The sequence below is a fragment of the Henckelia pumila genome, chromosome 2, assembly GCF_033568475.1.
Source record: "Henckelia pumila isolate YLH828 chromosome 2, ASM3356847v2, whole genome shotgun sequence".
NCBI lineage: Eukaryota > Viridiplantae > Streptophyta > Magnoliopsida > Lamiales > Gesneriaceae > Henckelia > Henckelia pumila.
This window is the reverse complement of record NC_133121.1, coordinates 29,427,999-29,500,087: the sequence shown is the minus strand read 5'-3', so window position 1 is coordinate 29,500,087 and position 72,089 is coordinate 29,427,999. Positions and strand designations below refer to the sequence as shown.

Genomic DNA, 72,089 nt, shown 5'->3' with positions numbered 1-72,089 from the left:
CAACAACAAAATGATATGCATGATTACGAACCAAACACAAAAATTAAACCAAATGAATGCAAACAGAATGAACACAAACATAATAACTAAACAACAACACAATAACCAATGCAATAAACTAGTCTATGTAAGAGTGGGTGCCCAGTGAGCCAACTGTGTGGCTATGGGCTTTGATGACTCTTTGTATAAACAATCTTTTGTTTAATATTATTTACACTTTTATGGCAATGACTTTATATTACTTCATATTGTTATATTGTGATATACTATTGTTGTTTTGATAAAGACCTTGAATATACTATAGTGTATGTAAGATGTGGTAGAACATGGAGATGTCTATCATGAAATACATCTTATAGTCACTGTATATTCTAAAAACCGTTCCTAGTCGATTGAGCCGTCCGATAATAAGGATAAGGATCGCTCGAGTTTGAGACTAGCATTTGCGATGCGGAGTACCACGTTTCATTGGTAGGGAACATGGAGATGTTCGAAGCATGCAAATGGATATTCATAGGATGAATAATCGAACTACCCTATCCGGACTTTCCAAGTGGTTATCACTTATCGAGTGGATAAAGTCCGCGGTTTTGGTTGTACACCATTAGTCCTTACGACTTGAAACATCATGGAGACTCTATATGCTAGTGATGTGCTTTGACTCGTTTACCGACTCTATGGGGGTCATCAGGTGTCGAGATTGGGTACAGTTACGACACATATAGGAGTCAATGCATTGTTGTCAAGGATTCACCACATACTTGCGAGTGTGGATATCCTATGCGATCTGAGGAGATATTAGTGTGACAAATCTCTGGCCAGAGTACTTGATGTGATTTAAGAAATGGTTTCTTAGTAGCACATGCGATGTCACTAATTTGATCTTCAAGATGCATTGCATAGTTATCGAATCTTGAGCGACTCTCGATATACCAATGGTTGTTGATTCGATCGGGATATATGGATGAAGGGACCGTACTGTACGCTAACCAAAATCTACTGGTTCTTGTAGGCACTATCAGTGATACCTAGGGAATCATGGGGCGATGTTGCTAGGCGCTTTACCATGATTCGTTGGGCAAGTCGGAAAGTGTTGTTCCGAGTCACAAGGAGTTGTGAGCCCACGGCTAGCTGTATCCCTGAACCATTGAGGGTCACACAGTGTAATGGAGTTTTAATCCCCGTTGAGATAGTTAAATTTAAAGAGTTAAATTTAATGAACTAAGGAGTTGGACTTCTTAAATAAGAGTAAGGGAGTAGGATTTCCTAAAATGACATAGGGATGGACATTTTAGGAAACCACTGAATTTGGATTCAGGAAAATTTATTTTGACTTTAAAATGTGCAGAAATGGTTTCTGTGCACATTGGTAAAATCGGTTTATCAATTGGAGTCACGATGAATTTTATATTAATTTCTGAACGAGCGGGCTTTGCTTGTCGGGCCTCAACTTATGACTAATGGGCTCTAAGGTGTTAGTGGCCTGCATTATAAATAAGTTATTTCAGTACAGAAATTAAACACAACAGCTCATTATTTTTGAGAAGCAAAAATCGAAAACCCTAGCCTCTCAAAGAAATAATCGGCCGACCTCCCATACTCTGCCCGAGAAATTTCGGTCTGTGATTTTGAATCGCAGTCAGGAATAACGAATCAGATTCGTTTAATCTCTTCGCAGAAAACTTCTGATAGATTTTCCAGTGCAATCTATCAGAGGGATTTAAACCCTATTCGTGGACCTGATTGAAGGAGTTCATCGGTTCCTGGGAGAGACAACAAGAGCAGATTAATTCTGTTGGTGTCCATTAATCTCGCTTCGAGATTGAAGGTAAAATTTAATTAATTGTTATTTGAATTTTACACACACAATAATTTAATCGTTGAATGGTTGATACTCACACCATGGAATTGTTCCGTGATAAAAATTTTAAACTTCCGCTGCACCGGGTATCAATCGTGATTGATCTGACCGCCAGTTTTTTCCAACAGTGGTATCAAAGCCAGGTTGCTCAGATCAAACGATTGAATTAATCAATTGTACAAAATTTTTGAGTCTCGGTTTTTGAAACAAAATAAATATTTTTAAATAAAATTTTTTTTTTTTTTTTCGGGGCAAAACCCGGGCAGCGATTGGATCGCTGCCCGGAGGGGGCGGCGATGGTCGCTGCCCCCGGGGGAGGCGCACGGCGCCGCCCAGGGCGGCGACCGTCGCCGCCCAAAGGGGGCGCACGGCGCCGCCCAGGGCAGCGTTGTGCGCTGCCCAGGGCAGCGCTGGGCGCTGCGCAGGGCGGCGCTCGGCGCTGCCCAGGGCGGCGCACAGCGCCGCCCAGGGCGACGCACGGCGCCGCCCAGCGGCGGCACCAGGCGCCGCCAGGGCAGCGATAGTCGCTGCCCTAAGGGGGCAGCCGGGCTGCCCCCGGCCCGCGCCCCGGGTGCGGGCCGGCCCGGGAGTGTCCCGGGCGGCCCGCGGGAAAAATTATATTTTTATTAAAAATTAATTTTAATATGTTAAAATTTTATTTTTGGTCCGGTCAAAAATTGTTTTTGATTGGTTCACGAGATTTCGGATCGAATTGTTCGAGTCCGTAAATTTTAAAATTGATTTTGGATAAATTTGAATTTTTGGAAAATTTTAATGTTTTATCCGTAAATTGAATTTTGAAATCAATTATTTTGGTACAATTGATGATAAGATATGATCTTATGATATATTGAGTAAAATATGATTTTATTTGTAAAATTGGATTTTATAGATAAAATATGATTTTATTTGATATAGAGATAAAATATGATTTTATATGTGAAATGAGATTTTATATATAAAATATGATTTTATCTTGTTTAAATTTGAATTGCCACTGCATGTTATCCAATAAATTAATTTTGAATTAAATGTTATTGGATAAGGATGATCGATTGCCATGACCAATTTTGTAGGTGTATGTTAGGAATTTACATTTTGTTTTTATTGTTGTTGGTTTTATTAATGGGCCTGGTTTATGGCCCGATATGAATGTCATATGTAATAAAAGTGGGCTTGGTTTATAGCCCGTTCCCACCCCTAAAAATGTATCCCCTACTTGTCATTGTTATTTATTGTAAATACATTAGATTTAGTGGGAGATCAAGATTTGAAGACGGTGGGCCCAGCAGACAATAAAGACTGAAGAAATGTAAATTAGAAGCACATGTAATAGGATTGCATTGCATACTGCATATCACCTAGGATTGGACTAAGACCCGTGATTGGCAACCACGGGTCAATTAGAAATGGAATCGATCATCCTATATAATATTTGATATTATGATTGTATGCATGTTTAGACATTATTGCGTGAATCCGGCAAGCATGCAATAAATTAAATATGATGAGACAAATATTTTTATAATTAAAAATCCCTCATTTTAAATATGATTTAAAATTTATATCAAGATAAATAAAGGAAATTTAAATTTGTTTAAATGTTCCCACCTTCCATCAACGGTCAATGTATGTGATGCTACCCGCGGATACGGTCCGGCTCATATTATTGGGGGGGCCGTCCGTCGGAAAGCTGTACATTGGATCGACAAATGTTGTAAGTTGGGTGGAACTCCCATGGGATCGGCTCATATTATTGGGGGATCCACATGGCGACCGTCCATCACAACTTAATATTGATGGGTCATCTTGACATGTCACTTTAAACGGCGTCATATTATTGGGCCCTTATTGGACATGAGGTAAACACATGGGGGTTGCTTTGGAAGCAATTGGGCTCTACCTTTTGAGAATTATGGTTGGCTGATATTATTCGGGACCATAAGTTTGTCAATTGGACTCCATGTTCTCACTAAGGAAAAAGTTTCCCGTTTTCACTAGAGGGTGGTGAAATCGTTAAAATAGTGGGAGTGAGATTCATAAAATTAAATTCGCCTATTTTATGTCTTAGTAAATTGTTAAACAATCATTGATATATGTCTGTTTTTCTTTTCAGTATTTCATACAATGAATTCGCAAAATCCATTATTCTCGATCCTCGAACAAAACAAGTTGACTGGCGCCAACTATACGGAATGGTTCCGGAAGTTGAAGATTGTCTTAACTTCGGAGAAAATGCTCTACGTGTTAGAGAAAGCACCTCCGAAGGAAGCACCAGCTGACATAAGTCCGGAGGAATTGGCCAAACTTGATGCATGGTGTGACCATGACATCAAGACCAAATGCTATATGCAAGCCTCGATGTTTGATGAACTCCAGAGGCGATTTGAGGACACGGTGAATGCTGCTGACATTCATGCGCAACTCAAGGAACTTTTTGGGGCTCAGTCGAGGGCTGAAAGGTTCGCTACTGTTAAGGAGTTGATGACGTGCCGCATGCGTGAAGGGACTTCGGTCCGTGATCATGGGGTACGAGTGATTTGGCTCATACAGAAGTTGGCGACCCTAGATTTGGTGTTGGAGCATGAACTCAATGTGGATTTATTGCTTCTGTCTCTTCCTTCTTCATTTGATGGATTTGTGATAAATTTTAATATGAACAAGATAGAGGCCACCCTAGAAGAGATGGTCAATATGCTCGTTACATATGAATCCACACTTAAGAAGGATAAGCCAGCTTTCTTGGTGGGCTCCTCATCTTCTGCTAAGAAGGGGCCAAGTATGAAGGGCAAGAAACGTTCTACCCCACCCAAGAAAGTCGAGCCCGAGAAGAAGCAAAAGACAAAGGCTTCAAACAATGGAAAATCCAAGGATGTTTGCCATTACTGCAAGAAGCCGGGTCATTGGAAGCGCAACTGCAAGGAATATCTTGAGCAGTTGGGAACTGCAAAGGGTATGTTCTATATTGAAATAAACATGTCACTTAATACAACTTCTTGGGTATTGGATACCGGATGTGGATCTCACATTTGCAATGATTTGCAGGTGATGACAAGAAGTCGCAGGCTTAGAATGGGTGAGACCCAGCTGAGGCTCGGGAATGGTTCCAGAGTTGAAGCTACGGCCATTGGAGATGTTTGTTTGACTTTGCAGAACGGTTTTAAATTATTGTTAAGAGATGTTTTATTTGTGCCAGATTTAATGAAAAACATTATTTCTATTTCTATGCTTGATAGAGATGGTTATTCTTGCAATTTTGTGAATGGGATTTGCAATATTTACAAGAATGAATGTTTAATTGGAAATGGACAACTTGAAAACGATCTATACAACTTAAAACTAAAAGACGTTCCAGTGAATTATGTTGATAAACCGGCGACAACAAACAAAAGGAAAATCGATAGTCAAAACCCGGCAAACCTTTGGCATGCTAGGCTAGGTCATATTTCCTCAAGGAGGATGAACAAGCTAGTGGGAGAGGGCATGTTTGATATGTCTGATATCAACTCTCTACCTACTTGTGAATCCTGCCTAAAAGGAAAAATGACTAAATCTCCTTTTAAGGGGAAACCTGAGCGTAGTAAGAATCTGTTGGATTTGATCCATACAGATGTTTGTGGTCCATTTAGAGTAGGGACTCAACATGGCCACACCTACTTCATTACCTTTACTGATGATTATTCAAGGTATGGGTATTTATATTTAATGAAATATAAGTCTGAAGCATTTGAAAAGTTCAAAGAATTCAAGGCTGAAGTAGAAAACAAGCTAGGTAAAAGTATTAAAGCACTTCGATCGGATCGAGGTGGAGAATACTTGAGTACCGAGTTTTTGGACTATCTGAAAGAGAATGGGATTCTCTCTCAGTGGACTCCTCCTATGACACCACAGCTTAATGGTGTATCGGAGCGTCGTAATTGAACTTTGTTGGACATGGTTCGATCTATGATGAGCTTCACTGAGCTTCCACCTTCGTTTTGGGGCTATGCGCTTGAAACGGCGGTATTGTTGTTGAACAACGTCCACACTAAAGCAGTGGACAAAACACCATACGAGTTATGGAATGGCAAAGCTCCTAAGTATTCGTACTTGAGGATTTGGGGATGTCCTGCTTACGTGAAGCGGACAGTGGGAGATAAGTTGGATAGTCGATCCAGCTTATGTTATTTTGTAGGGTATCCGAAGAATTCAATCGGATATTATTTCTATTATCCTGCTGAAACAAAGGTGTTTGTTTCTAGGAATGCCACCTTCTTGGAGAAGGAGTTCTTATTGGATAAGAAAGGTGAGATGATGGAACTCGAAGAAGTTCGAGAAGAACCCGAAATACAAAATAACGATCCTACACCTCAGGAACCATTGCTGGACACGCCTGCACCTAGAAGATCCGAAAGGACTTCTAGACCTCCAGTTCGATATGGTCTTCTTCTTGAAGGGGATCAAGATGAACCCGACATTGGATGTGATCCAAGAAACTTCAAGGAAGCAATTTCTGATGCGGATTCAAATTTATGGCTTGAAGCTATGCAGTCAGAATTGGATTCGATGCATACAAACCAAGTTTGGTCTTTAGTAGATCCTCCCGATGGAATTGTTCCAATAGGGTGTAAATGGATCTACAAAAGAAAGCTTGGGCCTGATGGTAAGGTATTGACCTACAAGGCGCGATTGGTGGCGAAAGGTTATACTCAAAGGCAAGGAGTTGACTATGATGAAACCTTTTCACCAGTTGCTATGTTCAAGTCCATAAGAATCCTTATTGCCATAGCTGCATGGTATGACTATGAGATATGGCAAATGGATGTGAAGACTGCTTTTCTTAATGGAGACATTAAGGAAGAAATCTATATGAAGCAGCCTGAGGGGTACACATCCATGGGAAGCGAGCATAAGGTATGCAAGCTTCAGAGATCAATTTATGGTCTAAAACAAGCATCAAGAAGTTGGAACCAGAAATTTGATGAAACAATTAAAGATTTTGGTTTCATCAAGAACCCGGAGGAACCTTGCGTGTACAAGAAAGTAGTTAAGGATGCGGTGACATTCTTAGTACTTTATGTTGATGACATCCTACTCATTGGGAATGATGTAGGGATGTTGCAGTCAACAAAGATATGGTTATCAGGTAGATTTTCGATGAAGGATTTGGGAGAGGCATCCTACATTCTTGGGATACAGATCTATAGAGATAGGTCTAAGAGAATGATAGGACTCACTCAATCAACCTACATCGATACCATATTGAAACGGTTTTCAATGGATGGGTCCAAAAGAGGACATCTACCCATGTGTCATGGAGTTTCTCTATCCAAGTCTATGTGTCCCAAGACTGATGAAGAGATAGAGAATATGACACATGTACCATATGCGTCAGCTATAGGTAGTATCATGTATGGGATGATATCTACCAGACCGGATGTAGCATTTGCTCTGAGTGTCACGAGCAGATATCAGTCTAATCCTGGTCAAATGCATTGGAAAGCCGTGAAGGACATTCTTAAGTACTTGCGAAGGACTAAGAATATGTTCATGGTTTATGGAGGACGAGAACTCAAATTGGAAGGCTATACCGACTCTAGCTTCCAAAGTGATGTGGATGACTCGAAGTCAACCTCTGGATTTGTGTTCATGCTCAATGGCGGTGCTGTCTCTTGGAAGAGTTCCAAGCAGGACACCACAGCGGATTCCACCACTGAGGCTGAATACATTGCAGCATCAGCTGCTGCTAAAGAGGCCGTTTGGATGAGGAAGTTCGTCCAAGAGTTGGGCGTCATTCCTGAATTTGTTGGTCCAGTCCCGGTGTACTGTGACAACACGGGTGCCGTTGCTCAAGCAAAGGAACCAAGGTCTCATCAAAGATCCAAACACGTACTGAGGAAATACCACATAATCCGGGAGATTGTGGAAAGAGGAGACATCATTGTCGAACGAGTGGCCTCTGCAGACAATATCGCTGATCCGCTTACTAAGCCCTTGCCAGGACCATTGTTTGACAAACATCGCGAAGCAATGGGTCTACGTAGTATGACTAGTTGGCTATAGGGCAAGTGGGAGATTGTAAGAGTGGGTGCCCAGTGAGCCAACTGTGTGGCTATGGGCTTTGATGACTCTTTGTATAAACAATCTTTTGTTTAATATTATTTACACTTTTATGGCAATGACTTTATATTACTTCATATTGTTATATTGTGATATACTATTGTTGTTTTGATAAAGACCTTGAATATACTATAGTGTATGTAAGATGTGGTAGAACATGGAGATGTCTATCATGAAATACATCTTATAGTCACTGTATATTCTAAAAACCGTTCCTAGTCGATTGAGCCGTCCGATAATAAGGATAAGGATCGCTCGAGTTTGAGACTAGCATTTGCGATGCGGAGTACCACGTTTCATTGGTAGGGAACATGGAGATGTTCGAAGCATGCAAATGGATATTCATAGGATGAATAATCGAACTACCCTATCCGGACTTTCCAAGTGGTTATCACTTATCGAGTGGATAAAGTCCGCGGTTTTGGTTGTACACCATTAGTCCTTACGACTTGAAACATCATGGAGACTCTATATGCTAGTGATGTGCTTTGACTCGTTTACCGACTCTATGGGGGTCATCAGGTGTCGAGATTGGGTACAGTTACGACACATATAGGAGTCAATGCATTGTTGTCAAGGATTCACCACATACTTGCGAGTGTGGATATCCTATGCGATCTGAGGAGATATTAGTGTGACAAATCTCTGGCCAGAGTACTTGATGTGATTTAAGAAATGGTTTCTTAGTAGCACATGCGATGTCACTAATTTGATCTTCAAGATGCATTGCATAGTTATCGAATCTTGAGCGACTCTCGATATACCAATGGTTGTTGATTCGATCGGGATATATGGATGAAGGGACCGTACTGTACGCTAACCAAAATCTACTGGTTCTTGTAGGCACTATCAGTGATACCTAGGGAATCATGGGGCGATGTTGCTAGGCGCTTTACCATGATTCGTTGGGCAAGTCGGAAAGTGTTGTTCCGAGTCACAAGGAGTTGTGAGCCCACGGCTAGCTGTATCCCTGAACCATTGAGGGTCACACAGTGTAATGGAGTTTTAATCCCCGTTGAGATAGTTAAATTTAAAGAGTTAAATTTAATGAACTAAGGAGTTGGACTTCTTAAATAAGAGTAAGGGAGTAGGATTTCCTAAAATGACATAGGGATGGACATTTTAGGAAACCACTGAATTCGGATTCAGGAAAATTTATTTGGACTTTAAAATGTGCAGAAATGGTTTTTGTGCACATTGGTAAAATCGGTTTATCAATTGGAGTCACGATGAATTTTATATTAATTTCTGAACGAGCGGGCTTTGCTTGTCGGGCCTCAACTTATGACTAATGGGCCCTAAGGTGTTAGTGGCCTGCATTATAAATAAGTTATTTCAGTACAGAAATTAAACACAACAGCTCATTATTTTTGAGAAGCAAAAATCGAAAACCCTAGCCTCTCAAAGAAATAATCGGCCGACCTCCCATACTCTGCCCGAGAAATTTCGGTCTGTGATTTTGAATCGCAGTCAGGAATAACGAATCAGATTCGTTTAATCTCTTCGCAGAAAACTTCTGATAGATTTTCTAGTGCAATCTATCAGAGGGATTTAAACCCTATTCGTGGACCTGATTGAAGGAGTTCATCGGTTCCTGGGAGAGACAACAAGAGCAGATTAATTCTGTTGGTGTCCATTAATCTCGCTTCGAGATTGAAGGTAAAATTTAATTAATTGTTATTTGAATTTTACACACACAATAATTTAATCGTTGAATGGTTGATACCCACACCATGGAATTGTTCCATGATAAAAATTTTAAACTTCCGCTGCACCGGGTATCAATCGGGATTGATCTGACCGCCAGTTTTTTCCAACAGTCTACCCCCCCATACTTATCCAAAGCATTGCCCTCAATGCTTTAGAACAATGAACAGAATGCAAAACAAACACACAATGAAAACAAAAATAACACTCCTCTGGTTGCGTATTCGTCCTCTTCCTTCTTGACAATATCAGCTGGGACAGCAGTAGCAGACTGTGTATATCGGCAGGCTCGGCAAACAGGAATGGGAAAGAAGTAAAAATAAAATTAAAAAAACAAAAACCAAAAAATAAAATAAAAAACAAGGGAAAGAACACTGGGTTGCCTCTCAGTCAGCGCTAAATTTATAGTCTAATGCCCGACTATGCAGAAGAAACCATCAAAGAGCGGCTGCCGCCCATAGTAAGAATCATACGATTCTACGTATGGGTCTTGATTTCCTTCGCCCCCAAGCTTGGCGTGATATTGAAAATTTAAGCTTGTCGGTCCAACAACACTCAGTCTAAACTGATTAGTTTGGAAGGAGATTCGGATTGCAGGATGAAGCTCATGGAGGATGGAATATTTTGGAGGTGGAGTCAATGGCAAGAAAGAATCTTCTAACGGTGTACATGGAACAACCATTGACGAGGTAAAATCTGTAGTCTTGTATGTTTCTTCCTCCTCCAAGTCCACTATTGGCTCTTCTTCACAAGAAAATTCCTCAAAAATTATTTCTTCATGCGCTGGCTCAGTTACTTCACTCCCTTGGCAGATCTCAAAATTTGGTTCTCTAAGAAGCGCAATCTGTTCATCAAAAAGACTCCAATACTTGATACGACTTTTTAAGAATTGATTTGTCTCTATCTGTTGCCGCAAAAGATTCTCCAACTGAGCCACATAATCTTCAGAACACCCTACACACTCTTCTTGACTCTCCGATGGTTGGTTTGTAAAATTTTTACAGTTGATATCTGGAGGATATTTGTGACTCCAACCTTGCAATGAAGGAACACAATGCCAATGGTAGTCAAAATCTGCCATATCATTTAACAAGTGCATCGCACTGTCTTCATCTCTTCTAAACAATTGACTGCCAGTGGCCAAAGCTCCAGAATCTACCCAACTTCTTGTAATCTCATCCAAACCACCATAAAAAATTTTACTGAGGGTGTAAGTCGAAAACTGATGGCATTGAAATATGTTCGCCATATCATTGAATCTCCCCCAAGCAGCATAGAAAGGCTCCAAGTATTGCTGGCCAAATCTTGTGAACATCTGTCGATGATCCATCTCCAAGTACCTCATAAGTAAGAAAAAATAAAATTAAAATTAAAAATAACGAAAAGAAAGAAAAGACAGAAGGGGAAAAAAAATCTAGTCTCAAGCAAATAATCTATCCTAATATTAACTAAACAGTCCCCGGCAACGGCGCCAAAAACTTGACCAGCTAAATCGGTGTAATATAAATCTACTGGCAAGCGTACTAGGTCAAGTAATAGTAAAGTGGACTGAGAGTCCAAGTATCGATCCCACAGGGACTGCAGTCAATTCTCAAGAATTAATTATTTTACTTAATCTAGACAAAATAATAAAAAGCAATTTGATTTAAATAAAATAAAAAAATAAAATAAAAACTGCTTAAGAAATAAGAATAAAAAAACTGAAGATAAAAATAATAAAAACGAGACAACCAAGACACACGTAGGTACCGAACAAATCATGTAACAAGTAGTCGATTCAGGACTCAGATTTAATCTTAAATTACGGGAATTCTCCTATCTTGTTCAAAGGATTATTTCTAGAACAATCAAACCTATTCAAATATTGATGAACTAATCTTTCGTAATTATAATCAAATTTGAATACATTAAATATTTGTGAAAATTCAGTTTACATCCAAACCGCACACTGAAACCGAATTCTATTTCTAGTCGATTTTACCATGTGTTAATTATCAGAGTGATCGAAATCAATACCTCCTCTATCGACTTGGAATCTATTAACATGCAAGCAAACAGTTGATCAGACTATTCACAAGATAAATATAAATCTGACAATCAATAAAATAAAATCAACTCTGAAAAATCCCAAACAAACATCCAAGTTTTCTACATAAATTTTTTCGGTCCAATCACGTCGTCTTGGTTGAAAATAAACTACTCAATAATTAAAAATAATAATTCAAAAATAAAAATAAGAAGAAGAAAAGAAAAGAAGAAATCTTCTCTCCCAAGCCTTGTAGCCGCCTCCTCTGTGTTGTCTGCGCTCTGAACTTTGAAAACCCCCAAAAATATGTTATATCTTGTATATATATGGTTCGGAACGCCTACCAGTTAATTTCCTCTCAAAACAAGGATTTTTCAGAACACATATGACCCCGAAACACGCGCGCGCTGTTGGAAAACTGGCGAGTTCCCAGACCAATTACGATTGATACCCGGTGCAGCGGAAGTTTAAAATTTTCTCATGGAACGATTCCATGGTGTGGGTATCAACCATACAACGATTGAATTATTGTGTGTGTAAAATTTAAATAACAATTAAATAAATTTTACCTCAAATCTCGCAACGAGATTAATGGACACCAACAGAACAATTCTGCTCTTGTTGTCTCTCCCTGGAACCGATGAACGCCTTCAATCAGGTCCACGAACAGAGGTTTAATCCCTCTGATAGATTGCACTAGAAAATCTATCAGAAGTTTTCTGCGAAGAGAATACACGAATTTGATTCGTTATTCCTTACTGCGATTCAAAATCACAGACCGGAATTTTCTCGGGCAGAGGAAGGGAGGGGCGGCCGAAAACGTTTTGAGAGGGGCTAGGGTTTCGAAAATCCTGTCTCAAAATTATGACCTATCGCGTGTAATTTCTGTACTGAAATAACTTATTTATAATGCAGGCCACTAACACCTTAGGGCCCATTAGTCATAAGCTGGGGCCCGACAAGCAAAGCCCGCTCGTTCAGAAATTAATATAAAATTCATCGTGACTCCGATTGATGAAACGATTTCACCAATGTGCACAGAAACCATTTCTGCACGTTTTAAAGTCAAAATAAATTTTCCTGAATCCGAATTCAGTGGTTTCCAAAAATGTCCATCCCTATGTCATTTTAGGAAATCCTACTCCCTTACTCTTATTTAAGAAGTCCAACTCCTTAGTTCATTAAATTTAACTCTTTAAATTTAACTATCTCAACGGGGATTAAAACTCCATTACACTGTGTGACCCTCAATGGTTCAGGGATACAGCTAGCCGTGGGCTCACAACTCCTTGTGACTCGGAACAACACTTTCCGACTTGCCCAACGAATCATGGTAAAGCGCCTAGCAACATCGCCCCATGATTCCCTAGGTATCACTGATAGTGCCTACAAGAACCAGTAGATTTTGGTTAGCGTACAGTACGGTCCCTTCATCCATATATCCCGATCGAATCAACAACCATTGGTATATCGAGAGTCGCTCAAGATTCGATAACTATGCAATACATCTTGAAGATCAAATTAGTGACATCGCATGTGCTACTAAGAAACCATTTCTTAAATCACATCAAGTACTCTGGCCAGAGATTTGTCACACTAATATCTCCTCAGATCGCATAGGATATCCACACTCGCAAGTATGTGGTGAATCCTTGACAACAATGCATTGACTCCTATATGTGTCGTAACTGTACCCAATCTCGACACCTGATGACCCCCTCAGAGTCGGTAAACGAGTCAAAGCACAGTACTAGCATATAGAGTCTCCATGATGTTTCAAGTCGTAAGGACTAATGGTGTACAACCAAAACCGCGGACTTTATCCACTCGATAAGTGATAACCACTTGGAAAGTCCGGATAGGGTAGTTCGACTATTCATCCTATGAATATCCATTTGCATGCTTCGAACATCTCCATGTTCCCTACCAATGAAACGTGGTACTCCGCATCGCAAATGCTAGTCTCAAACTCGAGCGATCCTTATCCTTATTATCGGACGGCTCAATCGACTAGGAACGGTTTTAGAATATACAGTGACTATAAGATGTATTTCATGATAGACATCTCCATGTTCTACCACATCTTACATACACTATAGTATATTCAAGGTCTTTATCAAAACAACAATAGTATATCACAATATAACAATATGAAGTAATATAAAGTCATTGCCATAAAAGTGTAAATAATATTAAACAAAAGATTGTTTATACAAAGAGTCAACAAAGCCCATAGCCACACAGTTGGCTCACTGGGCACCCACTCTTACAATCTCCCACTTGCCCTATAGCCAACTAGTCATACTACGTAGACCCATTGCTTCGCGATGTTTGTCAAACAATGGTCCTGGCAAAGGCTTAGTAAGTGGATCAGCGATATTGTCTGCAGAGGCCACTCGTTCGACACTGATGTCTCCTCTTTCCACAATCTCCCGGATTATGTGGTATTTCCTCAGTACGTGTTTGGATCTTTGATGAGACCTTGGTTCCTTTGCTTGAGCAACGGCACCCGTGTTGTAGCAGTACACCGGGACTGGACCAACAAATTCAGGAATGACGCCCAACTCTTGGACGAAATTCCTCATCCAAACGGCCTCTTTAGCAGCAGCTGATGCTGCAATGTATTCAGCCTCAGTGGTGGAATCCGCTGTGGTGTCCTGCTTGGAACTCTTCCAAGAGACAGCACCGCCATTGAGCATGAACACAAATCCAGAGGTTGACTTCGAGTCATCCACATCACTTTGGAAGCTAGAGTCGGTATAGCCTTCCAGTTTGAGTTCTCGTCCTCCATAAACCATGAACATATTCTTAGTCCTTCGCAAGTACTTAAGAATGTCCTTCACGGCTTTCCAATGCATCTGACCAGGATTAGACTGATATCTGCTCGTGACACTCAGAGCAAATGCTACATCCGGTCTGGTAGATATCATCCCATACATGATACTACCTATAGCTGACGCATATGGTACATGTGTCATATTCTCTATCTCTGCATCAGTCTTGGGACACATAGACTTGGATAGAGAAACTCCATGACACATGGGTAGATGTCCTCTCTTGGACCCATCCATTGAATACCGTTTCAATATGGTATCGATGTAGGTTGATTGAGTGAGTCCTATCATTCTCTTAGATCTATCCCTATAGATCTGTATCCCAAGAATGTAGGATGCCTCACCCAAATCCTTCATCGAAAATCTACCTGATAACCATATCTTTGTTGACTGCAACATCCCTACATCATTCCCAATGAGTAGGATGTCATCAACATAAAGTACTAAGAATGTCACAGCATCCTTAACTACTTTCTTGTACACGCACGGTTCCTCCGGGTTCTTGATGAAACCAAAATCTTTTATTGTTTCATCAAATTTCTGGTTCCAACTTCTTGATGCTTGTTTTAGACCATAAATTGATCTCTGAAGCTTGCATACCTTATGCTCGCTTCCCATGGATGTGAACCCCTCAGGCTGCTTCATATAGATTTCTTCCTTAATGTCTCCATTAAGAAAAGCAGTCTTCACATCCATTTGCCATATCTCATAGTCATACCATGCAGCTATGGCAATCAGGATTCTTATGGACTTGAACATTGCGACTGGTGAAAAGGTTTCATCATAGTCAACTCCTTGCCTTTGAGTATAACCTTTCGCCACCAATCGCGCCTTGTAAGTCAATATCTTACCATCAGGCCCAAGCTTTCTTTTGTAGATCCATTTACACCCTATCGGAACAATTCCATCGGGAGGATCCACTAAAGACCAGACTTGGTTAGTATGCATCGAATCCAATTCAGACTGCATAGCTTCAAGCCATAAATTCGAATCCGCATCAGAAATTGCTTCCTTGAAGCTTCTTGGATCACATCCAATGTCGGTTCATCTTGACCCTCTTCAAGAAGAAGACCATATCGAACTGGAGGTCTAGAAGTCCTCTCGGATCTTCTAGGTGCAGGCGTGTCCAGCAATGGTTCCTGAGGTGTAGGATCGTTATTTTGTATTTCGGGTTCTTCTCGAACTTCTTCGAGTTCCATCATCTCGCCTTTCTTATCCAATAAGAACTCCTTCTCCAAGAAGGTGGCATTCCGTGAAACAAACACCTTTGTTTCAGCAGGATAATAGAAATAATATCCGATTGAATTCTTCGGATACCCCACAAAATAACACAAGCTGGATCGACTATCCAACTTATCTCCCACTGTCCGCTTCACGTAAGCAGGACATCCCCAAATCCTCAAGTACGAATACTTAGGAGCTTTGCCATTCCATAACTCGTATGGTGTTTTGTCCACTGCTTTAGTGTGGACGTTATTCAACAACAATACCGCCGTTTCAAGCGCATAGCCCCAAAACGAAGGTGGAAGCTCAGTGAAGCTCATCATGGATCGAACCATGTCCAACAAAGTTCGATTACGATGCTCCGATACACCATTAAGCTGTGGTGTCATAGGAGGAGTCCACTGAGAGAGAATCCCATTCTCTTTTAGATAGTCCAAAAACTCGGTACTCAAGTATTCTCCACCTCGATCCGATCGAAGTGCTTTAATACTTTTACCTAGCTTGTTTTCTACTTCAGCCTTGAATTCTTTGAACTTTTCAAATGCTTCAGACTTATATTTCATTAAATATAAATACCCATACCTTGAATAATCATCAGTAAAGGTAATGAAGTAGGTGTGGCCATGTTGAGTCCCTACTCTAAATGGACCACAAACATCTGTATGGATCAAATCCAACAGATTCTGACTACGCTCAGGTTTCCCCTTAAAAGGAGATTTAGTCATTTTTCCTTTTAGGCAGGATTCACAAGTAGGTAGAGAGTTAATATCAGACATATCAAACATGCCCTCTCCCACTAGCTTGTTCATCCTCCTTGAGGAAATATGACCTAGCCTAGCGTGCCAAAGGTTTGCCGGGTTTAGACTATCGATTTTCCTTTTGTTTGTTGTTGCCGGTTTGTCAATACAATTCACTGGAACGTCTTTTAGTTTTAAATTATATAGATCGTTTTCAAGTTGTCCATTTCCAATTAAACATTCATTCTTGTAAATACTGCAAATCCCATTCACAAAATTACAAGAATAACCATCTCTATCAAGCATAGAAATAGAAATAATGTTTTTAATTAAATCTGGCACAAATAAAACATCTCTCAACAATAATTTAAAACCGTTCTGCAATATCAAACAAACATCTCCAATGGCCGTAGCTTCAACTCTGGAACCATTCCCGAGCCTCAGCTGGGTCTCACCCATTCTAAGCCTGCGACTTCTTGTCATCACCTGCAAATCATTACAAATGTGAGATCCACATCCGGTATCCAATACCCAAGAAGTTGTATTAAGTGACATGTTTATTTCGATATAGAACATACCCTTTGCAGTTCCCAACTGCTCAAGATACTCCTTGCAGTTGCGCTTCCAATGACCCGGCTTCTTGCAGTAATGGCAAACATCCTTGGATTTTCCATTGTTTGAAGCCTTTGTCTTTTGCTTCTTCTCGGGTTCCACTTTCTTGGGTGGGGCAGAACGTTTCTTGCCCTTCATACTTGGCCCCTTCTTAGCAGAAGATGAGGAGCCCACCAAGAAAGCTGGCTTATCCTTCTTAAGTGTGGATTCATATGTAACGAGCATATTGACCATCTCTTCAAGGGTGGCCTCTATCTTGTTCATATTAAAATTTATCACGAATCCATCAAATGAGGAAGGAAGAGATAGAAGCAACAAGTCCACATTGAGTTCATGCTCCAACACCAAATCAAGGGTCGCTAACTTCTGTATGAGCCAAATCACTCGTACCCCATGATCACGGACCGAAGTCCCTTCACGCATGCGGCACGTCATCAACTCCTTAACAGTAGAGAACCTTTCAGCCCTCGACTGAGCCCCAAAAAGTTCCTTGAGTTGCGTATGAATGTCAGCAGCATTCACCGTGTCCTCAAATCGCCTCTGGAGTTCATCAGACATCGAGGCTTGCATATAGCATTTGGTCTTGATGTCATGGTCACACCATGCATCAAGTTTGGCCAATTCCTCCGGACTTATGTCAGCTGGTGCTTCCTTCGGAGGTGCTTTCTCTAACACGTAGAGCATTTTCTCCGAAGTTAAGACAATCTTCAACTTCCGGAACCATTCCGTATAGTTGGCGCCAGTCAGCTTGTTTTGTTCGAGGATCGAGAATAAAGGATTTCGCGAATTCATTGTATGAAATACTGAAAAGGAAAACAGACATATATCAATGATTGTTTAACAATTTACTAAGACATAAAATAGGCGAATTTAATTTTATGAATCTCACTCCCACTATTTTAACGATTTCACCACCCTCTAGTGAAAACGGGAAACTTTTTCCTTAGTGAGAACATGGAGTCCAATTGACAAACTTATGGTCCCGAATAATATCAGCCAACCATAATTCTCAAAAGGTAGAGCCCAATTGCTTCCAAAGCAACCCCCATGTGTTTACCTCATGTCCAATAAGGGCCCAATAATATGACGCCGTTTAAAGTGACATGTCAAGATGACCCATCAATATTAAGTTGTGATAGACGGTCGCCATGTGGATCCCCCAATAATATGAGCCGATCCCATGGGAGTTCCACCCAACTTACAACATTTGTCGATCCAATGTACAGCTTTCCGACGGACGGGCCCCCCCAATAATATGAGCCGGACCGTATCCGCGGGTAGCATCACATACATTGACCGTTGATGGAAGGTAGGACCATTTAAACAATATTTAAATTTCCTTTATTTATCTTGATATAAATTTTAAATCATATTTAAAATGAGGGATTTTATTTATAAAAATATTTGTCTCATCATATTTAATTTATTGCATGCATTGCCGGATTCACGCAATTTATGTCTAAACATGCATACAATCATAATATCACATATTATATAGGATGATCGATTCCATTTCTAATTGACCCGTGGTTGCCAATCACGGGTCTTAGTCCAATCCTAGGTAATATGCAGTATGCAAATGCAATCCTATTACATATGCTTCCAATTTACATTTCTTCAGTCTTCATTGTCTGCTGGGCCCACCATCTTCAAATCTTGATCTCCCACTAAATCTAATGTATTTACAATAAATAACAATGACAAGTAGGGGATACATTTTTAGGGGGTGGGAACGGGCTATAAACCAAGCCCACTTTTATTACATATGACATTCATATCGGGCCATAAACCAGGCCCATTAATAAAACCAACAACAATAAAGACAAAATGTAAATTCCTAACATACACCTACAAAATTGGTCATGGCAATCGATCATCCTTATCCAATAACATTTAATTCAAAATTAATTTATTGGATAACATGCTGTGGCAATTTAAATTTAAACAAGATAAAATCATATTTTATATATAAAATCACATTTCACATATAAAATCATATTTTATCTCCATATTAAATAAAATCATATTTTATCTATAAAATCCAATTTTACAAATAAAATCATATTTTACTCAATATATCATAAGATCATATCTTATCATCAATTGTACCAAAATAATTGATTTCAAAATTCAATTTACGGATAAAATATTAAAATTTTCCAAAAATTCAAATTTATCCAAAATCAATTTTAAAATTTACGGACTCGAACAATTCGATCCGAAATCTCGTGAACCAATCAAAAACAATTTTTGACCGGACCAAAAATAAAATTTTAACATATTAAAATTAATTTTTAATAAAATATTAATTTTTCCCGCGGGCCACCCGGGACACTCCCGGGTTGGCCCGCACCCGGGGCGCGGGCCGGGGCAGCCCGGCTGCCCCCTTAGGGCAGCAACGCTTGCTGCCCTGGCGGCGCCTGGCGCCGCCGCTGGGCGGCGCCGAGCGCTGCCCTGGGCAGCGCCGAGCGCTGCCCTGCGCAGCGCCCAGCGCTGCGCTGGGCAGCGCACAGCGCTGCCCTGGGCAGCGCCGTGCGCCGCCCTGGGCGGCGACGGTCGCCGCCCTGGGCGGCGCCGTGCGCCCCCTTTGGGCGGCGCCGTGCGCCGCCCCTGGGGGCAGCGACCATCGCTGCCCCTTCCGGGCAGCGATCCAATCGCTGCCCGGGTTTCGCCCCCGGAAAAAAAAATTTTTTTTTTTATTAAAAATATTTATTTTGTTTCAAAAACCGAGACTCAAAAATTTTGTACAATTGATTAATTCAATCGATTGATCTGAGCAACCTGGCTCTGATACCACTGTTGGAAAACTGGCGAGTTCCCAGACCAATTACGATTGATACCCGGTGCAGCGGAAGTTTAAAATTTTCTCATGGAACGATTCCATGGTGTGGGTATCAACCATACAACGATTGAATTATTGTGTGTGTAAAATTTAAATAACAATTAAATAAATTTTACCTCAAATCTCGCAACGAGATTAATGGACACCAACAGAACAATTCTGCTCTTGTTGTCTCTCCCTGGAACCGATGAACGCCTTCAATCAGGTCCACGAACAGAGGTTTAATCCCTCTGATAGATTGCACTAGAAAATCTATCAGAAGTTTTCTGCGAAGAGAATACACGAATTTGATTCGTTATTCCTTACTGCGATTCAAAATCACAGACCGGAATTTTCTCGGGCAGAGGAAGGGAGGGGCGGCCGAAAACGTTTTGAGAGGGGCTAGGGTTTCGAAAATCCTGTCTCAAAATTATGACCTATCGCGTGTAATTTCTGTACTGAAATAACTTATTTATAATGCAGGCCACTAACACCTTAGGGACCATTAGTCATAAGCTGGGGCCCGACAAGCAAAGCCCGCTCGTTCAGAAATTAATATAAAATTCATCGTGACTCCGATTGATGAAACGATTTCACCAATGTGCACAGAAACCATTTCTGCACGTTTTAAAGTCAAAATAAATTTTCCTGAATCCGAATTCAGTGGTTTCCAAAAATGTCCATCCCTATGTCATTTTAGGAAATCCTACTCCCTTACTCTTATTTAAGAAGTCCAACTCCTTAGTTCATTAAATTTAACTCTTTAAATTTAACTATCTCAACGGGGATTAAAACTCCATTACACTGTGTGACCCTCAATGGTTCAGGGATACAGCTAGCCGTGGGCTCACAACTCCTTGTGACTCGGAACAACACTTTCCGACTTGCCCAACGAATCATGGTAAAGCGCCTAGCAACATCGCCCCATGATTCCCTAGGTATCACTGATAGTGCCTACAAGAACCAGTAGATTTTGGTTAGCGTACAGTACGGTCCCTTCATCCATATATCCCGATCGAATCAACAACCATTGGTATATCGAGAGTCGCTCAAGATTCGATAACTATGCAATACATCTTGAAGATCAAATTAGTGACATCGCATGTGCTACTAAGAAACCATTTCTTAAATCACATCAAGTACTCTGGCCAGAGATTTGTCACACTAATATCTCCTCAGATCGCATAGGATATCCACACTCGCAAGTATGTGGTGAATCCTTGACAACAATGCATTGACTCCTATATGTGTCGTAACTGTACCCAATCTCGACACCTGATGACCCCCTCAGAGTCGGTAAACGAGTCAAAGCACAGTACTAGCATATAGAGTCTCCATGATGTTTCAAGTCGTAAGGACTAATGGTGTACAACCAAAACCGCGGACTTTATCCACTCGATAAGTGATAACCACTTGGAAAGTCCGGATAGGGTAGTTCGACTATTCATCCTATGAATATCCATTTGCATGCTTCGAACATCTCCATGTTCCCTACCAATGAAACGTGGTACTCCGCATCGCAAATGCTAGTCTCAAACTCGAGCGATCCTTATCCTTATTATCGGACGGCTCAATCGACTAGGAACGGTTTTAGAATATACAGTGACTATAAGATGTATTTCATGATAGACATCTCCATGTTCTACCACATCTTACATACACTATAGTATATTCAAGGTCTTTATCAAAACAACAATAGTATATCACAATATAACAATATGAAGTAATATAAAGTCATTGCCATAAAAGTGTAAATAATATTAAACAAAAGATTGTTTATACAAAGAGTCAACAAAGCCCATAGCCACACAGTTGGCTCACTGGGCACCCACTCTTACACGCGCGCGAGGCAGCATTAAAAAACAGAAGTCTGGACGTCCGACTCGCGCGCGCGCGAGTACAAATTTTCTGCACCGAGCGATGATTTTCAAAAATTCATATCTCGAGATCTAGCCGTCGGATCGAGCTGAAATTTGGACAGCAGCTTCAAAACATCCTGAAAATTAATCGGAACGGTGAAGATCGGATTTGAATTTTTTTAGGATTTAATTTGAATTTTTGAACAAAGCTGCTCCGTAATTCACACTTCAAAAATCCATTTTCCTACAAAATCAACCCGAAAAGTGAAATACACACACATGCACTAAAACACATAAATATACATAAAAATAATATGAATGCACACAAAAAAGACATAAACCTATCACGAAATAATGCATACAAAATGCACTTATCAGTAGGCGAAGTAAAGAAAGAAGTTACACTTGCATTAGAAGAGATTCCGGTAGTACAAGAGTTTCCGAATGTGTTCCCTGAAGAACTCCCTGGAGTAATTCCTGACTGCGAAGTGGAATTTGAGATTAATTTGGTACCTGGTGCTTCACCTATCTCAAAGTCACCATATCGAATGGCTCCAGCAGAATTGAAAGAATTAAAGGAGCAACTCCAAGAATTGTTGGATAAAAATCAAATACGACCAAGTGTATCTCCTTGGGGAGCCCCGGTCCTATTTGTAAAAAATAAGGATGGTAGTATGAGGTTATGTATCGACTACCAAGAACTCAATAAAATCACAATCAAGAATAAGTATCCTCTCCCAAGGATTCATGATTTGTTTGACCAACTTAAAGGAGCTACAGTCTTTTACAAGCTCGATTTAAGGTCAGGCTATCACCAATTGAAAGTCAAGGCAAAATACATTCCGAAAACAACCTTTAGGACAAGGTATGGGCATTAAGAGTTCATGATGATGCCTTTCGGATTAACCAACGCACCGACAGCATTCATGGACATCATGAATATAGTGTTCAAGCCGTTCCTCGACAAGTTTGTGGTGGTGTTTATTGACAATATTCTCGTATATTCACCAAGTGAAGAGGACCACAAAGAGCATCTCTGGCTCACTCTCCAGACACTGAGAGAGAAAGAACTCTATGCCAAATTGAAGAAGTGCGAATTTTGGCTAAAGAGAGTCACCTTCTTGTGTCATATAATATCTAAAGACGGAGTATCAGTAGATCCCAAGAAAGTGGAAGCAGCCATGGATTGGCCCAGACCAAAAACTGTAACTGAAGTTCAAAGCTTTCTAGGTTTGGATGGCTATTATCAGAAATTTGTGGAAGGTTTTTCCTCGATAGCCATACCTCTCACCAAACTCACACAAAAGAATGCTAAATTAAACTGGGATGAATTGTGTGAAAAGAGCTTCGAAATTTTGAAGAAAAAACTGGCATCTACACCGATATTTATACTACCGACTGAAGGCAAGGATCTTACCATCTATAGCGATGCGTAAAAGGGAGGATTGGGATGCGTACTCATGCAAGATGGAAGGGTAATTGCTTATGCTTCAAGACAAATAAAGTCTTATGAGCAAAATTACCCCACGCATGACCTCGAACTAGCCGCAGTGGTCTTTGCACTAAATATTTGGAGGCATTATCTTTACGGTGCAAAGTGTGAAATATTTACTGATCACCAAAGTTTCAAGTACATATTTACTCCAAAAGAGTTGAATATGAGACAGAGAAGGTGGATTGAGCTATTGAAATATTACGACTTGACGATAATCTACCACCCTAGAAAAGCAAACAAGGTAGCTGATGTTCTATGTCGGAAGAACATGGGTAAGGTAATCCTAGCTTCACTCTCAGCACAACCATGTCTTTGAGAAACATTCAAGCTGATCAGAACCGAGATCATTCTCTAATGAAACTCAAGGATCAATTCAAAGAAAGAAAGGCACCGAATCTACAAATAGATCAAAATGGAGTCTTGTGGATAAAAGGACGGTTTTGTGTAACCGACATTGACAACATTCGTCGGGAAGTAATGTCCGAAGCTCACAAATCAAAATTTTTAGTTCATCCCGGCAGTACCAAGATGTTTAGGGATCTGAAAGGAAATTTTTGGTGGAATGGAATGAAAAAGGATGTTGCAGAGTTTGTTTCTAGATTTCAGGTCTGTCAGCAAGTCAAAGTCGAACATCAACAACTTGGAGGATTACTTCAATCCCTGGAAATTCCGGAATGGAAATGGGAGCACATTTTTATGGATTTCGTTATAGGATTACCCAAGTCAAGGCAGAGTCATGATGGGATATGGGTAATTGTTGACAGACTTACAAAGACAACGCACTTCCTACCGGTCCGCATGAATTATAACCTGGATAAGCTAGATACCCTATATATGGACAATATTGTGAGTTTACATGGGGTACCTGCTAGTATTTTTTCGGATAGAGATCCGAGATTTGTGTCCCGATTTTGGAAAATTTTTCAAGAAGTAATGGGAACCAAGGTTACTCTCAGTACAACCTACCATCCGCAAACTGATGGCCAAACAAAAAGAACAATTCAAACCTTGGAAGATATGCTGACGGCTTGTGCCCTAGACTTTAGTGGTAACTGGAGTGAACACTTGCCTTTAATCGAGTTCGCTTATAATAATAGTTACCACAGCAGTATTGGAATGGCGCCATACGAAGCCTTGTATGAGAGAAAGTGTCGTTCACTTTTGTATTGGGATGAAGTATGAGAGAAAGCTATCACTGGACCTGAACTCGTCCAAACGATGGTAGAAAAAGTGGCTATCATCAAGGAAAGACTCAAAGCTTCTCAAGATCGACAAAAGAGTTGGGCTGATATGAAGAGACGACCGTTGGAATTTGAAATATGCGAGAAGGCTTATGTAAAAGTCTCACCCATGAAGGGGGTAATGCGGTTCGGAAAAATTGGGAAGTTAAACCCGAGATATGTCGGACCATTTGAGATTTTGGACAAAGTAGGGACATTGGAATATAGACTGGCATTACCACCGGATATGTCAAGGATTCACAATGTTTTCAATGTATCACAGTTAAGAAAATACATCCCGAACCCAACTCATGTCCTTGAAATTGAACCCCTTATAATCGAAGGGAATCTAGATGAGGAACTTAAGTATGAAGAGGTTCCTATTCGAATTGTGGATACAAAGGATCAAGTGTTAAATAGACGGACCACTCCATACGTTAAGGTGCAGTGGTCTAATCATTCTGAAAGAGTAGCCACATGGGAACTTGAAGAGAAGATGCGGAAACTATATCCTTGTCTTTTTGAAGAGCAACTCAACTCAAGTTTTGAGAACAAAACTCCCAATAAGGAGGGTGGGTTGTGAGAACCCAACAATTCCAGTAGAAATGAAGAGCCATAATTGATAGAATTAGGAGCATATTTGTTAAAAATTCAAGGCTTGATGTTTAGAGTTGTAACAGCCAAAGAAATAAAGAGGAATGATGGCTCTTTATGGGAATTATTGGCCATGAATGGGAGGCCTTTCAGTTTATATTTTCAGCCTATAAATAGTGGCCAAATTCTGAATGAAGATCACACCCAAAAACTACAATTCTCGAGCACCAACTTACTATCATTTTCGGTTTTCTTGAGCTCCAGTTTGCTGCCATTTTTGGCTGAGTAGAGGCTGCTGAATTCTGTCCATATATCAGAGTTCTTATATAGCTTGATTCCCTCCTAAATTTGAATCACAATAGCAACAGTTCGAAGCTCAGAAATCTGCTCATTGTCGATCTTCAAGGCTGACCAGAAAGCTGGGAACTCAACATCGTTTCAAACAAAGTTTCTGTCCAAAATTCGAGGAGATTGCTGTCCAAAATTCGAGTAGACTTACTGCCCAACTTCCAGCAAACTTTGCATTCAAGTTTTGAGCAATCACCTACAGCAACCTAAGTCGGAAAGTTGTCCGAAGTCGATCCAAGAAGCAGCGCCGAAGTCGATCAAGGAACTACATTTTTTTGTCCAAAATCGAGCAACTTAGTTTCCTTAAGATCGAGCAGATTCTGTCTTGAACCTAGTTTGATATTTGCTCCAGTTCGAGGCTCTCCAACAACGTCTACTCCTACACAATTTTCTTGGAAAATCAAATACGATAAGTGGGCTTTCATACTTCTATTGTGTGATATAAGTCTTTACACTTATATTCATTCTTGAGTGAGTTTAAGCTTTATAAAAATAAATTACATATGCTTTTGAAAATTCGATCGACATGATACGTATGTTCGCTTCACTTTGATATGCTATTTGTTGGCTATTCGTTATATTATTTAAAGCATGTTAGAGTTATTTGGATTGTACTGTTAAGAGTCGATTTATGGTTAAGGAATTTCCAATGATTTGATTTGATATGGCCCTGATGCGGTGGGTTATAATAATCATTCATTTGGCCTCGCCCCTTAGAGGAGTAACATATAGGAGACTGATCAGTAAACCACGGAAAATCAGATAATTATCAGTGCAATGTTTGCTTTGTATTTGTGTCAGATTCAGCATGCTTAGTTTGTTTCGAGATTATAATATGTACATGTGTATATTTTGGTGTTTATCATGTCCGATCTGCCCCCACTTGCTGTGTGTTTTTACCAAAACACTTACCCTCTTACCTTCCTCCCAGATACCGAAGATCAGTTGGAAGAGGATGAGCAACATGCATTCTGAGGTTGGTGATCACGTTTTGGAGATATTATTAGTATATTTTGTGTTTTATTGTCGCTTTCGCTATTATCGTTTTCTTATTTTGCAAAGACATTTTTGGTTATGTAAAAGAGTGTTTGAAGGATATTTTTTATACTACATGGCTTGTTGTTTTACATTTCGAAATGTTAAACAACTCCGATGACACGTCTCGGTCTCGAGAAGTGACAGACACCCCATTCGACGGACAACCCGTCGAGTCGGATCCGACGGAACGACGGGTTTTAAACTCGTAAGCCGTAAGCAGACCGCCTATTGGCCAATCCGGTCACGGTTCCGGGTCAAAACCATTGACCCAGTTAACTGGCCCGTTGACCAAGGGCCGGGTAGTCTACTGATTGCTTATGTAATATTTGATATTTAACTTATTACTGGACACTTTAATAATAATAATAAATCTCTTTTGTAATTATACTCTTGAAGCTTTCAGAAATAAAACTTCTTCTGGTTTTATTGTAAGTTTCCTTGTTCTCTTTAAATTTTATTTTGTTATATAAATTTTTTATTTTTGTGTATTTAGCCTGAATGGCAGGCTAAACTATTTTGTACTAAATCATGATCTGACAATATAATTATTTATAACTTGGTTCTTATGTTGTTTATGGATTCATAAAAACATAAATCAAGTTATTATAGGTTAAATCACAGGTTCAAATATTTGATTAAAAAGTTCTCTTTTAGCTCTTTAGCCGTTTAGCCGTGTGAAGGCGTTTAGGCGTTTCCGAGCGATTTTTTTGATAATTGATAATCAAATTATTTGATAATATCCTATGTATGATTTGTAATATCCTATAATAATGTTTTATCTATGTTTTCCTGGTTTCAGAATGAAAAGATATTTATCCAACACATCATATGTGAATGGATCTCATAAACAAAGAGGATTTTATGAAAATCTCCTTTTGTCCACTAATACATTCTGAAACCAGGAAAACATAGATAAAGCATTATTATAGGATATTACAAATCATACATAGGATATTACCAAATAATTTGATTATCAATTCTCAAAAAAATCGCTCGGAAATGCCTAAACGCCTTCACACGGCTAAACGGCTAATGAGCTAAATGAGAACTTTTAATCAAATATTTGAACCTGTGATTTAACCTATAATAACTTGATTTATGTTTTTATGAATCCATAAACAACATAAGAACCAAGTTATAAATAATTATATTGTCAGATCATGATTTAGTACAAAATAGTTTAGCCTGCCATTCAGGCTAAATACACAAAAATAAAAAATTTATATAACAAAATAAAATTTAAAGAGAACAAGGAAACTTACAATAAAACCAGAAGAAGTTTTATTTCTGAAAGCTTCAAGAGTATAATTACAAAAGAGATTATAAGAGAGAGTAGTATTCTAAATTGCAGTGTACTTACAAAACTGAAAACTATCCTATAAATAGAGGGAAGAGCCGGACATGAAACCCCGGATTCCAATTTAAAAAATAAAACAGTATTAAAAATAATATAACTTTACTTTATAAAAGTAAATAATTCCAAACTACTTTATTAAAGTAGTGCACCAATTTCTTTGTGGTCCTCACCACTTTGAGTGGTCCTTGATGGCCATCATAACCATGCTAATATATTACGCAAGCCATTATTATGGCAATCACATCATGTCTCTTGGTAGTTGTTGATGAATGCATTCAGGAGTTTCCGGATATTTCTTCATACAATGCTGAAATTTAGCATTATGATATTTTATTGATTTCTTGGTGTCTTTGAGAATCCTCTTCCTTTGTAGATAAGAATAGTTTTTTTTAATACTCTTCTGCCTCTTATTATGGCCTTTAATAATGATTTGATCAAAATTCTTTTTCCACTGTATGTAGCAGAAAAATCTGGGATAGATATCTTTGTGTTCATCCATTATAATCCACTCTTTTTAATATTCTCTTTTAATGACTCTTTTAAATAATCAAAGACTTTATCAATGAAAAAGTCTATAATTTCTTCCTCAGGATCTTGTGCATCCTGTAACATTTGTCGATGGAATTTTGTATTACTTGATTCCGATGTCATAGAAGTGTCTGATTTTGAATCTGGGTATGAAAGATTTCTGCAAAGATCTTTCTTCATTTCTTCAAGATATAACTCAACCATTTTTTTTTTGGAATAAATCTCTGAATATTTTTGGGTAATAATTTTGAAAGTACTAGGAGTCTCTTTCTCTTTTTTATTTTCCAAATCATGCTTATAAGCTTTGATTTTCTCATTAATACTTTGAATGGTTTCATCACTATACACTTTTCTTGTCTCTGGGTCTTCTCTTATCATTTTTTCCCAGAATTTTGTTAAACTTTTTCTCCATAAACAAGGGATTCCTCTGTCTGTATAACCAGCTTGGGGTTTCCATTTCCAAATCCATGGAATACCGAATTCAATAAAGAACATGCAAGATGTCTTGCCTTCAATAGTATTAGAAGATAATTCTTGAATTTTTGGAGAACAGCCAATCCATTCTTCCATTAATCCTTTAAGGATTTCAGGTAAAATTTTTGCCGAGGGACCAAATATCTTCCACCAGTCTAAAAACCAGTTAGGAACTGGGTGATGAAAAACATTTTCGCAGACTTTTAAAAACCACGAATGTTTTCTTTTTTGATTTTCATAAAATAAGGTTTTATTAAAACCTTCTACATAATCCCAATAATTGAATTTAAAATTCATTTTATTGTATGAAAATTCTTTTTCAACTAGTGGAGATATTCCCCATTCTTCAATAGATATAATCTTTTTGGCAATGAATTTTGAGAAGTTATAAACTCCTTGTTGTTGAGTATTACCAGAAAAATGAGTAATTTCCACGGTATTAGTGGACAAAAGGATATTTTCATAAAATCCTCTTTGTTTATGAGATCCATTCACATATAATGTGTTGGATAAATATCTTTCCATGATAGTCCACGGAGTTTCCATCCATTGGATGTCTTTTTCTTCTATAAGAAAAATCAAGTCTTGATATTCACTCTCAATATATTGAGAATCATTATCATTTTCTTTTATAATATTAGCATATGATGCCGATGAATCTGGAATATTACCTTCTTTTTCTTTTTTCTGTTTCAAGAATTCTTGAAACTCATCATATAATGGATTATTTTTGTCTGGAGTATTACTCCCCGATGAACTAGCAATATTCTGAGCTATAAGCTTTTTATTGCCATGTTGAGCAATTATTTGAGGAGATGCTCCTCTTCCACCTCTTCCTCTATAAGAGGAATGATTTCCCCTACCAGGATTACTCATACCTGTAAATATGACAAGTATTCTCGAGTTAAGAAATCAGGCAGATTATTATCTTCACCTTTTTTATAAATAATTTCAAAATCAAAAGGCGCTAAATGAGCTTGCCATCTAGCAAACATTTGCTTAGAAACATCATGTTTAAAATCTTTTTGAAACATAAATTTAGCAGATCTACAATCTGTTTTAATTATAAATTTTTGATTATATAAATCATCTTGAAATTTTAAAACACATCTAACTATAGCAAGAATTTCTTTAGCTATGGTAGCATAATTTTTCTGAGCACCATTCCATTTACCAGAATAAAATCTAACAAGATATTCTTGTTTGGTATCAGGATTAACCTGTTTAAGAATTCCTCCAAAACCTATATCAGAAGCATCTGTTTCAATAATTTTTTCCCATTGGGGATTAGCCAACATAAGACAAGGAATATTTTTAACCTTTTCCTTTATTTTTCTAACAGCCTCAGTATGTTCTATAGTCCAAGGAGGGGGATTCTTCTTGAGTCTATCATATAAAATAGCAGAATCATTAGTAAGATTTTTAATATAGGAAGATATATAATTAAGACTTCCTAAAAATCTTTGTAACTGAGTTTTATCAGTTATTTTATCAGGAAATTTAGAACCAAATTCTATACTTCTTTGTATAGGAATAATTTTTCCTTTTTCTATCATATGACCAAGGAATCTAATATTGGTCTGAAATAAAGACATTTTTGGTTTTGATATAACAAGACCGTTTTGAATAACTACTTTTCTAAATATTTCTAAGTGTTTAAAATGAGATTCAATGTCTTTAGAAAAGACTAGAATATCATCAATATAAACAATGATAAAATTACTAAAAGGATAAAATATATCATTCATAATTTGTTGAAAGTCTGAAGGGGCATTCTTCAGTCCAAATGGCATAACTGTCCATTCGTAATGTCCTATTGGAACATTAAAAGCAGTTTTGTATCTGTCAGATTCTTTTATTTGAATCTGCCAATATCCTGATTTTAAATCAAACTTTGAAAATATTAAAGCATTAAAAAGTCTATCTAATAAATCTTTTTTGTTAGGAATAGGATGCCTAATCCATTTCAAAACTTTATTAAGAGGTTTGTAATTTATTACTAACCTGGGAACTCCTCTTTCCTTCTCTGAATGTTTATTAACATAAAAAGCAGTACAAGACCAAGGAGACTGAGAAGAAGTTATCAACTTCTTATCTAATAAAGATTTTATTTCATTCTTACATAATTCTAAATATTCAGAATTCATTTGACAAGGACGAGCCTTGGTAGGAATGCTTTTTTCATCAAAAGTTTCCTCATAAGGAAGAGAAACAATATGTTTCTTTCTATCCCAGAAAGCATTGGGATGATCATTACAGATTTCTAAAGAAAATTTATTATGAACAAATTGAATTTTTTCCTGTAATTTAGGATTCTTCAATTTTTCTTCAATAGTTAAGGAACTGACTTCCTCTTTTAAAGAATTTATATGAAAAATCTTTCTATCAATTTTATCCTGCAACTCATTTAAAATTCTATTAATAGGTTTTGTAATGAACTGAAAAGAAATAGGTTTTCCTTCAAAGGTACCTGTGATACCTTTTTCATCTATATGAGTTAAAGGATAAATTTTATAAATAAAAGGAAGACCAAGTATAAGTTGGCTAGAAATATTTTTAGCAAGTTAGAAGCTAGTAACAATACAATTCTTATCCTTGCAAATATAAGCTTTAGGTAATTTATAATTTATATCAAGGGGTTCTCCACCTGCATGAGATAAAGAATGAGTAGTCTTATGAAAATATTTTGTAGGTATAAGACCTTCTTGTATAACATTTAAGTCAGCACCACTATCAATCATAGCAACAAAATTTTTCTTATAAGAGTTATCAATTAAAAGGGTAATATTAGTATACCACTTTTGAGATATAATCATGCTCAAAACAGAAAGATGATTGTCATCAAATAAAGATAATTTTTGAAAATAATTCTCCTGATCATAATCATTTTCAGTATTCTGAAAATTTCTTTGATCATAAACTTTTTCTTTTCCTTTCTCAATTTGATTAATTCTTTTATGAAGAACTAAATTATCATTTTGTAAAATTTTTACTTCTTTCTTGAGATTATTAATCTCATGAACTAAATCTTGAATAGTCACCGAATGTTGGTCTCTTCCTTCTGTTGTATATGAACATCTGGTTTAATCTGAATTATAGCAGAAATAATCATTTCAATTCTATTATGTAAAGAAGTAATTTCTTCTCCTAAAATAGTCAAATAAAGATTAGTGTAATTTTGTTTTTCCAAAATTTGGTTAATATGTTTAACAGTAACCTGCAAAGCATCATTCTCAAACAATTTAGAGAAAGAAGCAAAACTTAAAATTTTATTATTCTTTTCAATTTGAAAAGATTGCTGAGGAGGATACAAAGATTTCTGTATAGAACCAGAAGAAAGTTTATAAGTTCTTTCAATAACATTGATATAATCAATCACATAAGTTCTAATAAATCAAGGAACAAAAGGAATTAATTTATTATGCTTTTCGCAGAAAGAATAGAATTCATATCTTATGATATCATATTCTTTTTCAGAAAAACTTTGAAAATACCAATTTCTGAAAAGATTCCATTTTGGAAGATAAAATTCAGAATTAATCTTTTGCCTAGCAAAAGATCCTTTAGAAAAATCAAGTTTGGGCGTACTATCCATAAAAACAACTATATAAAATTCATTTTTGATATTGTATCAGTGTCTCTAATATTTTGAACATTATGAATACCATGAACAATATTATTTTTAATAATTAATTCATCAACTACATCCTCTTTAGAGGATTGAGATCCATAGTCTTCTCTTATTTGAGAAGTGGATGCTCTGGATGATTGAGGTATATCAATCATATAGTCTACAGGAGAAATATGAGAATACATAGATCTCGTTCTGGAAAGTGATCTAGCAGAGGAAGGCAATAATCTTCTTTGTTCATTATGAAACTGTATTTCTACAGATCATTCATTATTTTGAATAATATTTTGTAAATCACTATTTATAATAAGATTTCTAGGAACAACTTGTTCAATTTTCCAATTTTCAAGAAATATAATTTGTTTCCATTTGATAGATCTACGAGTAGTGATCTTAGATCTACTAAAATTTGTCTCTATAAGAATTGTTTCATTCAAATCTTTATCTACTCTTTTACACATAGGATTTAAAGTAAATAAAGGTTTAAAATATATTCTATAACAGATACATATAACTTCTGTTCCAGGAATATAATTATAACCATGAGTTTTAACATTTAATGTCAAAACATCAAGAATATTTATATCAGATAAAGATAAAGAGAGATTTGGATAAACATCAAAATATACTGGTCTATGAGCCAGACTAGACTGAATTATTCCCATAAGGGATTGTTTCCAATTTAAATTTCTACCATCACGTAAAGCTGCTAAAAAGCTTTCTGGTAGTCCTTCTAAAGTAAGAGGTTTAAAAGCAATTTGCACTAAACCTATATGTAAAAACTTATGAGTTTTTTGAAAAGGTAAAATATCCTTTTTGTTTAATAAACTAATTACCATCTCATTTCTATGAAGATGAATAGATTTTTCAGTAGTTTTTACTACTTGTTTTAAACCTAATCGTTCAAAAGTTCCTAATTTATAAACCAATTTTGGTTCTACTTTAGGAATAGTCCATTTGTTTAATAATTTCAAATTATTAGGAATATCATATTCTTCAATAATACTGTTTTGAACAATATCATTATTGATCTTAGAAAGATTCATTTTTATGAAACTTTTGTACTAAATCAATCACTAAACAATACATTATTTACCACCATGGCTCTGATACCATTCTGAAACCAGGAAAACATAGATAAAGCATTATTATAGGATATTACAAATCATACATAGGATATTAAATAAGTAGGATTAATAAGACTTTCTGTCTTATTATTATCAGATGAATTACTATCCATTTTATCAATGATACTAGAAATTAAACTAGGATCCTTAATCCTCTTAAGAAATTCTAAAATATTATTATTATCGAGAACATTAATATTAATATCCTCAAATTGAGACATAAGTTTATAAAACTCATCATTATCATCTTTCCTAGTGCATACTTGTCCTTGAATACAAGCATTACAATCCTCAGTATCGGAATCTGAGATAATCGAATCATTTTCTAAGGCATTAATATCCTCAGAACTATAAGATTCTTTTTCTGAACTATTTTCAGAATCAGAAGTTAGAAAGATATTAAATAATTTTTCTTTAATACTATTATCTATATCAAGATTTTTAATCTTTTCTTTTGTCCAACACTTATTAGCATAATGACCTTCTTTACCACATTTATGACAAATAACTTTATATTTTTTCTTGGGATATGACTTTTTCTGTCTACGTAACTCTTTACGTTTTTCTTTCTTATCTTTTTGTTTTTCAGATAAGTGACGACGTTTTTTATAAAATCTGTGAGATCTATTAGATCTACTAGTCTCAGGTAAATTATTCTTATCTTTAGGCATATCAATACCAAATTGGTCACAAAATTTACCAAGTTGTCTTTTTTCTAATAAATTTTATCTTTTTATTTGTTTATCTAGCTTTAATTCATTACAAAGAGCTAGACCTTCTTGGATACAAGTGCTAATAAGTTTTTCATAAGTATAACTATCATAAGGAATAGACAAATTATCTTTTCTTAGAATTTTTCTAACTCTTTCAGCAAATAAACCTGGAAGACCATCAATAAATTTGGCTTTCCATTGACTAGTATTACAGTCATGTAATTCATAAATTCTAGATAGAAAAGTATCTTTATACCATCTAAAATCAGTAAGAGTTTTGCAACGTAAATTACTAAGCAAAATACGAATATTCTCACTATTATCAGTAAATCGACCTGTAAAATGATCAATCATAGTCATGATTAAAGTATATATTGCATTCTCAGTGGGAATATTATTCTCAATTTTTATAGTTCCTAAAATTTTATCTCTATGAGTTTGAGATAAATAATTATCCCACCAACCTTTAAGTTGGCCAGTAAAGCCTGCTGTAAGCATTTTAGCAATATTTTTATCAGTATTACCATTATTCTTACAAACAGTGCTATACATAAGCATACGGTGAGCAATATTATAAATATGCTTATCTGCAAAACCATCAATATTCCATTCATAAATGCTTTTCCCATTATAATTATTAGAAATAATATATTCTTGTTCTTCATTAAGAACATCCATAGGAGTAGGTCTACTATAATAATATTTATTATGAGTAGGTCTATCAGCCCATTTTAATTTATTTATTTCATTATCTAAGATAGAAAAATTATCATCCATTTTGCCATCTAAAGTGGAAACATTAAAATTTTTAAATTTTTCTTCTATGAATTTTTCTAATTCTGACATGGAAGATTTTATTTTAAAATCTTTGATATCAGGAGGAGGCTGAATAGAAGAAGAAGCTATGGAGACAATGTTGGTCTCTTCCTTCTGTTGTATATGAACATCTGGTTTAATCTGAATTATAGCAGAAATAATCATATAATAATAATAATAATAATAATAATAATAATAATAATAATAATAATAATAATAATAATATTATTATTATTATTATTATTATTAATAATTAATAATAATAGTAATAGATTTATAGTAAATCAATGTTTTCATAACCGAACCGGTGATCGAACCGGTCTACCTTCAAAAAATGGTCCAACCGGTCCGACCGTTTTAACCGGACGGTCGGACCGAAAAACCGTTTATATAATATAATATAATTAATATTATCTTTTAAATTTTAAAAACCTAAAATATGTATATAAATAGACAAGAATATATTTATCATAGTTTAAAAAATAAAAAACTATATAAATATATTCAAAATATTAATTATAGTAATATATATATTTTTAAAAATTAATTAATTAATTAAAAAAAACTCTAATAATACTAAAATAATATTTTTAACGAAGTACAAATTCCAAATAATCATGTATATGTATATAATAAAATTTTAAATTAAAATTTAAAAGACTAATTTTTAAAAAAAAAATTGAAAAATCGGTTCGACCGATTTTTTGGCCGGTTCTTGGCTGGTTCGACCGATTTTGATCGGTTCTTGACCGATTCTGAGCAGTTGAACCGTTTAAACGGTTTTTTGGGGTGTTTCGAACAGGACCAGAGACCTGTATCCGATCGAATCGGCCGGTTCGATCCGTTAAAAACAGTGTAATAAATAATAGGATAAACATTTGATATTTAACTCACTCGAAACTTCAACCTTGTCACTATAAATTTGATTATAAATGAAATGAGGATGAAAAATAATAATTATTTTAAAATTAAATTAAAGCTTATATCCTTGCCGGAGTGGTACGTAAAATCCGATAAAATCAACGGTTTAGCGATGGTGGTGGTTGGGGCGGTGCTGAGCGGGACGCTGGTCTACTACCACTGCGCTTACCGGAATTCCAGCATCGTCTCCCTATTCGCCGATGTCTTCATCGTTCTCCTCTGTTCTCTCGCCATCCTTGGCCTCCTCTTCCGCCATATGAACGTCGCCGTCCCGGTGGACCCGCTCCACTGGCAGATCTCCCAGGACTCCGCCACCTCCTTCTTCGCCTGTCTCGCCAACACACTCGGCGCCGCCGAGTCCGTCCTCCGCGTCGCCGCTACCGGCCACGACAAGCGCCTCTTTTTCAAGGTACTTTTCACTCGATTCAAACCAAAATCAGATGGTTTTCTGATCGAGACGGGGAGATAATATTTCATAATCGTGTGGTGGCCGCAGGTGGTATGCAGTCTGTATGTGCTATCGGTGATGGGCAGAGCTCTCTCAGGTTTCACGGTTGCATATATAGGTATATCTTGTTGAAATTTTCTCCATTATCTCTTTACTTTTATGCATTCAATCAAACCTCCGATGTTGCAGGGTTGTGCTTATTTTGTCTGTATAAGTTTGTTGAGAATTCACAGAGCAGCAGCATAGGTCTGCCAAGATTTTCTTGGATCAGAAATTCTTTGCAGGATAACAACTGATGATCTACAAGATCAGGCCACCACTTCTGAATCATCCATTTTTCCTTGTTAGAAGATGATGTTTACATATAAGAAATGAGAGTATTGATTAATATAGGAACCAATTTACTTCCACTTGTTTCTGTATAATGAATGTTCTCAACTTCAAGTAAAATTGAACTTTCATTTCTCGTTCTTTCACGCAACGCATGAGTTACCTCTCTGTCAATTTGCTTCTTGGATTGCTTATATTGTTGTTGCATAGTTCAATTTTGTGGCTCTCGAAGTTTGAAGAGGCATCTTGGCACTTGTGAGATATATATACTATACATATTTATCATGAGAAATGTCATGAGAACAAGATCATATTCGTCTTCCGGTGGTACCTACAAAAATGAATTACTCCAAGTGCAACCAATTTTAATTCTCACGAGTATGTGAATGTATGTGCATAGAAAATACGAACACAAGACGAGAAAAACTTATATAAACATATATATATACATACACAAGTACATGTATCTAACTAGCTACATAGATTTGGAGTTGCTCTTGCAGGCTACATGACACTTCTCTAATAACTGCTCAAAAGCACGTTCATCACAAGGAATCCTTAATCCCCCTTCTTTCTCGTATCCAAATTCTTCTGCAGCCGTTTCCATCACAATCCTAAATTCGGGCACAGACAGGAATCTAGTCGGGACGAGGAATCTACATTGTTCTGAACCCACGTATACCGGCACAAATCCTTTAGGGATCTTATTTTTGTGCTTCCCACCACTGCCATTATTGGAGAGTAACTGATCATCGCCGATCAACGAACGCCTCTCCTGGTGCTGCGTCAAAGAAGCTTTAGTTTTGTTGTGCCTGGGGCCAACTTCAATCAGATGGCACACCAAGTTCTTTATTTTCTGTGAATTCATGACAAAACCAGACCCAGATCGATCCAAACTCACCAATTTGTTCCTCATGAAGTAACTAAAGAATCCAGAAGGGTAATAAACGTTTACAGCTATCTATCTCATATAGCACGCATAAGAATCACATGGATTGTATATACGAAAATGAACGAATAAAAACTGAAGTTTTTGTACACCAATTCATGTAGCAGGAAAAAAAATGTTCCCTTCCTGCAAGAAAAATTGGCAGCTTAGAAATTTTTTCCTTTTGTTTAGTCGATGCTTCTAAAATTGGTGGGTATGCAAATTATGGGTGAAAAACATGTGGTTTCCCAAATTCTACTTATTCAAACTACTAATAATAGTCAAAGTTATGGTAGCCAAACAAAGCACAACCGGAGGACTGCATGCTGCCACCAATTGTTAATTATATATTCGAAGTTCTTATATTTCGTACCTCATAGCAAATGACTGGTCATCGTCGTGAATACTTGTCAACGAGCACCTTTGCTTCATCTGGTGCGAAGAACCGTGCCTGCGCATACATTCGATTTATAATGAAAGAGTGGCTTGAAGAATTAGGTTGTGAAAACTAAAAAGGGACATTTTTTGTGGTCACCTGTATGAACATCCTTTCTGCATCACCTCTGCTCCCATTCTGTTTTAGCATTATTCCCTACAGAAATCAAGATTCAAAAGCCATGCAAGCTTGGTACTTAAAACATAAATAATTTTGTCACTCAAATCAACCTTAGCTAAGTAACCCCTGAAATCATCAGGGTGGTTAGCAATGAGTTGATCATAAACAGAAACTGCATCACTGATGTGACCCCAATCTGCGTAGGCTTTCCCGAGAAGCAAGTTCACCTGAGAATTTAAAAATACAGGACACTTGACTTTAATCACCACACCTATATGCTAAATCTAATGCTTTATCTGAATATAAATTACAGTAACAGGTCTACCCAAAATGGTAAGTTGCCACAATCATGGGTCAAGGAATCAAGTATGGATTGCATGTTTTTATGGACTGAACCAGATGTATATGCCAAAAAAAATGATATTTAAAAGCTTGACAACTCACTTGAATGGGATCCACAGCAGAACTTGTTCCAGCCATGTCGTTATTATTGCTGGACTTTTCTTTATCCAGCCTTTCACGAGATGCCAGGAGCACTTGAACAGCCTACAAATGAACCACATACATTGGCACTGAATGATAAGCAGTCACGTTACAATATTAACCCCAAACGGTTCGCTAATCAAAAGAAGGCTATACATAAATTTGATTGAGTTGTATCAATGAAATTTGAAATACTCTAGGAATAAATTACAGCATTCATGCTGATAAACAACCCTCCATTGAGAGATAAAGCAAGGTAATTTTGAACAACCTGATCAGGTTTTTTGGAAGCTAGCAATGCATTTGTAAGACCACGAAGGACTTCAAAATCGGTACTCCTTGATGCCTGCAGGTAAGTAAAGGAGGGTATTCAGCCATGGAGTAATATTACCTCAACTACCAGTTCTCCTGAGATATGAAAAGGACTAGTTTTGTTTTTTTTTTTTGCATGTTTGTGCATGATATAAGTAGTGACAAGGATATACAGCTCACAAGAAGGTCAACCTCATGCAGGAATTGCTAAAAAGTTACAAAACAGTTATTCCCTGATTTTAACTTGCGAATGAAGTATGGAAAAACAATAGTGTTCCTTTTAACATATATTGAATCACGAGTCCAAGTTACATTGTGGACAGTGTTTTCAAGTGAAATAAATAAAATCCTCAAGAACAGGATTCAGTAACTAAACAAGGGTGTGGGTGGGTTAGGTATCAATATATGGAAGGGGAACAAAGCGAGGTGGGTAGCCCTTTCCTCCGTGAATTGCCACACCCTTCACACCAAACAAATCGCAAGCCCATAAGTCTAAAATATACTAACCATGGAAGCACTTCTGTATGCATTTGCACTTCCCTCATAGTCTTGGAGCGCATATTTGACTTCACCAAGCAAACGGAAAACATCAGGGTCATTTTCCTTTTTCTGCATATCAAAGTAGGTCAATTAGAAACAGAAGGCCCAGCATCAGATATTTACAATCTGCAGATGTTTGTAATGGTAACAAAATTAACAGCAATATACGGCAAACCTCACTCAATTTTTCAAGCAATGTTGCAGCTCTTTTATATTCTCTCATTTCCGCCAAGGTCACTGCAGCTCCCTGTAAATATGCTTGAATAAACTTGTTTGTAAGGGTTTAACATGGCCAACAGCAAGCTTAAACCATAAACTGGTGCAGTTTAGGTCTTGACTTTCTTTCATCTATTTAAAATAAATTGTTTAAAAAGCCACAACAAGAATTATCTGAGGTGGTTTCCCACAAACTCGAGCAGTTGCGTAACATGATTAGTATCTTATCAGGATGTATTTAGATCAGCCACCATAGAACAAACAAGACATGAATCTTGGCCCCAGGTACATTGTTTATGAGCATAAAAGGCTTGCAAAAAACAGGCAGGAGGCTTTGCTTGGTCAGAGTGGCAAAATACAAAAGTTAGGACCACTTCTACACTTGTTCCAAAGCTATCTTGTTCTAGAGTTTAGCAGTGCAAATGCTTCCCTAGAGTTTTCGAATAGTGAACATCTAAATATTGCAGGTCAGATCTCCAGATCATCTGACCTGCACATTTGCACATAATTTTTTCTTGAACAAAATGGTTTACTAATTATGTTATATGATGGACTGATTTAGTAATTGACAATCAAAGGTGTTGCAGCATAATAAAAAAATAAATAAAATATAATCTCACATGTGACATTACTACTCACTTCGAGCGCAGTTGAATCCTCAGGAGATATAGCAAGTGTTTGTTCAAATTTCTTCAGCCTCTCCTGCGCAACATCAGAATACCTTATTGTTAAAAACTCTAGTACTGACAGAGACAGAAAGGGGAAAAACAGTTGTTTGGGGGGGGGGGGGGGGGTGGGGGGTCGGTCTCTTTTAAACAATAAAATCAACGCAGGTAAAGCGAAAACCAAAATAATTAAATCAAGTGAATGGTTATACAGGTCTGGAGAACATATACATAGGATAATTACAAGTACAACAACAAGAAATGTTGCATAGATTTGACTTGACTGAATACAGCATGCACAAGAAAATTTTAAACAAGCGACAGGGCTTTAAGAGCTATTAGGATTTTACGTGTGTTAGCAATGACAAAGGAAGCTGTGGATAGAAATGAAACTTCACAGTTATAATCTTAGAACATTGCTAAAAAATCCAAGAATGTCAGGCTAACCTCCAAATTTGCTCTCTCTTCTTTCGAAATTTTTTCATCAGCTAAATCAGCCTCCCTTGTAATGCTGCAATACAATTTCAATGGGTATATCAGAAAGTTGCAGATGGTCGAACTTTCATATTAAAAATCTAAACATGTTGACACTTAAGGAGTTCAAGCTTGGCCGAATGTATGGACATAGATTTTCAATGATGAGTTTGATTCGACGCATCTGCTCAAGTGTAGATAATGGGAACAAGGCACGAAGTTGGCAACTGGATCAAAAGCCCTCAAAGTCCCTGTCTTGAAAGACATTTGTGTAGAGCAGGCAATCACTCCTCTAATTAAAATACACGGTACACAGCATGACACAAAATATTCTTGAAAATCCTGACACAACAAAACTTCAGGAGCTTATCACTCCCGCATGTGCCAAGAACGTTCTATAAATTCATACCTTCCAGAAGGGAGAAAGTCTCCAAGAGTAAAAACCAACCCAAAAGCAATGACAGCAATTCCAACTCCAATCTACCAGAAAGCATTGAATCGGCAATCAATTAACCCGGATGCATAAAAGTAAGTTACTGGTAATCATGATATTACCTTAGTTCCCAGTCCCACCGAGTCTGTGCTACTACTAGTCTGAGTGGGAGCATCATAATCAATTGCCCCATATTGATTCTCCTCCTCTGCCTTTTTTTGGGCAAGTGCCGACCTTACAGGCGACAGGAGTTTATGGTCATCGTGTCATAATAACTTAAATAACCAAATCCAAGATGTATCTTTTCAAGTGTCTGCAAAACTAGAACGGAAAATTACTTTTTAACTTGTTCTAGGCGTTGCTGGAACTCCAGATCATCGGGAGAAATGTACTTCATTTTGCCACCAGTTGAAGAACTTAAGCCCGGAGCCTCTGCAACAAAGATTATATACATATTATTAAAAAAAACAATTTTTTTAAACAGAATAGAAAGCAGGAACAGCGTTACTGCCAACTTACGGTAAGGTGAAGTGGTGGAAGATTGCTGAGAAGAAGATGATTTCCTGTCCCAGAAAAGCGAAATCATGAGCATAATTAATAAGTGTAGTGAAGAAAAGACATGAAAATGAAGCTGAACTTTTTATCGGCCTTTCTGGAGTTGGACCCAAAGCCGCGATTTGGGGTGGAAGAGTCGGCGCATAAGATACAGAGCCTCCTGCGGGGATGGGAAGGCTGAGTTGATTTGACACGGTAGAGATAGGGAAGGGGAAGAGGAGTCGCCATTGCTATCCTTTCCTGTTTTGGTTTCTCAGGCACATTGGGAGGGGATTAATTTCATATGCTAATAATACAAGACACCCTTTCTATTTTTTATTTTTTTTTGAAACACAAGACACCCTTTCTATTATATTCGTAAATATTTTTTTTAAAAAAAAATTGGGAAATTTTAATTTTTTTGGTCACGTGATCTTATCAAATTACGATTTTAGTCACCTACGTTATCAAGTTTTAATTTTAATTATAGCTGTCAAAGTGGGTTCATACGTTGAATTGGCCCGTCTCGTATCGCTAAATAGGCGAGTTAGGTTGACAAATTTCCAACCTACCTAAATGTTAGGCCGGCATGCCCCGCCCCGGCCCGCTAAGTGGTGGGTTGTGGTAGGTTGCAGGGCAACCCGCCCCAACCCACCAAATATAACTGAAAATTGGCGGGTCGGCCCGTCCGCCCCCGCGCCACCAAATAGACGGGTTGGGTTGATAATTTCTCAACCCGCCTAATTGGTGGGCCGGCCCTTCTTGCCAATTGGCGGGTTTTGGTGGGTTGCGGATTGGCCCGTTTCGCTGGCCCGTTTTGACAGCTCTATCCATATCATTCTCAAATTTGAGACCGAACTTTTTTTATCATTCTCGATTTTCGATTAGAGACCTATTAGATGCCTATTTTTTGGTCTCTAATTGACATTTTCCTTGTCGTGAACGGATCACTCATTTTGTCATAGTTGGGTCACCCATTTTCTTGTAAACTCCAGATGTTCATTTTGAAGCGTGAGAAAGATGTGTTAGTTAAGGATGAAAACTTGATGGGTCTGGAGCGGGTTTGGTAAAACCACGAGTCCAATCCGGGTTAGACTCATTAAATCCGTCATAAATTAAATAATTTAAAATTAATTAAAGTTTAAAATTTTAAAAATTAAAAAAAATCATTAAATTTAATTTCAAATATATATCGATAATATTTAATACAAAAAAATATTCGCACAAATTAAAATTTATCAACTTGTACTTGATTAATAGTTATTAGCCAAAAAAAACATTATAATGATACATTTTTACACTAAACATATCATAATAAAATAAATTTATTTAAATCCAATAATATTATACACTCAAATTATGGATAAAATATTAATTATTTAGTATATAAATATAATTATATATTATTAATAATACATATATATTTTATATTTATTATTATATATACATGTATATTTTAAATTTATATATATATGTATATATACTTTGGCAAGGCGAGTCCGGGACGGGTTTGGCCAAACCCGAGACTCATCTCGGACCCGCTTAGCCGGGTCTAAACCCGCCCAGCCAAAACGGGTTTAGACCCGACCCATTTTCATCCATAGTATTAGTTGTCCAATATCGATTGGATAGAGTTCTTACATATATCATATATGGACTTCGGTATTACCCTTCTCTTGAGCTACCTTTTGGGGTTGATCTCTTTTCATCTTCTTAATGCCACCAAATATCTAAATTTTAAAAAAAAAATTGATTATTTACTATTATTTTTAATTTTTTATTTAAATATATAAATTATTATTATTTGGTTATTTATTATTATTTTTAATTAATGATAAATTTTATTTACTGAAAATTAAAATTTATTCTCTAAACATATATAAAATAAAATGACAGTATATAACAAATGAAAAAGATGAGCGATAAGTTAATCGAAGAGACAACTCCAAATATCTAAATAATTTATATATCTACTGAGATCTTTTTAATATACCCTATAAAGTTATACTCCTCTCATATATAGGGGTGGAATCGGGTCGGGACCCGCCCCGTAACCCCCTTACCCGATTCCCGTCCCGATAGAAATTGAGATATTTTTTTTCTCCCGATCCCGCACCCGAGAAGTTTCGGAACCCGAATGTTCGGGATCCCGAACATTCGGGATCTCGAACATTCAGGATCCCGTCGAATCGGGAGAGGGTAATCTCGAATAATATTTTTTTAAAAAAAAATTCTATGTAAATATTTTTTAAAAAAAATTATGAAAAAAATCAAACAGTTTCTTAATATATTACAAATAAATTAAAATTTCTTTATATATAACCACTAAAAAACTAAAACATTTTTTAGTACATTACAAATAAACTAAAACAACGACTTGATTAATAAAAAATATATATATAATTATTCATAATAATAAAAAACAAAATAAAAATTTATAACTCAATTATTGTCTCAACGTTAATATTAAAAAAGATAAATATAAAAAAAATTATATGGTATATAATTATAAAACATTAATATTAAAACATAAAATTAAAAAAAATTATTTTTTTAATTAAAAAATATTATTAAAAAAATTATTTTTATATTCGGGTCGGGTCGGAAATCCCGTCGGGAAGAGTTTTCTATCCCGATCCCGATCCCGATCCCGATCCCAAAATTGATCGGGTCGGGAAAAGTTTGGGAAGAAAAAAATTCAGGACGGGAACGGAACGGGAATCGGGACGGGTTGGGATTTATGTAAAATTTGTCACCCCTATATATATATATATATATATATATATATATATATATATATATGAAGATAGACATATATATTTTTTTAGTAAATAAAAGAACATATTTAATTTAAAACAAATACAAGAGAAAGGGAGAACAAAATATATATATATGACCTTATTTTTAGAGTGATTATGTTTGTGTTTACTCTTCTAGTTCCTTCAACTATTATAGAAAAGATCATTATCAACCATAAATATTGACAAAATTGGGTTTCAAAGCAAACTGAATGATACTTTTCACTCGAATGCATTAATAATATGCATTGAAAGAGAAATTGCTAAAAATTTTTGTATTAATGTTATTATTGAAGACTTTGACAATTCTAATGCACGTCAAATTCCTTCAAGTTATAAATAGTACTATGTTTAAAACATATTGTTGATGCTTAATTAATTAAATATAATTGATGTTGTAATTTATCTTTTCTCTTTTAATATTTTGTTAAATTGTAGGCAACCCCCATAGCCAACATCCTGAATCCACCCTTGATTATCGTGATCCAAATTGGTCCCGAGACTCCCGACTAGTGTTATAAAAAAAAGGATAGGTAGTTGGTAGACGACCAGACTCTGTTTAAGTGGCTATTTAGAGGACATCTAAGTGTTCATAAAAAATGTTTATTATTTTTGTTTATCTTCATATTTTTTAACATTTTGTTGTATCGAACTCAAACTCAAAATTTATGACATCTTTCATTCTTTTCATCTATGTATATATATATATATATATATTAATGTGAAAAGGCGTAAAAATTCAGCTACGCAAATTGAGATGGTGAGTTATCGTCCCACGCCTAAACAATTTTATAGACGTCTTTCGTGCAACGCCTAAGCAATTTTAAAGACACCTTTTTAGACACTCTGTACTTGCACACACCTTGCATGTTTATACATTTAAAATAACTGAGAAAAGACACGTGCGACACACATGGCAACACACTTTCATTGTCAATAAAAGTTGTTAAATAAATAAGTTGAGAAGAGATTAAACTGCAGTAAATTAATTATTTTTATTTTATTTTAGTTAATAGTAAATTCAATGTAATATTATTTGTATAATATATACTATAAAATACGTGCAAAAAATCTCTGTTCATTTTTTTTAAAATAATTTTTCATCTGCCTTTTTTTCTTTGTGAATCTTCACTTTATTTATAAGCAAATAAAAACCAAAGAATTTTGAAATTTCAATCTTCTAGGAAATTGGAACCTTATGTACTATGTACATAGTTTGATAATTTTGATCTCATCATAATAAGCAATTTTACAAAAACATCATCATCAAATATATCAAGTATATAAAAACAAAAATGCGTGCAAAAGATCTCTGTTCAATTTTTTTTAATAATCTGTCATCCGTCTGTTTTTTGTGATTCTTCACTGTTAGGAATCCGTCGTCCAGCTTCGGTCCGCCATTCTTCTTCTTCTTCTTGGATCTAATCTGAACCTCCACAACCAAAAGCAAAGAAACAGAGAAACCAAAGAACAAGAACAATAACGAGATGGATATTACCGGGGCTCAGACGTTACGACTCTCCGATACACCAGCAATCCACGACGAAGACCACAAAGGTTCTCCCACGCCCCAACCAAGCTCGGTTTACATAACACACAGTAGAAAGAGCCAGCCAAACGGGACCGAGTGAGAAAGAAAAAACACACAGAAACTGCACAAAGCAGGGGATGAGCAAAGACATCAAGAACACTAGGTCAAGGAAGAAAGTAGCACACCAAGCAACCTTCAACCTCTCTTGCTCTTTCTCTAATCTCACGGCCTCTCTCTCTTTCAAAAGCAGAACACTCCTTTATCTCTCTCTGGCAGCTTACACAATTTAGGGCTGGAGAAGAAATATATAAAGATACTTTGGAATGGACTGGGAAAAAGAAATCAAGTTAGGCCAAAGCCCAACAATTCTCCACCTTTTGGTCCAACGTCGGTTCACTGGTTTTGGAGAGTCACCTACAACATCATCATCGCCCCACAACAGAACACAAAGTTAATACACATCAAAACATGTAGCAAACACAAAGTAAACTACAACGACAACACAAAGTTTACAAATTTTCAGATGAAATCTTAACTCATCATAAGAACACACAGTTCTCACATAATAAATGAATTTTGCAATATAAACCATATCTTTTGCGACTGCATACTTGAATCTAACATCAAAATATTTCATCTCCCAATCAAACTGAAGCATAAACGCAAGCATAATACTCATAATAGTAAACATCATGATAGGAAAAAATATTTCAGCTCATTGTGGTTGTCTAACATTCATTCTATCTCTATCTCTCGCTAACTGAAAATCATTCAAATCACAAAGATCATTTTAGGCACATTTTCAGCAATGTCCTCATGCACATCAGCATTAACTTGATCATCAATAACATTTTTAGACAGATTAGCAGGCAATTCATCCACATTAGGCACATTCTGCACTTTTTCAAAATCAAAACATAAATCAAGTAAGTGTTCCACCTTGTTTGGAACAGTGACAGGTTCAAGAATGAGGGAATTTAGAAACTTAACTCTAGATTGCCTACCAGGAACACGAGAATCAAATTCAGCATGACAAACATATAAGTTTCTTCTTTTGGAGGCTTTGAAATTACTAAACATCATTTCAAAATTTTCATCACTCCATTACCCCATTTTCCCTGCAAATCATCTTCTTCTAATGCAGCACAAGAAATCAGATTATGGCATAAATCAGGCACATGTCTCACATTTTTCAAGGTTAACATATAACCAGAATAAAATTTTAAAGAGACGTCACCAAGACCAACAACTTGACACGATTTATCATTCGCCATACAAACTGACCCATGGTTCACTTCTTGATAATTAGAAAATATGTTTTTAAAAGGAGAAATATGAAACGTGCACGTAGAATCAACAAGCCATTCATTTTCAGTCAAAGAACTAGAATACACAGAGTTCACATTAGGCACATCACATATCTCAGTCACCGTAAAAACATCACCCAAATTTTCACTACAAGAAGTCATGTTAGCATTATCATCATGCTGATTTTTCAAATCTTGATTATGGTTTTGCATAGGCCTAGAACAATCTCAAATAAAATGACCAATTTCACCACAATTATAACATTTTCTATTATTAGACCTCGACTGGTATCTTGACTTACTCTTACCTCGATTTTTAACAGAAAATTGGTTATGGTTGTCTGAAGATATTTGAAAACGATTTGTGGATCTTCCTCTAACATGCATAACCTCACCCGAATTATTATTACCCTTATTAGTTTTTAAATCTATCTCTTTACTTTTTAAACCATTCACAACAGTTTCTAATGAAATCTTATCTCTACCATAATTAATGGCAGATTTCACATCACTGTAAGAATCGAGAATAACATTTAAAAGCACAATAGGGGTGTAATCATCAATATGATCATCCCCAGTTAGCTTAATATATTGAACAAGTTTGGTAAACACATCCAGATTTTCATCTATTCAAGTTTGAACCGAAATTTTTTTTGTTGAATCCCCAGTTAGCTTAATATATTTGAACAAGTTTGAACCGATTTGTGGATCTTCCTCTAACAAGTCTTTATTCAAATCAAGTTTGAACCGAAAATTTTTTTCAAGCAAAAACAATTTATTAGGCAGTAGGCAACGAAGTCTCAGTATAAAGTTCTTTCAATTTTTCCCAAATTTCTTTAGCTGATTTTAGTTTACCAACTTTCCTTAACACAGAGTCAGATAAATTCAAAATTATATAAGAATAAGAAAATTCATCTATTTCAGCTATTTTCTCAGGAGTTTCAGTGGCAGAATATGAAAGATTTATCGCTTTGAAAACTTTTTGTTGAATCAAAATTCCTTTCATTTTCTACTGCCATATTGAAAAATATGTTTTACCATTAAAAGGTACGAGGTTATATCCAGTCAACACACACAAAAAAACACAAAGGACAAAACCAACAAATTTTCATACAGAAAAACAGTAAACCACACAAAACATATTTCACACGAAAATCTGATAAATCACAAAAATAACAGAGAACACGGCGGAAATAAATATAACCACGAAAATGGAAACACAATAGTAACCAATCAAGCAAATAAATCCTAGGATTCTACCAGCATGTAATCTCAGCACATAAATCCGTGGCCAGCGATTAGACTACTAAATCGAAAAAAGAGGTTCCAGCAAATATAGCAGAGAGAAACTCTACGCAAGAGTTTCGATTCCAACAAACCAGTAAGGCGGCTCATGGCGGCAACGACTCACGGCGGCAGCGACTGACCAGGCGGGGCAGCGGCGGACCAGCTGCAACCAATCCGTGGCTCTGATACCGCTGTTAGGAATTCATCGCCCAGCTTCGATCCGCTATTCTTCTTATTCTTCTTGGATCTAATCTGAACCTGCACAACCAAAATCAAAGAAACAGAGAAACCAAAGAACAAGAACAATAACGAGATGGATATTACTGGGGCTCAGACTCTACGACTCTCCGATACACCAACAATCCACGACGAAAACCACAAAGGTTCTCCCACGCTATAGTTTTTACACCGTTATGAACTCAAGTATGCAGTTTTTTTTACACCGTAATATGATTTTACATCATCAATGACTGATAAGCACCAAACAAAGTGTTATTGGATAAATGAATTGCTGAGTCAGGTTGCTTTAAGTACATGATGTCATTCGAATAGTTTCCCTTGGTTCTGTTACTTCACCATTTCATCCGTGTTCTTCTAATTGAAAAAGAAAAGGATGCTACAATTAGAGGTAGACATCTATGATAATCAAACTTTGAAAATTTGTAGGAACCGTACTTTGTGATCATGAGCAAATAGAAGGTAAGACAAAGTATTGTGGCATTGCTGGGTTGTTGAAACATCCATGAGCTTGAAAATGGAGTGGATATTGCATTAGCTGCAACTCAGCGTCTCTTGATGCAAATCCCACTTGATGAGGGGCTAAAGCATAATAGTATGACCCACACAGTTTATATTAAAACTTGCATGTGATACTTCTAGAATTCGTACTGATACAGTATCAAACTGAAATTATAAATTTGATGGAAATACGTGCACAAAGTGGTTAATAGCAACTATTTCAATTCAGCATAAGGTTTCAACGTGTTATGACTCTTATTTAGTTCTCTATCTCTTTTCTTTCTAACTATTGCATTCTTCTTCTAAAATGGAATGGCTGAAATTGATTCACTTACGCATTGATTCCACATGTGGAAAGAGTTGTTGCTTATAGTCATCATTTCAAGTAACTTCAAGATCTTTCTCATGGCCATGATGGTATGTTTCATTATTATATTTGATCTCATGCCGATATATTTATTTTTTTTAAAAAAAGAACTTGGTGAGACCTCTTCCCATTTGGATATTGTGAAATACCTTTTTTTTCGCTCGGTAGACCGCGTTAGATATGACTAATTAATTTTGTGTGTTACACATTTTACCTAATGAGTGTGGGTATCATCTATAATCTAACTTTTCATCTTGTAGGTATGGAAGTTCCCATCCTCTGTGATTTTCATCATTGACATGTTTGTCATATCATCAAATTATGTGGCCTTAAAAGGTACAAAAATTGGTTTTGGTTGAAACGATGATGTTGAAAACAAATTATTCGTTCTTTCTTCTTTTCTGTTTTTGGTTGCACACATCCTCTAATGTGGCTGATTAGTTGAGGGCAAGTGAGAGATATTTATTATCTCATGCAATATCAATATTTCCTAAAGGTGCAGATGTTATCTTTTTGTTTTTTACTAATGATGAAGACAATGATTTTTTAGTGTTGAACATGGGATCTTCCCAGATAATTTTAGAATAAAATTTCTTTGTAGAGATATACACGAAGAATAATCTTGCTGATAGTTCTATCCCTTTCAGGCCCATCATCTGACCCTTCCTCCCTCTCTCGCTATCGTTCTTCCCGCCAAGAATGTCTATTTACTCAGACAAGTAATTCGACCCAGGATTTTTCTTATCCTTTGGTGTTTTTAATCCTTGAGTGGGAATAGAATCACTGTATTTTTATCAAATCAGATCATGGTGATTTAATCATTTGTCATGGGTGACTCCTTCCTGTCTATATTACATAGCTATTGATAATGCTGATACCTAATGCTTTTCGATTTGTCAGGTATTTATCCCAGTTGTTTGCATGCAGAAAAGAATAAAATCAATCCTTTTATGGCTAGGATGTGTTACCAAATAGCTACATGTTACTAAATCAAGGTGAGATATATATATATAGTTTTTACGTGTATCTTTTCTTCATAATTAAATAATATCTAGATGTCTTTTTTTTTTCTTTCCTACGTGTTGGCCAAAAATTGATAGAATCATTTCCACCTTAGAGATGTGTATATGATTTGAGTTTGTTTTCTCATTTATAAGTACGAAACTACCTTTTGAAAAAAATATATATCTTTTTGCAGAAAGTGTGTTGGGGATTGTAAATATCACCTTGAGTCTAACTCCAGTGATGAGAATCATATACATGATAAATTCCTTTTTTTCATCATTTTAAAAGATTATTGTATTTCTTGACTTGTATCTTTAGTTTTTATGGATTTTGATGCCATGACAATCAAAGAGATTGTCAAAGGCCTACTACCTATATATAAAGCACGTATCATCTTATGTATCAAGCCTATAATATCGTAGATTTTTGTATATTCAAGTGACTTCACCAAGAAAACAATACATGTTTACTTGTTTTCTGAAGATGATGACATTCCTATTGACATTGAGCTATCTTTTTTTTACATTTTAGTTTGTAGGATCCATCAAGAATCAATATTACAGCCAAGATCCAAGATCAATTTTATGAAGTTAGAAGTGAATGAAGTGAATTCGTCGACTCCTATATAGGTGCCTAAATGTGTCATGCACGTTGGGATAATACTTTGTTTTGTCTAAATAGATACACTTTTAGTTTTGTGGAAATATTTGTGGATACATGCATATTTTTGGGTTATTTTGGTGGATATACTTGTGGATTTATGGATGTTTTTTGTTTTGAGATGGATAATTTATGAACTTTATTAGTATATTTTAAGTTTCACAAAATATATTTATATTGTGTAATTATTGTCTCTAAATTTTAATGTAGTGAACATATGTTACTTCACTAAAATTAAATGGTGAAGTTAAATAAATATTTTACTTCACTATATGTCTTCTATTACTTCGGCAATTTCATTAATTAACGAAGTAAAACATATGCTTGTACTTCGTCAATTAATGAAATTGCCGAAGTACAAGACATTATTTTACTTCGTCGATTAGTGAAATTGCCGAAGTAAAAGACTTTTACTTCATCAATTAATGTCATTGCTGAAGTTTAAGCATATCTTTACTTCGGAAATTTCATTAATCGACGAAGTACAAACATATGTTTTACTTCGTAAATTTATGAAATTAACGAAGTAAACGACTCTCTTTTACTTCGTTAATTAATGAAATTTCCGAAGCAAAATATATGTTTTTACTTCGGCATTGGGCCAATCCTGAACCGGTTTTGGCTCTATGAACCGATCAAAGACTTCGGTAATTTCAGGGCTACGACTTCGGTTATAAAGCGAAGTAAAACATTACCTATTACTTCACGTGACACTACTTCGGTAATTATCTATCTACGACTTTGGTTAATAACCGAAGTCTTTTGCGACTTTTCTACTAGTGAAACTAAGAATCTCCGAGACTGTCGTCAGTCGTGACCAATTCAAAATGGCTTCCGTCTTACTAGGATCAACAGAAACTCCGTCTTGTGAAATCACATGACCAAGGAAAACAACTCGGTCAATCCAGAAGTCACACTTGCTCAACTTAGCATACAACTGTCTATCTCTCAAAACCTGCAAAATAGTATGGAGATGGAAAGCATGCTCATCAACACTGCGAGAATACACCAGGATATCGTCGATGAACACTACCACGAACTTATCCAAGAAGTCACGAAAAACCCTGTTCATCAAATTCATAAATACAGCTGGAGCATTCGTCAATCCAAACGGCATCACCAAGAATTTGTAGTGACCATACCGTGTGTGAAATGCTGTCTTAGAGATATCCTCCTCTCTAACCCGCAACTGGTGATATGAAGACCGCAAATCGATCTTCGAATAAACAGAAGTACCTTGAAGCTGATCAAACAGATCGTCTATCAGTGGAAGAGGATACTTATTTTTCACCGTCGCTTGGTTAAGCTGTCGATTGTCTATACACAGATCCATCGACCCATCCTTTTTCTTGACAAATAAGACTGGGGCTCCCCATGGTGAAACACTAGGCCGAATTTAGCCTTTATCAAGAAGGTCCTGCAGCTGCTTCTGCAACTCTTGCATCTCTGTCGGTGCTAAACGATACGGAGATCTGGAAATCAGCGCTGTCCCTGGCACTAACTCAATGCCAAACTCGATCTCCCGCACTGGTGGTAAACCTGAAATCTCATTTGGGAACACATCGGAAAACTCACGGACTACGGGTATCTCCTGGATGTCTGGTCCCTCCAAAGATGCATCGATGGCATAGATAAGATAGCTTTTCTCGCCAGACTCTAAAGCACGTCGGGCTTTCAGAGCAGAAACCACTGGCATTGGGGTAGCACTCCCTCACCATAGAAATGCCATGCCTCGCCATCCTCGGGACAAAACTGAACAAACCTCTGATAGCAATCAACTATGGCTCTGTAGGTAGTCAGGAGACCAATCCCAATAATATAGTCGAAATCCTCAATGACTAAAATTATTAGGTTAAAGCTAAGCTGATACCCCTCAAAATCCAAAGAGCAACCAACCAATAGACGCTTAGCTAAAACCTCGCTACCCATCAGAGCAGAAACCACTAACAACACGTCTAAGGGAACAAATAGTAATCTATACCTCTTGGCAAATGTGCTGATATGAATTAGTGTGACCCACCCGTATCAATCAAAACATACGCAGGAAAACCACATAAACTACAGGTACATGCGATCATCCGATCACTGTCAGCCTCTGCCTTCTCCTGGTTCAGTGCAAAGACCTACCCCTGAACACGTGGCTGTAGAGAAGAGTGACCACGGGAAAAAGTATATCGCTACGATGGCTGCGACTGCTGGCTCTGCTGATGAGAAGGCTGCTGCTGAAAATGATGTTGCAGCTGCTGTACTGACGCTTGGGAACCTCCGGAACCACTTACCACTCCAATCAACATAGGGCAGTCTCTCTTCATGTGTCCCTCCTGACCACACTGGAAACATGCGCTGGCTGAAACAGGGCACGGTCCTGCAGGATGTCTCCTCTTGCACTGACAACACCGGCTCATCCTCTGGCTACCAAAATGTTGCACTCCACCAGATCCGGAAGAAGAAGAAGAAGTAACACCTTGCTTCTTGAAAGACTGGGATCTCGGACCCAAAGAACTAGTCGGTCTGGATGAATAAGAATAAATCATATACCTGTTTCACCGAAGACTGTCTTCTGCCTGGCGACAACGGTCCACCAAACCCTCATAGGTCATGTCGCTCCCAACAACAACCATCTGATGAATCTCAGGGTTCAGACCCTAAAGAAAATTATCATACTTGGCCACAGAACTCTCGGCAATATGCGGGCAATAAGGTAGAAGATCGAAGAACTTCTGCTGATACTCCTCAATAGTCATCGTCCCCTGTCGCAATCCAAGAAACTCACTAGCTTTTGCGTGACGAAGAGCTGGAGGAAAATACAATCTCTGGAAAGTAGTACGAAACTCAGCCCAAGTAGTTGCTCCTCTTGCTGCTATAAACGGTGCGTAAGTAGATCTCCACCACTTTCTTGCTCGACCCTCTAGCAAGAAACCAAGAGTCTCCATCTTTTCCTCATCCGTGAAACGGAACTCTCTGAAACAATGCTCCATCCTCTCTAACCAGTCCTCAGCAATCTCTGGCGTCTCTCTTCCTACTAATGGTGTAAGGCCCAGGATTATTTAATTTAATTCGGGATTATTTAATGTAATCCGAGATAATTTAATTTTAATCCGAGTATATTTAATTTGGGAATATTTAGAGTTTTGATTTAAATTCTAATATTCTTAAATTATTTAGGATTGAAATTGAATTAAAATAAGGGTCGAGGACTGAATTGCAATTTATAAAGTTTCTAGGGACTAAAGTGCAATATTATTTGAAGCTATCAGATTATTAGTTGCTTCATCAGCATGTATACGTGTGATGTAGAGAGAAATTCAGAAAATGGAGAGAAATTGAGAAACAGAGCCGAGATCTTCTTTGTTTTCTTTGAAACTTTGATTTTCAAATCGCCGTATCTTTTGATCCGATCGTCCGATTTTGATTCCGAAAGGTGTTCTGGAATCCTTACGATGAGGGCTTCGATATAGTGTAAGTTTTTACTTCTTTCAGCATGGTTTGAAGTTCTAAAGTTGGTAGATATCAGATATTGATGATATGTATATGTTCTTCGACGTTTATGTATTTCGATATCGTAACCGGGCTGAAGAGTTCATGTTGCTTGTACTTAATCCTAATTTTCAGCTTGTGTTCGATGGTTATAGCTACTGTTATATGATTTTATGAGTGGTTATTGCAGTTGTGATATACGTATAAATTGTATTCAAAGTCGGAAATGGTTTCGATATTTCGTCGGTTATCGATTTTCAATCGCTACGCCGTCGGTTTAGGTTTTGAAGTTGTTTTGATAGCCTATGATTGAGCTGAGGATCTTGTGATTGTTTACTGATATTTCTTGATCATAATCGTTACATTTCAGATTAGTTTCAAGCTCGATCAAATCAGGAAGTCCGACTTTGAACCGAGGAAGTTTGCTGGAGGTTTGAAGTGATTGTATTGACGTTATATTGATTAGTTTGATTCGATCTTGGATTGATCATCTTGAATGAAGTTTGATATGATTGTGCTGATTGTTATATTTCAGATTGAAAGTGTTCAGAACCAAGATATACGAAGGTATAAGACGACATCGCAAGTCAGAGATTTGAAACTCGAGAATGACGTTTCTTGAGTTGTCCCGCAAAAATCACATACTTGATTATCTTTTGATTTGTTTTTGATGTTGTCGATCCATCTCAGGTAGTGGATCTTTGAGTTTGAGTCGTTATGATTACGATATGATATGTTATTGAATTGATTCTATGCCAAGGTCTGAGGCGGCCTTATTTTCGAGTCAAGAATGACTACGATAGATGGATATCCATGTCAAGATCGTTTTGTTGGAACACGGTCGTTCTCCGGATCAAAAAATTGATACCCGTTGCAGCGGAAGTTTTAAAATTTTATATGGAACAATTCCATATCATGGGTATCAAATTCCTACGATTAAAATTGATAACATAAAATTTAAACAATGTAAATTTTACCTTAAAATCTCGAAGCGAGATTATGGACACCAACAGATTAATCTGCTCTTGTTGTATATCCCAGGAACTGATGAACGAACAATTCTTCAATCATGTCCACGAACAGAAATTTAATCCCTCTGACAGACTGCACTAGAAAGTATATCAGAAGTTTCAACGATGAGATAGAACAGATATGATCTGTTAAATCAGTCTGCAAATTCAAAAATTCACAGACTGAATTTTCGAACACTGTGAGAGAGGGGGAGGGGTCGGCCGAATCCCTTGAGAGAATGCTCTCTAGGGTTTCGAAATTTTTTGACCTTCTACGTGTAATTTCTGCATTGCAATAACTTATTTATAATGTGGGCTGCTAACAGCTTAGGGCCCATTAGTCATAAATTCAAGCCTGACAAGCAAAGCCCGCATGTTCAGAAATTAATATAAAATTTATCGTGACTCAAATTGATAAACCAATTTCACCAATGTGCACAGAAACCATTTCTGTATCTTTTAAAGTCAAGATAAATTTTCTGAATCCAAATTCAGTGATTTCCAAAAATGTCCATCACTATGTCATTTTAGGAAATCTTACTCCCTCTATTCTTAAATAAGAAGTCCCACTTCTTTATTCACTAAATTTAACTCTTTAAATTTAATTATCTCAACGGGGATTAGAAATCCATTACTTGTGTGACCCTCAATGGTTCAGGGATACAGCTAGCCGTGGGCTCACAACTCCTTGTGACTCGGAACAACAATTTCCAACTTACCCAACGAATCATGGTAAGAGCGCCTAGCAACATCGCCCCATGATTCCCTAGGTATCACTGATAGTGCCTGCAAGAACCAATAGATTTTGGTTAGCGTACAGTACGGTCCCTTCATCCATATATCCCGATCGAATCAACAACCATTGGTAAATCGAGAGTCGTTCGAGATTCGATAACTATGCAATTCATCTTGAAGATCAAATATTGACATCGCATGTGCTACTAAGAAACCATTTCTTAAAGCACATCATGTACTCTGGCCAGAGATTTGTCACACTAATATCTCCTCAGATCGCATAAGATATCCACGCTCGCAAGCATGTGGTGAATCCTTGACAACAAAGCATCGACTCCTTAATGTATCGTAACTGCACCCAATCCCGACACCTTATGACCCCAATAGATTCGGTAAACGAGTCAAAGTACAGTACTAGCATATAGAGTCTCAATGATGTTTCAAGTAGTAAGGACTAATGGTGTACAACCAAAACCGCGGACTTTATCCACTCGATAAGTAATAACCACTTGGAAAATCCGGATAGGGTAGTTCGATCATTCATCATATGAATATCCATTTGCATGCTTTGAACATCTCAATGTTCCATACCAATGAAACGTGGTACTAGGCATCGCAAATGCTAGTCTCAATCTCGAGCGATCCTTATCCTTATTTGCGGACGGCTCAATCGACTAGGAACTGTTTAGAATATACAGTGACTATAAGATGTGTTTCATGATAGTCATCCCAATGTACTACCACATCTTACATACACTATAGTATATTCAAGGTCTTTATCAAAACAACAATAGTATATCATAATATATCAATATGAAGGAAGATAAAGTAAATGCCATTATTAAAAAGTGTAAATTATATTAAACAAAAGATTGTTTACACATAGAGTCATAAAAGCCCTTAACCACAAGTTGGCTAACCGGGCACCCACTCTTTCAATCTCCCACTTGCCCTAAAGCCAACTAGTCATACTACGTAATCCCATTGCTTCGCGATGTTTGTCAAACAATAGTCCTGTCAAGGGCTTAGTAAGCGGATCAGCGATATTGTCTGCAGAGGCCACTCTCTCGACAGTGATGTCTCCTCTATCCACGATCTCCCGGATGATGTGGTATTTCCTTAGTACTTGTTTGGACTTCTGATGAGACCTTGGTTCCTTTGCCTGAGCAACGGCACCCGTGTTGTCACAGTACACCAGGACTGGACCAACAGCTTCAGGAATAACGCCCAACTCTTGGACGAAATTCCTCATCCAAACGGCCTCTTTAGCAGCAGCTGATGCCGCAATGTATTCTGCCTCAGTGGTGGAATCCGCTGTGGTGTCCTGCTTGGAACTCTTCCAAGAGACAGCACCGCCATTGAGCATGAACACAAATCCAGAGGTTGACTTCGAGTCATCCACGTCACTTTGGAAGCTAGAGTCGGTATAGCCTTCCAATTTCAGTTCTCTTCCTCCATAAATCATGAATACATTCTTAGTTCTTCTAAAGTACTTAAGAATATCCTTCACGGCTTTCCAATGCATTTGACCGGGACTGGCTTGATATCTGCTCGTGACACTCAGAGCAAATGCCACATCCGGTCTGGTAGATATCATCTCATACATGATACTCCCTATGGCTGACGCATATGGTATGTGTGTCATTTTCTCTATCTCTTCGTCAGTCTTGGAACACATAGACTTGGATAGAGAGACTCCATGACACATAGGTAGATGTCCTCTCTTGGACTCATCCATTGAAAACCTTTTCAATATAGTGTCGATGTAGGTAGCTTGAGTAAGTCCTATCATTCTCTTGGATCTATCTCTATAGATCTGTATCCCTAGAATATAGGATGCCTCACCCAAATCCTTCATCGAGAATCTACCTGACAACCATATCTTTGTTGACTGCAACATCCCTACATCATTCCCAATGAGTAAGATGTCATCAACATAAAGTACTAAGAATGTCACAGCATCCTTAACTACTTTCTTGTACACGCACGGTTCCTCCGGGTTCTTGATGAAACCAAAGTCCTTTATTGTTTCATCAAATTTCTGGTTCCAACTTCTTGATGCCTGTTTGAGACCATAGATCGATCTCTGAAGCTTACATACCTTATGCTCACTTCCCATGGATGTGAATCCCTCGGGCTGCATCATATAGATTTCTTCCTTAATGTTTCCATTAAGAAATGCAGTCTTCACATCCATTTGCCATATCTCGTAGTCATACCAAGCTGCTATGGCAATAAGGATTCTTATGGACTTGAACATTGCGACTGGTGAAAAGGTTTCATCATAGTCAACTCCTTGTCTTTGAGTATAACCTTTTGCAACCAATCGTGCCTTGTAGGTCAGTACCTTACCATCAGGCCCAAGCTTTCTCTTGTAGATCCATTTACACCCTATTGGAACTATTCCATCGGGAGGATCAACTAAAGACCAAACTTGGTTTGCATGCATCGAGTCTATTTCCGACTGCATAGCTTCAAGCCATAAGTTCGAATCAGCATCAGAAATTGCTTCCTTGAAGTTTCTCGGATCACATCCAATGTCGGGTTCACTTTGATCTCCTTCAAGAAGAAGACCATATCTAATAGGAGGCCTAGAAGTCCTCTCGGATCTTCTAGTAATATGCGTGTCTTGTGATGATTCTTGAGGTATAGGATCGTTATTTTGTATCTCGGGTTCTTCTCGAATTTCTTCGAGTTCCATCATCTTGTCTTTCTTATCCAATAAGAACTCCTTCTCCAAGAAAGTGGCATTCCTTGAAACAAACACTTTTGTTTCAGTAGGATGATAGAAATAATATCCGATTGAATTCTTCGGATACCCTACAAAATAACATAAGGTGGATCGACTATCCAACTTATCTCCCACTGTCTGCTTCACGTAAGCAGGACATCCCCAAATCCTCAAGTACGAATACTTAGGAGCTTTGCCATTCCATAACTCGTATGGTGTTTTGTCCACTGCTTTAGTGTGGACGTTGTTCAACAACAATACTGCTGTTTCAAGAGCATAGCCCCAAAACGAAGGTGGGAGCTCAGTGAAGCTCATCATAGATCGAACCATGTCCAACAAGGTTCGATTGCGATGCTCCGAAACACCATTCAGCTGAGGTGTCATAGGAGGAGTCCACTGAGAGAGAATCCCATTCTCTTTTAGATAATCCAAGAAATCGGTACTTAAGTATTCTCCACCTCGATCTGATCGAAGTGCTTTAATACTCTTACCTAGTTTGTTTTCTACTTCAGCCTTGAATTCTTTGAACTTTTCAAATGATTCAGACTTATATTTCATCAAATATAAGTACCCATACCTAGAATAATCATCAGTAAAGGTAATGAAGTAGGTGTGACCAAATTTTGTACCAATACTAAATGGTCCGCAAACATCTATATGGATCAAATCCAATAGATTTTGACTACGCTCAGGTTTTCCTTTGAAAGGAGATTTAGTCATTTTTCCTTTTAGGCAGGACTCACAAGTAGGTAGAGAGTTAATATCATACATATCAAACATGCCCTTTCCCACTAGCTTGTTCATCCTCCTTGAGGAAACATGACCTAGCCTAGCATGCCAAAGGTTTGCCGGGTTTTGATTATCAATTTTCCTTTTATTTCTTGTTACCGGTTTATCAACATAATTAATTGGAACGTCTTTTAATTTTAAGTTATATAGATCGTTTTCAAGTTGTCCACATCCAATTAAACATTCATTCTTGTAAATATTGCAAATCCCATTCACAAAATTGCAAGAAAAACCATCTCTATCAAGCATAGAAATAGAAATAATGTTCTTAACCAAATCTGGCACATATAAAACATCTCTCAAAAATAACTTAAAATCATTCTGCAAAATTAAACAAATGTCTCCCATAGCTTTTGCTTCAACTCGAGAACCATTTCCAAGCCTCAGCTGGGTCTCACCCATCCTAAGCTTGCGACTTCTTGTCATCACCTGCAAATCATTGCAAATGTGAGATCCACATCCGGTATCCAATACCCAAAAAGTAGTATTAAGTGAAAACATTTATTTCAATATAAAACATACCCTTCGCAGTTCGTAACTGCTCGAGATATTCCTTGCAGTTACGTTTCCAATGACCGGGTTTCTTGCAGTGATGGCAAACATCCTTGGATTTTTCCACGTTTGAAGCCTTTGTCTTGTTTTTCTTCTCGGGTCCGGTTTTCTTGGATGGGGCAGAACGTTTCTTACCCTTTGTACTTGGCCCCTTCTTAGCAGAAGAAGAGGAGCCCACCAAAAGAACCGGTTTATCCTTCTTTAAAGTGGCTTCATAAGTTATAAGCATATTGATCATCTCTTCAAGGGAGGCCTCTATCTTGTTCATATTGAAATTCACCACAAAACCGTCAAACGATGAAGGAAGAGAGAGAAGTAATAAGTCCACATTGAGTTCATGCTCCAATACCAATTTAAGCGTTACCAACTTCTGAATGAGCCAAATCACGCGTACCCCATGATCACGGACCGAAGTCCCTTCACGCATGCGATACGTCATTAACTCTTTTACAGTAGCGAACCTTTCAGCTCTCGATTGAGCCCCAAAAAGTTCATTGAGTTGTACGTGAATGTCAGCAGCATTCACGGTATCCTCAAATCCCCTCTGGAGTTCATCAGACATCGAAGCTTGCATATAGAATTTGGCCTTGATATCATGGTCCCACCATTTATCAAGTTTGGCCAACTCTTCCGGACTTATATCAGCTGGTGCTTCCTTCGGAGGAGATTTTTCTAACACGTAGAACATCTTCTCCGAGGTCAAGACAATCTTCAACTTACGGAACCATTCCGTATAGTTTGCGCCAGTCAGTTTTTTTTGTTCAAGAATAGAGAATAGTGGATTGCGCGAATTCATCTTAATGAAATACTGAAAAGAAACAGACAATAATCAGTGATTGTTTAATTAATTTACTAAGACATAAAATAAGGCGAGTTTAATTTTATGAATTACACTCCCACTATTTTAACGATTCCACCACCATCTAGTGAAAACGAGAGAATTATTTTCTTTAGTGGGAACATGGAGCCCAATTGACAAAACATGGTCCCAAATAATATCAGCCAACCATGCTCTTCAAAAGGTATAGCCCAATTGTTTCCAAAACAATCCCCATGTTATTTACCTCATGTCCAGTAAGGGCCCAATAATATGACGCCATTTATTGTGACATGTCAAGATGACCCATCAATATTAAGTTGTGATGGACGGTCGCCATGTGGATCCCCAATAATATGAGCCAATCCCATGGGAGTCCCACCCAACTTACAACATGTGTCGATCCAATGTACAGCTTTCCGACGAACGAGCCCCCCCAATAATATGAGCTGGACCATGCCCGCGGGTAGCATCTCATACATTGATCGTTGATGGAAGGTAGAAACATTTAAACAATATTTAAATTCCCTTTTGTTAATCTTGATATCAATTTTAAATAAAATTTAAAATGAGAGATTTTAATTTTGAAAAGGTTTGTCTCATCATTCAAAATTTGTATGCTTGCGGGATTCATACAATTTAGCTAAACATGCATACAACAATAATATCATATATTATTTTAGGATGATCGATTCCATTGCTAATCGACCCGTGGTTGCCAATCACGAGTTTAAGTCCAATCCTAGGTAATATACAAGTATGCAATGCAATTCTATTACATTGAGCTTCCAATTTACATTTCTTCGGTCTTTATTGTCTGCTGGGCCCACCTTTGTCTTCAAATCTTTATCTCCCACTGAGTCTTATAAATTTACAATGAATTTCGATGACAAGTAGGGGATACATATTTTAGGGGAGGGAACGGGCCATAAACCAGACCCACTTATATTACATATGACAATTCATATTGGGCCATAAACCAGGCCCATTAATAAAACACAACAACAATAATAAAACCAAATGTAAACAACCTAACATACACCTATAATATTGGTCATGGCAATCGATCATCCTTATCCAATAATTTTAATTCCAAATTAATTCATTGGATAACATGCAATGACAATAAAATTTAAATATAAAAAATCATATTTCATACATAAAATCTTATTTTATATATAAAATCATATTTTATCTAGTTTATCCATAAAATCATATTTTATATATAAAATCCAATTTTATACATAAAATCATATTTTATTATCAATTGTACCAAAATTAATACTTAAAGATTTAATTTATTGGATTAAATTTATAAATTTCCAAAATTCAAAATTTATCCAAAAATTAATTTTCTTAAAAATTTTGGGCTCAAACAATTTTGACCCATTGCCTCGTGGACCAACTGAAACAATTTTCAATCGGGCCAAAAACTGGGCCCGATAACAATTAACGGGCTGAAATTCAAAATTTCAAAAAAAATAAAATTTTAATTTTTCTGGGCTGCCCGGGACGATCCCGGGCAGTCCCCGACAATCGGGCCGGGGCCCCAGCCCTTCGCTGGGCCGCTGGGCGCGGCCCAGCTGCGCGCTGGGCTGCTGGGCCGCATCCGAGGCCCAGCTGCGCGCAGGCACCATGCGCAGACACTCTGCGCGCAGGGCAGCGACCGCCCGCTGCCTTTTCGGGCAGCGGGCAGCCCCCCGAAAATTAAAATTTTTTTTGTCGTTTTATTTTTCTGAAAAATCGAGGCTTGTACAATTGAACAATATTTTAATCGTAAAATCCGAGAACAACCTGACTCTGATACCACTGTTGGAACACGGTCGTTCTCCGAATCGAAAATTGATACCCGTTGCAGCGGAAGTTTTCAAATTTTATATGGAACAATTCCATATCATGGGTATCAAATTCCTACGATTAAAATTGATAACATAAAATTTAAATAATGTAAATTTTACCTTAAAATCTCGAAGCGAGATTATGGACACCAACAGATTAATCTGCTCTTGTTGTATATCCCAGGAACTTATGAACAAACAATTCTTCAATCAGGTCCACGAACAGAAATTTAATCCCTCTGACAGACTGCACTAGAAAGCCTATCAGAAGTTTCTACGATGAGATAGAACAGATACGATCTGTTAAATCAGTCTGCAAATTCAAAAATTCACAGACTGAATTTTCGAACACTGTGAGAGAGGGGGAGGGGTCGGCCGAATCCCTTGAGAGAATGCTCTCTAGGGTTTCAAAATTTTTTGACCTTCTACGTGTAATTTCTGCACTACAATAACTTATTTATAATGTGGGCTGCTAACAGTTTAGGGCCCATTAGTCATAAATTCAAGTCTGACAAGCAAAGCCCGCATGTTCAGAAATTAATATAAAATTCATCGTGACTCAGATTGATAAACCAATTTCACCAATGTGCACAGAAACCATTTCTGCATCTTTTAAAGTCAAGATAAATTTTCTGAATCCAAATTCAGTGATTTCCAAAAATGTCCATCACTATGTCATTTTAAAAAATCTTACTCCCTCTATTCTTAAATAAGAAGTCCCATTTCTTTATTCACTAAATTTAACTCTTTAAATTTAATTATCTCAACGGGTATTAGAAATCCATTACTTGTGTGACCCTCAATGGTTCAGGGATACAGCTAGCCGTGGGCTCACAACTCCTTGTAACTCGGAACAACAATTTCCGACTTACCCAACGAATCATGGTAAGAGCGCCTAGCAACATCGCCCCATGATTCCCTAGGTATCACTGATAGTGCCTGCAAGAACCAATAGATTTTGGTTAGCGTACAGTACGGTCCCTTCATCCATATATCCCGATCGAATCAAAAACCATTGGTAAATCGAGAGTCGTTCGAGATTCGATAACTATGCAATTCATCTTGAAGATCAAATATTGACATCGCATGTGCTACTAAGAAACCATTTCTTAAAGCACATCATGTACTCTGGCCAGAGATTTGTCACACTAATATCTCCTCAGATCGCATAGGATATCCACGCTCGCAAGCATGTGGTGAATCCTTGACAACAAAGCATCGACTCCTATATGTATCGTAACTGCACCCAATCCCGACACCTTATGACCCCAATAGAGTCGGTAAACGAGTCAAAGTACAGTAATAGCATATAGAGTCTCAATGATGCTTCAAGTAGTAAGGACTAATGGTGTACAACCAAAACCGCGAACTTTATCCACTCGATAAGTGATAACCACTTGGAAAATCCGGATAGGGTAGTTCGATCATTCATCATATGAATATCCATTTGCATGCTTTGAACATCTCTATGTTCCATACCAATGAAACGTGGTACTAGACATCGCAAATGCTAGTCTCAATCTCGAGCGATCCTTATCCTTATTTGCGGACGGCTCAATCGACTAGGAACTGTTTAGAATATACAGTGGCTATAAGATGTGTTTCATGATAGTCATCCCAATGTACTACCACATCTTACATACACTATAGTATATTCAAGGTCTTTATCAAAACAACAATAGTATATCATAATATATCAATATGAAGGAAGATAAAGTAAATGCCATTATTAAAAAAGTGTAAATTATATTAAACAAAAGATTATTTACACATAGAGTCATAACAGCCCTTAACCACAAGTTGGCTAACCGGGCACCCACTCTTTCACGTTTACGAATCTTGATGGAAATGATGTTTTTATGAATCAATTCTTAATCGATATATGTGTTATTTACTCTATTTTTGAGTCGATTATGAATAGATTCGATATGATTTATTTAACGCTTTATATATGTCCGTTATACTGGGAATGATTTCTCACCGAAGTTTATCCAGCTGTTGCTTTGTTTTGTATGTGTGCATGGCAACAGAGGGGGTAGGAGCTAGTCAACGACGACATTGATAGCTCGGGAGCGAGATTTAGCAAGTGAGAACTCGGGTTTTAGATGATGTATGATATTTGAACTAGCATCAAATTTGTAGAAGAATTATGACTAGAAGTACACTTTGTGTAGCCTATGGTTTTAATGCATTTACAACTATCCGTTTGATGTAATACTTGCATGGATTGATGCTTGAGACTTTATATATGTATGTATGCATATTTCCAGATTTTATAGCATGTGTAGAATCCATGTTTGTTGAGGATTTATGCTTTGATCCAAGTTTTGACAGCACAAAACATTTCTGCAGATTTTCTGTGCACAGAGGCCGCTCGATCGGTAGGATTTCACCGATCGAGCGAGGCCTGTTAATGCTGAGCAGAAACTTAAATTTTCTTGCTCGCTCGATCGGTAAGATTTGACCGATCGAGCGAGACCAAGATTTGCTCAGACCCGAGGGATGAGATCTCTTGCCCGCTCGATTGGTAGGATTTTACCGATCGAGCGAGGTGCAATATTTAAAAAAAAAAATTATTTGGTTTGAGTATTCTTTTAAATACGTGATTAATTGTTTATTAATCATTAATTGCCCTAAGATGAGATTGGCAACCCGAGGTCCCCACAACAGGTGGTATCAAAGCGTTAAGTTTCTCGGACTGAGAATAGATGAGCGGGGTAGATCGAGTCTACTATTTTGATTTAATTATGTCTATACTCTTGAAGCATGTTTATTATCTGAATTGATTTACAGCTTTAAGACTTGCATGTTATCTGTTATCTGATATCAGTGGAAGCATGTTAGATTGCAATTGAATCAGAACTCGATCTTTTGAGAAGGCATTGTGTGCTTATCAGAGGAGGGACTGAAACAGAATTGTGTTATGATGTGATGATGAATTTTACACTAATCTGTTTGATTAATAGATATGCCTCCCCGACCAGCACCGACTACTAGACAGACTTTGGCAATGAATCAGCCAGAGCAGACTAATGCTGCACAGATACCAGTGACAACACCTGAACATGGACAGTGTAGTACTTCTGCTGATGTGTTTGGTGATGCTAATCCGATGGAGAAACTTTTGAAACGATTCCAGTCATTTAAACCACCAACGTTGCAAGGAACTGAAAATTCTGTTGATTGTGAGAATTGGCTGGAGGATATCGAACAGTTATTTGAATCCCTCGACTATAATGATGATCGTCGTGTGAGATTGGTGATTCATCAACTACATGGCCTTGCAAAGAGTTGGTGGATAGCGTCAAAGCGAGCGTTTGAACAGCAAGGTACTGTTATTACCTGGTTAGTATTTCGAACTGCTTTCTATCAACGGTTCTTTCCTGTTTCTTATCGAATGGACAAAGGGGCAGAGTTTGCAAGTTTGCAACAGGGATAGTTAAATATCGAAGAATATGTTGCAAAGTTCACTAGCTTGTTGAAGTTTGCTCCACATATTGCTGTTAGTGATGAAGCTCAAGCCGATAAATTCATCAATGGCTTGAATCCCGATGTGTTCACTCTTGTTAATTCAGGAAGACCGAATACCTTTGCCGATGCTCTGAATCGTGCCAAGGGGGCTGAAGCAGGAATACTGAGGCAACGAAGAGCACAGTTTGTACCACAGCCGATGAGACAACCGCAAGAACAGCCACAAATTCCACCACCACCTCGATTTGATGCTGGAGGTAGTAGCAGTGGTAAGAAAAATTTCTTTAAGGGCAAAAGCAAACAGTTTAAGCATTCAGGTGGTAGCTCTTCTAGTTCTAGTGGATCCAGACAGTTCAGACGTGGACAGAAATCCGGTACTTCTGATGTTTACTGTTCCAAGTGTGGGGGACGTCATACCAATGAGCAATGCAAATGAGTGTTTGGCAGTTGTCACATTTGCCAACAACCGGGTCATTTTGCGAGAGTATGCCCACAGCGAGATTCTGGAGGTGCACAGGGTGCAAGTGGATCTCGAACAGTGACACAGCTAGAGAGGCAAGCATATTCAGTGCATTCATTCCAACCTCAGCCATTAGCACAGAGCCGTACTTGAGGAAATCAAGCTGGGAGCCAGCAACAGAGGCAACAAGCTCGAGTGTTTGTACTGACTGAAGAGCAAGCACAAGCTGCACCAGATGATATGATTGCAGGTAACTGTTTCCTTTATGGTTATCCTGCCTATGTCTTATTTGATACTGGTGCATCACACACATTTATTTCTGAGCAATTTGTTGCATTACACGAGTTTCCTGTTGAACCTTTAGCTACGGTAGTATCTATTTCATCTCCGATGGGAAGAGGTATCATATCAGTGAAGTCTGTACAAAATTGTATATTACAGTCTGAGGGTCATGAGATTGAGGTTGATTGTGTTGTACTCAGTTTGTCTTATTTTGATTGTATTATCGGTATCGATATGCTAACCAAGTACAGAGCTACAGTTGACTGTTTTCAGAAGATTGTAAGATTCAGACCTGATATGGCCGACGAATGGAAATTTTATGGTAAGGGATCACGAGCCAGAATTCTTTTGATATCTGTTATTTCTATAACTGACTTATTACAGAAAGGGGCAGAAGGATTTCTTATCTATGCAGTTGATGTGCTGAAGACTAGCCCGAAATTGGCTGACTTGCCAGTGGTTAGTGAATTCGCTGATGTTTTCCCTGATGAGATTCCAGGATTACCTCCATATCGAGAGTTAGACTTCATTATTGAGTTGATGCCAGGTACACAGCCGATATCGAAAGCACCTTATCGTATGGCACCGATAGAGTTGAAAGAGTTGAAGGACCAACTTGAAGAATTGTTGGCCAAGGGATATATCAGACCGAGTGTTTTGCCCTGGGGAGCTCCGGTTTTGTTTGTTAGAAAGAAAGACGGATCGATGAGACTATGATTGACTACCGGCAATTGAATAAAGCAACGGTAAAGAATCGCTATCCTTTACCTCGTATCGATGATTTATTTGATCAATTGCAGGGTTCGTCAGTATATTCAAAGATTGATTTACGATCTGGCTATCATCAACTGAGGGTAAGAGATGAAGATATCCCTAATACTACATTTAGAACCAGGTATGGTCATTACGAATTTATAGTCATGCCTTTTGGTTTAACGAATGCACCAGCAGTATTTATGAGATTGATGAATAGAATATTTCAAAAGTATCTAGATGATTTTGTGATCATATTTATCGATGATATTTTGATTTACTCGAAGAATTTATGTGATCATGCTAATCATTTGAAAACAGTTTTGAAGACGTTGAGGGAAGAAAAACTGTATGCTAAGCTATCCAAATGTGAGTTTTGGTTGAAACAGGTGGTATTTATGGGTCATATTATATCAGGAGATGGTATTTCAGTTGATCCAAGTAAAGTTAAAGCTGTTATTAGTTGGCAGAGACCGACATCTGTGCCAGAAATTAGAAGTTTTATGGGCTTGGCAGGATATTATCGTCGATTTATCCGAGACTTTTTGTCTGTTGCGAAGCCTATTACACAGCTTACACAGAAGAATGCACCGTTTGTGTAGTCTGAAATATGTGAAACCAGTTTTCTTGAGATGAAGAAGAGGTTGACTACAGCACCGATCTTGACAATCCCTTCAGGTACTGGTGATTTTGTTGTTTATTGTGATGCTTCTCACCAAGGTTTGGGATGTATTTTGATGCAGAAAGGACATGCGGTTGCTTATGCCTCACGATAATTGAAACCACATGAAGTCAGATATCCAATTCATGATCTTGAATTGACAGCTATTGTTTTTGCATTGAAGATCTGACGACATTATTTGTATGGTGAGAAATTTGAAATCTTTTCTGATCACAAAAGTTTGAAGTATCTGTTTTCACAATCTGAGCTGAACATGAGACAAAGAAGATGGCTCGATTTATTGAAAGATTTCGACTGTGAAATCAAATATTATCCAGGAAAGTCAAATGCAGCTGCTGATGCCCTAAGTAGGAAGGTATGTGTCTTATCCTTATCTACTATAGGTGTATCTAATTTGATTGAAGATTGCCGTATGTCTGGATATATATTTGAGACAGATAGAAGACCGATGAGAATTTATGCTATCAGTTTTGAGCCTGAGTTGTTGATTCGAATCAAAGAAGCACAGAAATTTGATTTGAGTGTACAGAATTCGATTGAAATGATCAGATCAGGACATCAGTCTGAATACAAGGTTAGTGATGATGATATTCTGTACGTGAATAACCGAATTCTTGTTCTCGATCTTTCAGATTTGAAACATAATATTTTGAAAGAAGCTCATTGTAGTCGATTCAGTATTCACCCTGGAGGAAGGAAAATGTACAACGATTTGAAGAATCAGTACTGGTGAAAACAAATGAAGTCTGATGTGATTGAATTTTTATCAAAATTCTTGAACTGCCAACAGGTGAAGGCTGAGAGAAAGAAACCAGGTGGCTTATTACAGATTTTATCTATTCCTGAATGGAAATGAGATCATATTTCCATGGACTTTGTGACGAAATTGCCACGATCATCCCGAGGTTGCGATGCTATTTGGGTGATCATAGACAGATTGAAGAAATCTGCGTGCTTTATTCCTTATCGAATGACTTATCATCATGATCAAATGACATATCTCTATATTCAAGAAGTGGTAAGACTACACGGTATGCCAAAGTCGATTGTATCTGATCGAGATCCTAAATTTACTTCGTAATTTTGGCATAGCCTACAGGAAGCTCTAGGTACGCGCTTACATTTGAGTACTGCTTATCATCCTCAAACTGACGGTCAATCTAGATGAACTATTCAGACTCTTGAGGATATGCTTAGAGCTGTGATACTGGACTTTGGTGTTACATGGCAAGATTCTATACCACTTGTGGAATTCTCTTATAACAACACTTATCATACGAGTATAGAGATGGCTTCATTTGAAGCGTTGTATGGGAAGAAGTGTCGACCGCCATTATATTGGGATGATGTGTCAGAGGTGCCTGAGTTGGGACCGGATATGATCAGATAGATGACTGAGAAGGTGAAGTTGATTCAGCAGAGAATGAGAACAGCGCAGCACAGACAGACTAGATATGCGAATGTGCGACGACGACCGTTATCTTTTGAACAAGGAGATAGAGTATTCTTGAAGATTTCACCTTTCAGGGGTACTATACGATTTGGTAAGCGAGGAAAATTGTCTCCAGGATTTATTGGGCAGTATGAGATTCTCGAGAAGATAGACAATCTTGCTTATCGACTCGCTCTTCCTTCATCTTTGTCCGGTATTCATGATGTGTTTCATGTTTCGATGTTGAGGAAGTATCAGCCTGATGTATCGCATATTATCCACGTTGATGAAGCTGAACTCGATGACACTTTGAGTTATTTTGAACACCCGATTCAGATTCTGGATAGGAAAGAAAAGCAACTCCGAACGAAGACCATTTCATTGGTGAAGATTCAATGGAGTCGGCACGGAGTTGAAGAAGCGACATGGGAAGTTGAAGAAGACATGAGACAGAGATTTCCTTATCTGTTCCACTAATGTGAGTTCTTATTCAGTTTTCTGTTATTCTTTATTCTTATGAGTATACAGACTTCATATCTATATTGTTTATGAATTCGAGGACGAACTCATGTCTTAGTGGGGGAGAAATGTAAGGCCCAGGATTATTTAATTTAATTCGGGATTATTTAATGTAATCCAAGATAATTTAATTTTAATCCGAGTATATTTAATTTGGGAATATTTAGAGTTTTGATTTAAATTCTAATATTCTTAAATTATTTAGGATTGAAATTGAATTAAAATAAGGGCCGAGAACTGAATTGCAATTTATAAAGTTTCTAGGGACTAAAGTGCAATATTATTTGAAGCTATCAGATTATTAGTTGCTTCATCAACATGTATACATGTGATGTAGAGAGAAATTCAGAAAATAGAGAGAAATTGAGAAACAGAGCCGAGATCTTCTTTGTTTTCTTTGAAACTTTGATTTTCAAATCGCCGTATCTTTTGATCCGATCGTCCGATTTCGATTCCGAAAGGCGTTCTGAAATCCTTACGACGAGGGCTTCGATATAGTGTAAGTTTTTACTTCTTTCGGAATGGTTTGAAGTTCGAAAGTTGGTAGATATCAGATATTGATGATATGTATATGTTCTTCGACGTTAATGTATTCCGATATCGTAATCGGGCTGAAGAGTTCATGTTGCTTGTACTTAATCATGATTTTCAGCTTGTGTTCGATGGTTATAGCTGCTGTTATATGATTTTATGAGTGGTTATTGCTGTTGTGATATATGTATGAATTGTATTCGAAGTCGGAAATGGTTTCGATATTTCATCGGTTACCGATTTTCAATCGCTACGCCATCGGTTTAGGTTTTGAAGTTGTTTTGATAGCCTATGATTGAGCTGAGGATCTTGTGATTGTATACTGATATTTCTTGATCATAATCGTTACATTTCAG

At 37.2% G+C, this 72,089-nt stretch overlaps 5 protein-coding genes across 7 annotated transcripts; 3 read left to right on the top strand and 2 right to left on the bottom strand.

Moving 5' to 3' along the window:
- Positions 1–22,706: 22,706 nt before the first annotated feature.
- Positions 22,707–23,216, top strand: LOC140877443 (uncharacterized mitochondrial protein AtMg00860-like). Its single transcript, XM_073280980.1, has one exon. It carries the CDS (start codon positions 22,707–22,709, stop codon positions 23,214–23,216), a length of 510 nt encoding a protein of 169 aa, XP_073137081.1.
- Positions 23,217–24,493: 1,277 nt separating this feature from the next.
- On the top strand, positions 24,494–25,078 carry LOC140877442 (uncharacterized). The gene has a single exon (XM_073280979.1). The coding sequence runs from the start codon at positions 24,494–24,496 to the stop codon at positions 25,076–25,078; it is 585 nt and encodes a 194-aa protein (XP_073137080.1).
- A 10,973-nt stretch (positions 25,079–36,051) lies between these two features.
- LOC140884629 (reticulon-like protein B23) lies at positions 36,052–36,975 on the top strand. The gene is made up of 3 exons (XM_073291440.1): positions 36,052–36,451; positions 36,539–36,608; positions 36,680–36,975. Exons 1-3 carry the CDS (start codon positions 36,059–36,061, stop codon positions 36,784–36,786), a joined length of 570 nt encoding a protein of 189 aa, XP_073147541.1. The 5' UTR covers positions 36,052–36,058; the 3' UTR covers positions 36,787–36,975.
- A 264-nt stretch (positions 36,976–37,239) lies between these two features.
- LOC140880722 (uncharacterized) lies at positions 37,240–42,251 on the bottom strand. 3 transcript variants are annotated; one of them, XM_073285410.1, is made up of 15 exons: positions 42,065–42,251; positions 41,947–41,990; positions 41,766–41,859; positions 41,550–41,661; positions 41,404–41,474; positions 40,968–41,031; positions 40,495–40,557; positions 39,815–39,886; positions 39,607–39,708; positions 39,059–39,133; positions 38,749–38,850; positions 38,415–38,531; positions 38,284–38,340; positions 38,122–38,199; positions 37,240–37,895 (listed from the first exon to the last, which is right to left on the bottom strand). In XM_073285410.1, exons 1-14 carry the CDS (start codon positions 42,208–42,210, stop codon positions 38,140–38,142), a joined length of 1,179 nt encoding a protein of 392 aa, XP_073141511.1. In that variant the 5' UTR covers positions 42,211–42,251; the 3' UTR covers positions 37,240–37,895; positions 38,122–38,139. The 3 variants fall into 3 exon arrangements, with proteins under 3 accessions (XP_073141511.1, XP_073141510.1, XP_073141509.1); XM_073285409.1 differs by having other exon boundaries at positions 37,240–37,676; XM_073285408.1 differs by having other exon boundaries at positions 37,240–37,601.
- A 10,799-nt stretch (positions 42,252–53,050) lies between these two features.
- Positions 53,051–53,583, bottom strand: LOC140877441 (uncharacterized). Its single transcript, XM_073280978.1, has 2 exons — positions 53,370–53,583; positions 53,051–53,310 (listed from the first exon to the last, which is right to left on the bottom strand). The coding sequence occupies exons 1-2, from the start codon at positions 53,581–53,583 to the stop codon at positions 53,051–53,053; spliced, it is 474 nt and encodes a 157-aa protein (XP_073137079.1).
- Positions 53,584–72,089: the final 18,506 nt, after the last annotated feature.

Bases quoted from the DNA above. Each gene is read 5' to 3' on its own strand.
- LOC140884629 (XM_073291440.1), top strand. From the start codon at position 36,059: ATGAGGATGAAAAATAATAATTATTTTAAAATTAAATTAAAGCTTATA. The intron at 36,452-36,538 runs GTACTTTTCACT...TGGTGGCCGCAG, and splicing joins ACAAGCGCCTCTTTTTCAAG to GTGGTATGCAGTCTGTATGT. The intron at 36,609-36,679 runs GTATATCTTGTT...CCGATGTTGCAG, and splicing joins TTTCACGGTTGCATATATAG to GGTTGTGCTTATTTTGTCTG.
- LOC140877442 (XM_073280979.1), top strand. From the start codon at position 24,494: ATGGTAGAAAAAGTGGCTATCATCAAGGAAAGACTCAAAGCTTCTCAA.
- LOC140877443 (XM_073280980.1), top strand. From the start codon at position 22,707: ATGGACATCATGAATATAGTGTTCAAGCCGTTCCTCGACAAGTTTGTG.
- LOC140877441 (XM_073280978.1), bottom strand. From the start codon at position 53,583: ATGGGTAGCGAGGTTTTAGCTAAGCGTCTATTGGTTGGTTGCTCTTTG. The intron at 53,311-53,369 runs GTGAGGGAGTGC...GACGTGCTTTAG, and splicing joins CGAGGCATGGCATTTCTATG to AGTCTGGCGAGAAAAGCTAT.
- LOC140880722 (XM_073285410.1), bottom strand. From the start codon at position 42,210: ATGGCGACTCCTCTTCCCCTTCCCTATCTCTACCGTGTCAAATCAACT. The intron at 41,860-41,946 runs GTAAGTTGGCAG...TCTTTGTTGCAG, and splicing joins TTCCACCACTTCACCTTACC to AGGCTCCGGGCTTAAGTTCT. The intron at 39,709-39,814 runs GTTTGCCGTATA...TTTGATATGCAG, and splicing joins TGCTTGAAAAATTGAGTGAG to AAAAAGGAAAATGACCCTGA.